Source organism: Oncorhynchus masou, chromosome 3 (assembly GCF_036934945.1).
Source record: "Oncorhynchus masou masou isolate Uvic2021 chromosome 3, UVic_Omas_1.1, whole genome shotgun sequence".
NCBI lineage: Eukaryota > Metazoa > Chordata > Actinopteri > Salmoniformes > Salmonidae > Oncorhynchus > Oncorhynchus masou.
Window position 1 is genome coordinate 42,420,865 of NC_088214.1, and position 60,948 is coordinate 42,481,812.

Consider the following 60,948-nt stretch of genomic DNA (forward strand, 5'->3'; position numbering starts at 1 on the left):
TAGAATCTCTGACTAGCGCCCAGAATATTTCCTGGTCAAGTCACACGATCAGAAAAATAGGGTTTGATTCCTCTTCTGACATGTTGCGTTACTAGATACAGTACATGCATTAGGCAGAGAGACATGAGTAAAGTTAACATTTACTGGGTAGAACTTGAACACGACTAAAGGTTTAACCCTTCACAGGACATTGTCATAACAGATGCCTTATTCTACATAATATTCTGCATCAAAATACTAGACTACATTTACTTCAGAAAATGACATCCAATCACTGTATTTCACCTCAAAAAGCAACACGACACAGATGTCCAATCCAATTCTCAATAGGTATACCTACTAATTGGCTGAGCAAAAGGCCTGAATGGATTTCAATTGGCAATGTACTACAAGTAGCAGTATCAATGAACCAGGTGTCCAACCAAACACAGGCTATCCCCCTGGGGTATTAATTTCCACAAAGGCACAGATATGAGTGTATGTGTGTGGAGAGCTGAGCCGGGGAGTGGGTGGAGGCGATTGATTCAATATCTGAGGTTGTGCCGCAGAATACAGATTCAGATTCAGATTCACGCACGCACACTCACACACACACACACACACTCAAGCGGCTTATGAGTTAAGGCAAATATACATTTGGTTTGTATTCGTTGATAGTGAGCCATGAACCCTTGCTGCCTCTCTTATTTTCACATTGTAATATAATCATCTGTAGCCTATACTGCAGGGCACTGGTCAATAGAAAATAGATTCATGTGTACAGTATTCCTTCCTTATCTAAGCCCTTTAAAAGGCACTTTTGTTGCGCTGAATATAGGCTTGTGTATATATCAAGGCATATACACTGACTGTACAAATCATTGCTCTTTCCGTGACAGACTGACCTGGTGAATCCAAGTGGAAGCTATGATCACTTATTGATGTCACTTGTTAAATCCACTTCAATAAGTGTAAATTAATGGGAGGCGACAGGTTAAAGAAGGACTTCTAAGCCTTTTGATAATTAAAACATGGATTGTGTATGTGTTTCATTCAGAGGGTGAATGGGCAAGACAAAATATTTAAATGCCTTTGAATGGGGTATGGTAGTAGGTGCCAGGCGCACTGGTTTGTGTAAAAAAACTGCAACGCCGCTGGGTTTTTCATGTTCAACAGTTTCCCGTGTGTCAAGAATGGTCCACCAACCAAAGGACATCCAGCCAATTTGACACAACTGTGGGAAGCATTGGAGTCAACATGGGCCAGCATCCCTGTAGAACGCCTTCGACACTTTGTAGAGTCCCTGCCCTGACGAATTGAGGCTTTTTTGTGGGCAATATTAGGAAGGTGTTCATAATGTTTTGTACACTCAATGTAGACATCATTGGAATGGAGTAACCATCCAGGCAGACATTTCAAAGATGTTAAATGGATAATCCTGGCTGATCATAGGTCTGCCACATAATCTCATGTTGTGACCCAACAGTTGATACAGTCACAATATGGCGGCTGGCTGAGCTGATCATTACATGCTACAAGGATCCTTCTAAGATCTTTCTAAGAACCTAATAAGCTATTGTGATCTTCAATCCTGGACTTCCAACCCGGGGATCCACAGGGTGTGTATGCATTTGTTCCAGCCCCTTACTGACACAGATGAATCAACTAATGGACAGCTTGATGATTAGCTGATTTGGTTGAATCGAGTGTGTTAGTGCTGGGCTGTAACAAAAGCCTGCAAACCATATAAAAAAATAGGACCAGGGTTCAAGAACACTGGTTTAAGCCAACAACACCACACCATATATTCAACCAAGAGTGACGGTATGTGACTGCGAGTACTGATGTCTATTTCAAAGCATTTAATAGACAAACCGAATCCAACCAAATCGCATGAATTCACGACAATGTATTCCTAAAGACGCAATCTATTCATCAGTGTATCTTTAAAACACATAGTTCTGTTTCTCTATAGCCAAGACTAAAATGTGAGATGGAATGAATGAAATAGCCCTTGTTCATCAATCATCCACGGCCTATTAACAATCATTCTTCAAGACAAATAATATAATCAGGGAAAGGGTCCTATAGCCTACCACTGTATTTCCAAAGAGATAATTGTAATACATCAGCTGATGTCAAATTATATGCTGTTATTCTTGCAGCTCACTTACCTTTATCTTTGTCAGGTGACTAAAAGCTCATTTACCCTCAGAGCGGATTCGCTCAAGGTAGAATATTCCCGACATGCACGTTCTAGACACGCCAACATGACTGTAAATCAGTGCTTAGAGACTGGGATAACACTATGTATTAGAAGAGATGTATTCCTAAATGTCTATGAGGAATAAATTGTGTAATTATGGTGTACCAGGTAGTAAACTGCATTTGCATTTTGGTCATTTAGCAGAAGCTTTATCCGAAAGGAATTACAATCAGTTCCTTCAACAAATGTAGGTAAAACAACCATCATTGCTAAAATGGCTCCATAAATGTACTTAGGCCTACTCCTTTGTTACACAGTAGTCACATGGTAGTTACTGGGTCATTCTAATTACGCTGATATTAGAGTAGGTGATGTCCTGAAACCTGTATGACTGCAATATATGCAGCGATTATGGCATACTGTTCTGTCTTCCCTTTGTCTAGTGTCTAAAATGTTCACTTCAGCATGTAGCAGCTTCATCTGCTGTAAAAACAAATCACTATCGGTCTGAGCCTCAAATGGCTCTTCCATGTAAGCCCTTTAATAATTCATAACTCAAGTAACTTTGAGTCCATCAGGGTATATGTAAGATACAGGCACAAGGGCATGGACTTTCCCTTTTCAGTCGTTGTGATTTTCGTCACCTGTAGACTGTTATAGAGTCCAGGTGGAAACAACAAGAAATATTTCATCAATCGGATCACAGGATTATAGCCTACACCTATGCATCACTAATTCTTCCAGGTATTATTCAAACTTGAGTGGATTTCCCTCACATTTTTGGGAGAGGAAAGTACAATGCATCTTTAAACTTTTACTGCAGTGGGCTAAATCAGGGTCACACAGTGTTTCTTGGTAGTCTTAAACAAATCTACTTTTGTTTCAAAGTATACACATCACACTCATGGTTATGGGCTTAGAAAATAAGAAGACGACTCTACCCTGTCAGGTATAGAGTTGAAGTGTATTACATTTTGAGTTTACGTCCCAATATTACACTTTTAGAGAGACGGCCTACAGGGAGGAGGTGAGGGCCCTCGAGTGTGGTGTCAGGAAAATAACCTCACACTCAACTTCAAAAAAACTAAGGAGATGATTGTGGACTTCAGGAAACAGCAGAGGGAACACCCCGCTATCCACATCGATGGAACAGTAGTGGAGAGAGTAGTAAGTTAAATTCCTCGGCATACACATCACAGACAAACTGAATTGGTCCACCCACACAGACAGCATCGTGAAGAAGGTGCAGCAGCGCCTCTTCAACCTCAGGAGGCTGAAGAAATTTGGCTTGTCACCAAAAGCAGATGCACAATCGAGAGCATCCTGGCGGGCTGTATCACCGCCTGGTATGGCAACTGCTCCGCCCACAACCGTAAGGCTCTCCAGAGGGTAGTGAGGTCTGCACAACGCATCACCGGGGGCAAACTACCTGCCCTCCAGGACACCTACACCACCCGATGTCACAGGAAGGCCATAAAGATCATCAAGGACAACAACCACCCGAGCCACTGCCTGTTCACCCCGCTATCATCCAGAAGGCGAGGTCAGTACAGGTGCATGAAAAGCTGGGACCGAGAGACTGAAAAACAGCTTCTATCTCACGGCCATCAGGCTGTTAAACAGCCACCACTAACATTGAGTGGCTGCTGCCAACACACTGACTCAACTCCAGCCACCTTAATAATGGGAATTGATGGGAAATGATGTAAAATATATCACTAGCCACTTTAAACAATGCTACCTAATATAATGTTTACATACCCTACATTATTCATCTCATATGTATACGTATATACTGTGGTCTATATCATCTACTTCATCTTTATGTAATACATGTATCACTAGCCACTTTAACTATGCCACTTTGTTTACATACTCATCTCATATGTATATACTGTACTCGATACCATCTACTGTATCTTGCCTATGCTGCTCTGTACCATCACTCATTCATATATCTTTATGTACATATTCTTTATCCCCTTACACTTGTGTGTATAAGACAGTAGTTTTGGAATTGTTAGTTAGATTACTTGTTGGTTATTACTGCATTGTCGGAACTAGAAGCACAAGCATTTCGCTACACTCGCATTAACATCTGCTAACCATGTGTATGTGACAAATAAAATGTGATTTGATTTGTACATCACAGAAGACTGAAATATGAGAAAACCATTTGATATAGAAACACTGGACGTTCAGCTGTTTTGTTTGTATTAAATTATGAAAAATATGAATAACATTCCACCCATCAGGCCACTAGAGGGCGATTTGGTCATTTGACCGCAGGAAAGGGCTACAAAAGTTAAATATGGTACCATATCATCTGGGTTCCTGAATTATTTCTGGATTAACTGGATCTATCTGTTTAAAACTAAGGCCCCAAATCTATAAAAAAGGAAACTACGCTGCAGGTTCACTCATAATGTTTATAATACATTTTAAAGGGATAGTTCATGTTTTGGTTTTAGCTTCGAAACAGTGAACTATCCCTTTAAGGGCAGGTATGGTTTCGCATCCATGTTCAATGATAATGTCTGAGAGTGGAACAGCTTGTTGGGTGTGTTTTGTTTTTAATGCGGGTAATTACACCTCCAATCGATGATTACAGTGATTACATCCTGATGGAACCTGCAGTTTTTCCTCTACGTGCAATTGATCGAATACAGGCCTAAGTTCCATGGTAAATGCATTGATGTGACAATTACAAAACATGATGTTGTTGACAAGGCTATTTTTTTCTAAAACCAAGAGTTTATCTTTATTCAAAGGTCAAAAACATTGCATGTCCTGAGCACGGCATAGATGTACTAGGCCTACAGTAAACACATGGTTGTATAATGCTTGCCTATGTTTCCCCATTTCATGAATACCTCTCCTGACATATGCTAAACACGCCATGCTAGCAGTATTAGAACATTGTAAAGGTTACCGAGCCTTATCTGATAGCATGGCCTAACACAGTGGAAATGGGAGAACATGGGCATTTGTGTACAGCAGGATCTACAGACCCTTGATGGTGCTCCAAGCGTTCTGTAGAGCACACAGTGCTCCCTAGTGGCACATTTTGAACAACCTATGATTAAAGGGATATTTTGGGATTTTGGCAATACTCTATTTCTTTACTAGCTTGCTAGCAGTTACCATAGACGTCAAGTCATTGCGCTAACGCTAGTTAGCAATTGCGCTAACGCTAGTGAGCAACTTCCTTCACACTGCACTCGGAGACATAAAAATGGTATCCACAAGTTCATCTGACTCTGGGGAAGTAGAAAAAGGGCTTCCTTGCCAAAATCCTGACGTACCCCTTTAAACAAACTAGGTATTACACAGTATTTCACTGCAATAGCACCCCTAATTGATGATGCTTGTTTTTTATATTTTTTATTACTAAACATTTTAGAGTAAATACCAATGTATATGTAAAATTATTTTGTTTGTTGACCATTGTAAAGGTTTACAAATGTCCTTTACGAAGCACATGTTAAAGTATCCAAAATGCAGATAGAAATATGCACTTCCTCTCTACATAGGCAACACAAATGAGTGTCTTCTGTTATGTATTCTGATCTATGGTACATCTGGGTTGCCTGATTACTAATGCTACTTGCTATTCCATTCTCTTCCTTCCTCCCTATACCCTTGGCTATCTTGAATAGCTATCTACATCAGCACTGATATGAGAGAGGTAAAAACGAGAGGTGAAAGGCACTCCTCCTGGCACAACGAGATCTATTATAAGAAAGGAAAGGAAAGATTAAAGGAAGCTAGCATGGGTACATATTCAGATATGGAAACACAAATGTTCTCCACCAACAAGTGCACTATAAATAGCAGTTTTGAAAACTTGATTTATTCAACATCAATTACATCATTCCAAAATATTCAAACAGAGAGCAACGGTGCCCCCTTGTGTACATCTCTAATACCATGTTATATATTTATGTATAGTCTTTTGGTAGATATTAAATATTCTATCTACTACAGAAACACTACAAGCAACAATATTTCAAAGAAGTTTGCTAAAATGTGCAAAGATTCATGTTGTGATAGGAAAATGGGTAACACTTTATTTGAATAGTCCATCTGTAGATGCTCTACAGACTCAGTAACTTTTTTATTTTACCTTTATTTAACCAGGCAAGTCAGTTAAGAACAAATTCTTATTTTCAATGACGGCCTGGGAACAGTGGGTTAACTGCCTGTTCAGGGGCAGAACGACAGATTTGTACCTTGTCAGCTCGGGGGTTGGAACTTGCAACCTTCCGATTACTAGTCCAACGCTCTAACCACTAGGCTATGCTGCCGCCCCAACTAACTATATACTAACTATATACTAACCCTGAACCTATTTCTAACCCTAATCTTAACCATAGCCCTAACCATAACCTTAGCCCTTATTCTAAACCTAACAACAACCTTAGCATCAGTATTCATTGCCTTACCTCTCTTATCCTACTTCATTTGCACATGATGTGTATAGATTTTTCCACTGTATTATTGATTGTATGTTTGTTTACTCCATGTGTAACTCTGTGTTGTTGTATGTGTCGAACTGCTTTGCTTAATCTTGGCCAGGTCACAGTTGCAAATGAGAACTTGTTCTCAACTAGCCTATCTGGTTAAATAAAGGTGAAATAAAAACATTTTAAAAAGTTGCTCATCAACAGATACTTTGTTGATAGTGTGACTGGACTATCCAAATAAAGTGTGAACGTAACATAGACTCCACAGAGCTTTAAAGTGGGTTGGATAAGCCTATAGGTCATTGGTTGGATCTCTTCTGCATTGCAGAGTTTAGACACACACCACCTTTATTGTAATGTGCATTCATTGACCTTCTCATAGTAGTTGGGAGACATACTGTATGTGTCACATCACCTCACCTTTGACCTTTATTAGGGCTTCAGTTGTCATTCAAGTTGACAGCAGGGACGTGTTCAGTAGTGCATACCTGTAGCAATATGCGTTGCAACGGAAACCCAGAAGCTGTGCTCTTATTGGACAAGTTCAGGTCATGCCTCCCCATTTCAAAACATTTTCTCCCTACTGAACATGACTCTTGTCTATTCTCCATTGTCTGAGCTCTGGGCGTGCTGCACTACTTTGGGTTCGACTAGGCGATCATAGGATAGTATCAGCATCACCTGGAAATAACAATCCAGCGTTAAATTGTAAAAGTGTACATGCTAGCCACAAAAAGCCTCATCAAATGTGGCTAACATGCGCCACTTGAAAAAGTAGTGAGGTGCTAAATCCTCGTGAATTAAGTTCAAAGATTGATAGATCGTAACTTCTTTAACTCTATCATGGGATTGAACAGGCACAGACACTGTGACTACTCACTGTGATCATGAGGAGAAGAGCCAGCATCACTCCAAGCATCAGGTACAAGTTACCGGTCAGTCCTCCAGCCCAGAGAGGCCCCAGGATAGTAGCCAGCCCCCCAACAGAGCGCCTCACGCCTTGACTGAACCCTAGACACCACCAGGAACACACACACAAACACAAAGACAATCCCATTAATTTGAGTGATTAATGACCTCCCCTTCCTGTAAAACAAATGGCCATTTAGTGATAGTTAATGATCATTCCCCTCATCATTCTCAGCATTGCCATGAGTCAAAGCCTCATTGCCTAGGGGGGTCAAAGAGCCTGATTGACTAAGATTAACTCAACCTTCACACAAGTGCATTATTGGAACATTTCATTTTCAGAAGATAATAAAACAAAACCAAAGCAACAATATTTCATTATTTTATTTAAAATCAGTCTTTAATATTAATATTTGTATTCCTTCTCGAAATAACATTTCAAAATATCATCATAAATCAGCACTATGGTGAGTCCAGCTCAATGAACCAATACATGCAATTATCACATTCGCTGACCCAACTTGATTGATACGCTATCAAACTGCTATGCCATGAGTCAAACGGCAGTGATGTAAGTCAGACACCCACCTTGCGTTTTCTCTGCAGTGACTTTGGAGAAGAGAGACACCTGGGACACGGCCACGAAGGGAAGCCCGAGCAGCTGCAGGAACACTCCGATGATGAACGTTGCCAACTCCCAGGAGTACCCGCCTGGACACAGGAAGAGACACAACCTCAGTCAGATGGATGATTGTTAGTGAAATGGTTGAAATTCTACTACTACAACTCCCTCTAGGAAAAGAGGTGTATGTGCGTGTTTGTGTGTGTCTGCTTGCTTATATGTGTGGTCTTCATGTACCTCCGAGTGGTGGGTTTTATATGACTTACAGATCTATCATTAACACCTTCATAGTCACCTCACCACCCTATCCACCCCAGGAGTCTCACACCAACCCTGGGTACAGATCTACGATCAGCTTCCCTTCCCCCAATCCTAACCTTAACTTTTAGTGGGGAAAATGCTAAACTGACCCAAGATCAGCCACTAGGTTCACCCTACTCCCACCCACTCACCCTGGGGGTTGGCCAGGAAGACGAGGCACCAGACGCAGGCAACACTGCAGATGACCAGCCCCACGGCCAGCACCACACGGTCTTCCACCTGGCGACTCAGCCCACGCACCAAGAAGAAGCCCAGGATCACCTCAACGCCACACAGGCTGTACATCAGGCTGTTGGCAAGCTCTCCGAAGCCAAAGGAGCGCTGGGTCAGAGGTGTCACCATGGTCTAGAGAGGAAGGGGAAGGGGGACATAAGAAATGACATCACTATGTCAGGGTAGTTGCCATAGGGAGAGAGCGGAAAACAGGATATTACATCAGTATTTGTTTACCTCTTTATGGGAAAGAGTTCCCAGTTCCCACTCAATGAACAAGGTGTAACGTCAAAATTATATTGTGAAAAAGTCTGAACATGAAAAAGAGCTTTCAGGTCTTGAAATACGGTTAGGGTTAGGCATATGATGTGGTTACGATGCAACAACAAAAAAGATGGCGTCCTTGTTTAGCAACAGAAGCTCTTACCTCCAGTGCTGTCTGGTTGAAGAGGGTGATGAACTGTGCAGTGAGGAGCACCACCACCTCCTCCCTCAGAAACTCTACAGAAACAGAGAGAGAGAGAGAGAGAGAGAGGTAAGAAAATCCATTTAAAAAATTCACCACATATGCAGGCATACTTCAAACTTCTTTGAAAACTTGACGAAGCTGGAAAACCCCTGAATTTTTGTAAATTTTTTCACCTTTATTTAACCAGGTAGGCCAGTTGAGAACAAGTTCTCATTTACAACTGCAACCTGGCCAAGATAAAGCAAAGCAGTACGACAAAAACAACAATACAGAGTTCCACATGGGATAAACAAACATAGTCAATAACACAGTAGAAAAATCTATGTAAAGTGTGTGTAAATGTAGTAAGATTAGGGTGGTAAGGCAATAAATAGGCCATAGTGGCAAAATGATTACAATTTAGCATTAACACTGGAGTGATGGATGTGCAGATGATGATGCAAGTAGAGATGCTGGGTTGCAAAACAAGAGCAAAACATTTATAAATAACAATATGGGGATGAGGTATGTTGGGTGTGCTATTTACAGATGGGTTGTGTACAGGTACAGTGATCGGTAAGCTGCTCTGACAGCTGATGCTTTTAAAGTTAGAGAGGGAGATAATAGTCTCCAGCTTTAGTGATTTTTGCAATTCGGTCCACTCATTAGCAGTAGAGAACTAGAAGGAAAGGCGGCCAAAGGAGATGTTGGCTTTGGGGATGACCAGTGAAATACACCTGCTGGAGTGCATGCTACGGGTGGGCGTTGCTATGGTGACCAGTGAGTTGAGATAAGGCGAGGCTTTACCTAGCAAAGACTTATAGATGACCTAGAGCCAGTGGGTTTGGGCGACGAATATGTAGTGAGTGCCAGCCAACGAAAACATACAAGTCGCAGTGGGGAGTAGTATATGGATGGGGCTTTGGTGACAAAACGGATGGCACTGTGATAGACTACATCCAATTTGCTGAGTAGAGTGTTGGAGGTTATTTTGTAAATGACATCTCCGAAGTCAAGGACAGGTTGGATAGTCAGTTTTACGAGGGTATGTTTGGTAGCATGAGTGAAGGAGGTTTTGTTGCGAAATAGGAAGCCAATTCTAGATTTAATTTTGGATTGGAGATGCTTAATGCATGTCTGGAAGGAGAGTTTACAGTCTAACCAGACACCTAGGTATTTGTAGTTGTCCACATATTCTAAGTCAGAACCATCCAGACTTTTACGGTTACAGAAGTCAACAAAAGAGAGCGCCTGGGGAATAGGTGTAGTGCTGGGGGCTACAGGGCCTGGGTGAACCTCTACATCACCAGAGGAACAGAGGAGGAGTAGGATAAGGCTACGGCTAAAGGCTATAAGATCTGGTCGTCTAGTGCGTTGGGGACAGAGAATAAAAGAAGCAGATTTCTGGGTGTGGTAGAATAGATTCAGGGCATAATGTGCATGCAAGGGTATGGTAGGATGTGAGTACAGTGGAGGTAAACCTAGGCATTGAGTGACGATGAGAGAGGTTGTGTCTCTGAAGGTGAGGTCTACACATGTGTGGGGGGGTGAGACAAAAGAGCTGTCTAAGGCATGTTGAGCGAGACTGGGGTCTCGCTCAACATAAACAATAATAACTAATCGAAACAGCAGTAGACAAAACATATTGACATTAGGGAGAGGCATGTGTACCCGAGTGATCATAGGGTCCAATGAGCAGCAATAGGTGAGTCAGGGAGCTGTTCGGTAGTCGCTGCTACGCTAGGCGAGCAGGAGACATGGCATTCAGAAAGCTAGCAGGCCGGGGCAAGCAGATGGGTCTTCAGCGACATTGCAACAGAAAATCCTGTTGAAATCACATTGGACAATTACGTCGACAGACCAGTCGTGATGGATCGGCGGGGCTCCGTGTCGGCAATAAAGGGTCCATGCCAATTGGCAAAGAGGTATTGTAGCCCACGAATTAGCTGGTATACCTCTTCGGCTAGCCGGGAGATGGGCCTAGCTCGAGGCTAGCTGGTGCTTACTTTGGGACAGAGGCGTTAGCCAGCAATAGCCACTCGGTTGCTGCTAGCTGCGATGATCCGGTCTAATGGTCCAGAGTTTGCGGCAGGAATCCAGTGATGTGGTAGAGAAAAGCTGTCCGATATGCTCTGGGTTGATATCGCGCTGTGCAGACTGGCAGGTATTGACCGAGCTAAAGCTGGCTGGTGTCTGAGCTAACGGTGAAGTCCACTAGCAGTGGCTAACTGACTACTAGCTAGTAGCTAGTTAGCTGGCTAACTTCTGATGGTGGTTCCAGTTATAAAGTGTAAAAATAGCAGATTCGTATCACATTGGGTGAGGCGGGTTGCAGGAAAGTATATTCAGTTCGTAGACGGAAAGTGAGATTAAAATATATACGAAAATTGAAGAAACCGACTATTTACGCGGGACAAGACAAACACACGTCCGACTGCTACGCCATCTTGGAAACTAACGAACTAAAGAATGAGAATATTTACCACGTACAAAGTCGATGTGCTTTACATTCACAACTCTTCTTCCATCGCCCTCAAACCCACTACAGAATGGGCTACAGACAGGCAAACATCAATGATAAAGAATGTTTGCAGCATTTAGAATTTAGTCTCCCTTTCGCCCACAAAACTCAACACAGGCATAGAGTCAATTAAAGAGGAAGTTCAACACGCATACCACCTTCTCCTTCCAACAATCTACACACACAGAGAGAGACTCAATACGAGTGATCTGACACACACACACACACACACACACACACAGACACACACACACACACACACACACACACACACACACACACACACACACACACACACACACACACACACACACACACACACACACACACACACACACACACACACACACACACACACACACACAAGCTGGCACATGAAAGATACTTGAGAGACTGAATCAATACAACTCAACAGACAAGATGGTGAGAAACTACCAATATACACATCTAAAGAGTAGAGAGAGAGTAGAGTATTACTTTATTAATCCCAACTTGGGAAATTGTTTCATCACAGCATGTTTAATCAATTACTTACACCCCACACAACATTGACCAACACACGATGAAAACTTTTTCAACACATTAGGTCATAGTATCCCTGAGATAATAGTCTGATTCTGTAGAGCTGTTTTCTATCTCTCCACTCACCTTGACTAGCACTGAAAATTGTGAGGGGGTTTGAGATAGTCGAATGAGGGGATGAGGAAGAGGTAGAGGAAGGCGGCGAGGGAGGGCACTGTGAAGGGTCCTGGAAATGGTGTATCTCTGAGGAAAGGGTTGTCTCTATCTGGTCGTCCCAGACAGTGCCGTAGGTCTCCAGTGTCTCCTCTGCCCTTACCAGCGGCTCCTCCTCTTCGATCTCTCCCACAGCGATACCCCCCTCTTCGGAGCTGATAGGTGGTATGTCCCAGTACAGGGCCAGCACCACAAACTGGAGCAGGATCCACATCAGACACATGAAGATCTGGAAGAGAGAGAGGAGGGGAGGAGAGGGTTTAAGGGTGCAAGATGGTTGAGATGGTAGAGTAAAATATTTTTATGCCAGCATTTTAATGTGTGTGTGTTGAGGGTGCAGTGTTTAAGAAATGTTTTATAATGTTTTCAAATGTTTCTATTGGTTTGATTAAGTATTTATAAATACAGTGCATTCGGAAAGTATTCAGACCCTTTGACTTTTTCCACATTTTGTTACTTTACCAGCCGTATTCTATAATTGATTAAATTAATCTTGTCCTCATCAATCTACACACAATACCTAATAACGACAACGTCAAAAGAGGTTTTTAAATAATAATAACACCTTATTTATTTATACTTTCCGAATGCTCTGTAAGTATGCAAGGTCAATAAAATCCTAGTGTACAGGCTATAGTGTTAATGTACCCGCTAACTCTGAACAGGAGATTGAAGGTACATGCATGGGAGCTAAACGGATGTTTGTGGTTTAGTATTCATGAAGCATAGAGCTGTAGTGGGAGAACCGGAGAGGATAGATTGTCTGGATGCTGGGTGTTTACCCCGGGAGAGGTGTAGTTGTTCACCACAAATGGTCCCAGCTGGAAGTCGCTCAGCCTCAGGAACAAATTGAATGCTGGCCCTGCAAAATGGAGGGTTGTATTCATTAGGCATCAAACGGACGAAACCAGACAAAAACAAACAGGGAGGCACTACCTAAACTTAATATAAGACACACATGTTTTTTGTCGTCGGAGCAGTTTGGGGGTTGGGGGTGCTATATATTTTTATCGACAATGGGAGCGGGGGACGTTCTGGACCATAGCCATGGGAAGTAGGGGTGCTGAAACCCCCCCTGAAAAATCGGAATATATTTTTGAAATAATAATAATAAAATATATTTTTTCACAACAGTAGTGCACTGGGCCTATTATTAGCAGTATTTTCAGCATCTCCATTTTTGCAAAAAAGGTAGTTGTATAAATAAGAAAAGTATCTCGCAGGATTCAATAGTTGTAATTGTCCTCTCTTTCTCTTCATTGTCATTCTAATGGAATGCAGAAAGAACAAAACCCTGTCCTCAAACATTTACATCAAAAGATGCAAAGTTATGGGCAAGACAGAAAACACCCACATCAAATTAAATATTTTTCTTGATCAAATAACATGGAAAACAACCACATTTTGTGCAGTATTACAAACCACTTAATGTAAATGTACATGACTGTATTGTACATAGGCTGGTCATTTAGGTTTTTATCTAGACGTTCACAATGCAGTAATTGAGTACATTGAGAAATCAAGTGGTTTGTGATGATGCAGCTCAGTTAGTAGCGCATGGTGCTTGCAATGCTAGAGTTGTGGGTTCGATTCCCAAGGGGGACCAGTATGAAAATGTATGCACTCACAACCTTAAGTTGCTCTGGATAAGAGTGTCTGTTTATTTTCCACAAGTATTATCAGATGAACTGTTTTGTACAGTTAATTAACAGACTCAAATAAAAAATGCTGGTAAACACTCAAATACATTTAGTTACATTTTTTCCCCCACAACTTGTGCACTGGGCATTTACTAGTCCTGTATTAGTAGACCAATATAGACATCTTCAGTGTTGGCAAAAAAATAAATAAAAAAAATCAAATAAAAACTGCATTCCCCCAAATCGCAGCACCCCCACCCCTAAACTACTTCCTGCAGCTATGCATTGGAACAACGATAACAACACTAAATAAATTATAATTATTGTAACGCTTAAAAAAAGCCTTTATTACAGCAAAGACTAAAACCAGTTGCATTCATTCGTGAATGCAATTTCCGAAATGGAATGATTTAGGTCTATTTATAGTTTACGGGAGTTATACAATGGTAGCTTTGATATTTTATTTTAAAACTAAAATGCTGTGCTGTGTGGTGACATCAACAAAAAAATGATTGATTGATACAGTAACCAATATAAGTATTGAAGTATAGGCCTAAGTAATGTTCCCTCAAATTTTTTGGTGCACTGAGCAAATTTCAGATCTGCTGAGTTCAAAGTTGAAGTTGTGAAAATTCTGTGAAACTTCCAGCGTGCTTGCTTTTACTGTGAAAACTGAGGCTGTACCCGCTTTAAGTTACAGTTTTAACAGTGGCCAAGTAGGCTACTGTGGCTATTTGATCATAATGTAGACCTACCAGAGTGACCTACCCTAAAAAACAAAATCCCATAACATTTTAACATGGAAATAGCTGTTCTTTCATTCAGCCTAAAGCAGCAGCCAATGTGTGGTGTTCGACGTAGGCCTAAATTCCATGAGACTTTTGAAAAAACATGCAGGCTTGACATTAACCTGTTTACCCACTTGTCCTTCAGACAAGAAGGTGACTGAAATTGTTGTATTGCTTCATGCAAGAAACCACTAAACAAAATAAAATTCATTAATATTCCCATACCATTATTACAGAGAATCAGACAAATTAAGTTACCCTCTGCCTTTTGGCTACTTAGTTTATTAATGCATGTCTCAAAATATAACACTGCTCCTTTTAAGACAAAAAAGCTCTTTACCTTTTCAAAGATGACAAGAGATCTACTCACCTATTACTGACTACAAATGATCTATAACTGGGCTAATAACTCAATTACTAGCAAAGGATATGAACAAAATGTGTACCGTCGGCAACATGCAGCTCTTGCTTTGATCTCCAAATAAGTGCATCTACTCAATACCACAGCTATAAACACAGTCCAGTCAAAGTAAATGTTGGAAATCCATATGTGGCAATGGTCTGTGTAGAGTATGGGCTGAGTCGTGCACAATAGAATCAATGGTGTAAAGTTAAGTAAAAATACTTTAAAGTACTACATTCCTGAAGAAAAGAATGCATTTTTTACTCCACACATTTTCTCTGACACCCAAAAGTACTCGTTGCATTTTGAATGCTTAGCAGGACAGGAAAATTGTCTAATTCACGCACTTAAAGAGAAAATCCCTGGTCATCTCTACTGCATCTGATCTGGCGGACTCATTAAACACAAACGCTTTCTTTGTCAATTATGTCTGAGTGTTGGAGAGTGCCCCTGGCTATTCGTAAATTTAAAAATCGTGCTGTCTGGTTTGCTTAATATAAGGAATTTGAAGTGATTTAAAAAAGTATTTGTACTTTTACTTTTGATACGTAAGTATATTTAAAACTAAATACTTTTTTAAACTTTTACTCAAGTAAGATTTTACAAGGTGACTTTCACTTTTTCTTGAGTCATTTTCTATTAAGGTATCTTTACTTTTACTCAAGCATGACAATTGTGTACTTTTTCCACCACTGAATAGAATCCTACTCCGATGCGTTCTGACTACAAAATAAATCTCTTGCATAGTTATTTTTGTTTCGGTATGTAGCATTGAAAGTGTGGGTAATATTGCGTTGATTTGATCACGATTGTCACAGTAGAGGCAAACTTTGATAGTGTTAACTAACAGGGAAAACTAGAAAGTTGACTCAAATTCAATCTCGTGCTTCTCTCTGTTGGCTGGTAATTCTTCTGGGCTGTGCGCGGCAATCCAGTGGGAACTGTGCGGCAGTCTCTGGACTCAGGGGCGGAGCCAGAGGGGTGTACGACGTGGAACTGGACACCCCTGACATCTGATTGGACACCCCAAAATGGAATTCGCTACTGGCAGTTTGATGCTGATTGACATCTCATTTCACCTCTTGTTGAAAGAAGCATTTATTTTGACATTCGGAGGCGCATTTTTCAAATCGAGGACAAAAAAAGAGAGAATGTTAACGTTGGTTGCGAGATACAGAAGAATAAGAAGAACATACAGAAGAAGAAGAAGAAGAAGAAGAAGAAGAAGAAGAAGAAGAAGAAGAAGAAGAAGAGAGCATATTTCCACAGCTCCACGAGCTCCTTTCACGATTGGCGAAAACATCATATTTGAAATCAGGTTTAGGTTTCCTGAACAACTTTTACGAAAGTTGAGCCGCTGTGCATGTTAACGGTAGACCTTTGGCTCCATTAACAGACAGTTAATCAGATAAGAGAGATCGGTTAACAATTTAGCCTAACATTATGTTTACATATGTGCTAGTAATACACGCATATACAGTGCAGTGTCGTAAGTTACAGTATATGAATGTTTAGCTAATGTGGGGTGACTAGTAGGCTTCAGCTGTCAAAGGTTCGGCAAGTTAAAATTCAGCGATTTGAAATCCATTAACTCAGTTAGATTTTCGTACTTGAACTCAAAACGAACAATTGTTATTATCAACCTGTTAGCGTTACTCAAAAGATTACCACACTTTGCAGAAAGCCGGTTTGCTATCGTAAAGGTGTAAGAAATTATAGCTGGCTAAATTACTTACTGCACAGTAGAACTAGACATGATCTAACTAGTAACTTAGGCTGGTAGTTGATTTTAAGGTACAGTTATGATAATGGGGATTTGTAATTAAGTAATTAGGATTGAGATTGGACTAAAACGTGGGTAATTTGGATGCTTAGATGTAACCATAGACTGTCCTTATTTTTGCATAAGGTCAATTACACATGAAAAGAAGGGGAGCAATATTTTCTTCTGTTCCAACAGGACCCAATGGTAGGCCAAGCCTATACTTTAAACTACACATTTTTAGTTATCAGCTGTAAGTATCTAATCTTGTGAATCCCTTAATTATGCATTTACACAGAGATATGACACATTATTTAACGTGTATTTCAGACATTACAAGATCCAGAGAAGAGGGTCCTGTACCAGCCGTGTTTGAAAACATTTCCCAGAACTCAGTATGATACTAGGACAAGGGCTTTCAACAGAACCTGGTATAAGGAAAATTCATAGTTTGAATATTCTGTAAGTCAAGATTCAAACTTACTGTTTCACCAGTAGGCTTTTTTCTCTGCCCATTACACCTGAATCTGCCTTCACACACAGTCAGGGTTTTGTAACTGGGGAAAAGGCTCTGTTTAAAGATTCTGGGTTTAAGCTCCATTCGAAGGCAGAGCATCATATCAATACTATGTATGCTTGGAATCAGCAGAAAAAAGGGCTATTGACAGCAACTCGTCAATGTTAGATGTCATAAATGAGGACAGGAAAAAGAAAGTGGAGGAAAACTGCACTTGCATTAAAACAATTACAGATGTGCTCTTATTAACTGCCACTCAAAATATAGCGCAGAGGTCATCGAGAGTCTGATGACTCTCACGACAAGGGTCATTTTTTTGACAATCTTAGAAGAAATAGCAAATCATGACCTTCTCATAGAGAAAAGGATGAATGCATGTGGCAATGCTAAGTACACAAGCCACCAAATCCAGAAGGAAGTTGTTGAGGGCTGAGCCGAGATGGTACAAAGTGAAATAATAAGATAAGTAAAAGAAAGTGAAGTTTTTACTGTAATTGCAGATGAAACCAACGATTTAAAGTAAAAAAAAAAAATAACAAATGTCTTTAGTTGTGAGGTACTATTACAACGGGGCCATCCACAAAAGATTTTTACACTTTCAGTCAGCTGAAAGCTTAGATGCAGCAGGTCTCACAAAAATTAGAATTGATTGCCTTGAAAAATATGTTCTGGACTCTTGAGGGACAGGCTTCCATCAGTTCTTAGAGTGCTACAGGATATCATACTTGAAAACAGTGGTGGTAGATCAGTGGAGGCAAGGGGCCTTCTTTCTCAGATAGATTTACATTTCATAGGGCTTTTGGTTACCTTTTAAAAAGTGCTTGGTAATGCCAAATGTCTTTTTGATAAGCTCCAATCAAGCTCTCTTGACCTAGCGAGGGCTGTGGCCTGAGTAGGTGCCCTTAGACACATTACAGGACTACAGAAGTGAGGGTTATTTTGGAGAACTATGGAAGGAGGTTGAAGAGATTGCAGAGCATGCAAAATAAGTGTATAAACAGTGTGTAAAAGACAGCCTTCAACAATCTTAAGATTTAACGACTCATTGATGATGAGCACTGTAGGACAGAAAAATAGTGACCAAAGTGATGGTGAAAGTTATCTTTTAGCAGGTGCTTGACAGTCTGAGCTGCAGAGACGTTTTCAAAGAAGAATTGCAAGATAATGCAAGGGGTCCAGTCTCTCAACCCAAAGAGTACAACATTCTTGAATGATGAGCCTCTGTTTGTCTTTGCTTAGACCTTTGAGTCAGATTTAGAGGACCTCAAACATGAGGTTCATCAAACCAAGCGGCTTCTTGACAGGAGAGAGAAAAGTGGAAGGGACAGACTGTCTACTCTCCTTCTTTCATGATCTATTTCGACTTTGTAAGATTTCTGTTACACCAGTCAGCAGTGCTTCTTGCGAGAGAAGCTTCTCAGCTTTAAAACTGATTGAAGCCCACCTTAGGACAACAATGGTTAATGATAGGTTAAGTCACCTCGGAATTCTCAGTGTTGAGTCAAGGAGGGCATTGGATGGATGATTTTGTGAAACATTTTGCCAGTTCTCACCAGAACCGCAGAATTATCCTGTTTTAAATCTACCTAGAATAATTTGGCACTTAGACGGCCCCTCTGGTCATGATTAAAACAAGCACTCTCTACTAACTAGTACACTGAGATTCTAAAATGATAAATCCAAAGGGTATCATGTCACACAGATTTAATTTGGACTTGATTAGGCCAATTCCAAAACTTTTCTTTGCTATTAGTTAAAATAATATATATGAGCATAAATATGATACTGTAAGCTTGTGATATTGATGGGCATTTTTGCTTGATACCTGTTATGTGAAATTGCAGTGTGTTTTTTTGTAAATTGACTTTTTTTTGTAACACACAAATGCTATCTTATCTCTTTGGTGCTTGAGCTTTATATTCTGAAAATATTTTGGGTCTTCAACACTTATAGACCCAGATTATATATTCATGAAAACAGAGTAACCCAAGTCTCTCCGATGTGTGACAGAGAGAGGCACTGACTATTCTTAGTATGTTAAAGAATTCTAGTGAACAGACCCTTTTGGACCACACTATCTACCATAATGAAGAACTCCGGGTTAAGTGAATTATCACTTCTACCTCTAATCAGCAATTATCAGATTCATTCATCCTCCTTAGATGCCAGGTTAGGGTTACACACTAATTTTCTGTCATGGTCTATGGACCCCCTGAAGTAGCCTTGGCCACCCCATGTATAAAACTCTAGTTCCGCCACTGTCTGGGCTATTGCATGGCACTCTCCAGATATAAATAAGCTATGTAGAACACGAATCACGTCGGATGTATTCATGGCATTTCTATCTGCAACGTTTGATAACATTTTGCTAATTTACTTGGCGCTGGTGTTACACTTTTATTACCAAGTGATGCAGTAGCCTAGTATCGTTCCATTTGGTTTTAGTGTATGATTTACCACTCATGCTGTTGAACAACATTTGGATCTGTCAATTTTTATACAAATACTTATCTACCTATTTTATTGCTGATAAAATAAAGCAAAGAGTGACCATGCTTGTTCTGTTCAATATAATGTGTGTGACTTACAAGATTGTAGGGGACAATGTGTCACGCCCTGACCTTAGTTATCTCTGTTTTCATTATTATTTTGGTTAGGTCAGGGTGTGACGAGGGAGGGTGGGAATGTTTTTCTTGTCTAAGGTTTTGATATATCTAGGGTTTTTTGTAAGTCTAGGTATATGTATGTCTATGGTGGCCTGAATTGGTTCCCAATCAGAGGCAGCTGTTTATCGTTGTCTCTGATTGGGGATCCTATTTAGGTTGCCATTTTCCCTTTGGATTTCGTCTGTGTAGTTGCCTGTCAGCACTCGTTTTTGTATAGCGTCACGTTCATGGTGTTATTTTATTCAGTGTTCTTTCTTCATTAAAAGAAGAATGTATGCATATCACGCTGCGCCTTGGTCTCCTCATTACAACGAACGTGACACAATGTTGTCTGTCAAATGACGTTTGTAAATAAAAACTACATTTAAAAATATATATTTTAAAAGGTATAATTGCCTATATTAAAAAAAGAACAGAAAAATATATACTAATAATTAATTGTTTAAATAAATTCAAAATGAAATTAAAACCCTTTTTGTAAAATGTAATGGGAATTAGGTTATTCTGTTTATGATGGAGTGTGTTGATGGACCTCCCCTTGGCCTATGACGTGATACGGTGCGATGAAGTGGCATATCTTGAAGAGAAGAGAAGATAGGCAACATATAATAGAATACACGTATCTTAATCTCACCAAACCAAGTGTAAACTGCCGCTTGGCATAAAAAATGCCGAAAACCGTTGGCGATACATTAATTGGTGTCCTTAATGATTTGGGAATGACTAAACTGAAGTGGTTCAGACATAAACTCTGTGAACGCAAGCAGGAGCCAAAAATTCGCAGGGGCAATGTTGAAAAATTGGACCCAATAGATTTGGCAGACCTTCTGACCCGTACTTTCACTGAAGACGGGGCTTTGGATGTGGCTATAGAGGTATTGAGAGCAATTGACTGCCATGACGGCGCAAAGGAACTGACGGATTTCAAGAAAGGTAAGTCGAACATAGTAGGAGGCACGTCCATTGGACATTTTAATATATATTTAAAAAATGTTATTTCGTATCTTTGAAGGGTTTAAAAAAACACTTCAGTTAACCCAAAAGTATTCTAGAAGAAAACTTTATTAAATAAATAATACACGTGTTTTTAAATTGCATTAAAATGTCTGTATGTAAAACTAAGGAACTTGACCGTATTACTTTAAGTTATGAGCACATTCTATTTGTTCATATTTGTATTCAATTGGTGGTGTCTCATGAAGATTATTTTACAGCTCAAGAATCTTGGGTAATGTCTGGTGCTGCTAAGGGAAGTGCGCTTGGACCAAATAACATGATCAAAGGTAACACTAAAGCGGGTGTTATATAGCCTAATGTTTCAAATACGTTATTAAAATGTATGTTTTACTGTAATTGGTAATGGTGTATGTAGGGACAAATTCAACTTGTAAAGTTTTCTACCTTGATGAACAATCACAAAAGTCCTTCCTTTTCATTTCTTCATTAAATTGGTCAGTGAAACTGCTGCCCTCCTAAATCTTTAACAGCGTTTTTCACTCCTCATATTTAATGCTGTCTGAATTACAAAAAAGTGCATCATTACGCCTATCCTCCAATTTGCGCACCCTACACGCACGCACACACAAACACGCACCATTAAAGGAGACGTGTAGAGATATAGGCCCCTATCAAATACATTATGTATGCTTTACAAATCCATCACCTTTTAATATTCCTAAACCATGTCCTATCTCTACCTCAGACAAACACTTTGTGGACCATCACCGGACGGCCCTGATCGACAGAGTGAGCCAGGTGGCACCCATCTTGGATAGGCTCCTGGAGAGGGGAGTCATCACCTCAAATGCCTACAGTGACGTGAGGGCTGAAAAAACCAAACAGAACAGGATGAGGGAGCTCATAGATGTCCCTCTGAAAGCATCTGGGTCCAAAGGCAAAGATGTGTTCTTAGATATCCTTATGGAACAGGAGCCATACCTAATCAGTGAACTGAAGGGGGAATAATGGGGATAGGGGCCACTTGATTTTTTTTAGTGCAAGGGACAAACATTTGATGATAATAATGCACTCTGTTTTACAGTATATTCTTAAATTGGGAAAATGAATTCTCTCCAAAATCTGCAAAAAATGTAAAACAAATTATATTGACCACTGTTTTTTTATTTTCATGAGCAAATACTGTGTCGTGAATTCTAATCATCTAGCTGTTTGGAACTCAACAATAGAAAACATACATGTAGTAACATTGTGTTATGTAGCCTATACAAATGAGTATCTGTGCTTTGGCTACGTAGTTTCTTAAACATAAACAAGCATACGGCCATTTGAATGTAAATGTCTGCTTAACATGAGATCCATTGATAGCCTGGTCTCAGATCTGTTTGTCTTGTCAATTAATTGTCATTGTCTGCATGACAAGGAGCATCAAGGACTGGCATGATGGCACAAACAGACTGATAACCAAGAGTGTCTTTTTTAGTTGCATTAGAGTTTCTATTGGACACATTCAGGTATGTCCCTCCGCTTTGTTCCGTCTGCTTTTGTTTGCATCAGTTTCTTCTGTTTGGTTTCGTTTGGTCCCTAGTTAGTGAATACATGCTCCCATCCATATATGGCTGTCTATAGAAGTAGGTGGGACAATCATCTATCTTGCAAATGCCGCGTTCACGTGCTGATCGGAACTAGGAAACTGACATTTACGACTAGCTAACTGGTTGTAGTTATTCACATTCCGCATTCAACCAGTTCGCAAGTTGGAAATGTCAGTTTCCTAGTTTTGACTAGCATGTGAACGTGGCATTAGCCTGTTTTTAAATGTTCCAAAGTATTCTTCCTTTCACAACATGTTATTTTAGTTTGCTTGTGTGCCAATGCTTTGTTTGAACAAAACAAATTAACATAGAGTACCACAGTATGAGTCATAATACCCATAAAACCTAATGGTCAAACAGGGAAATGGTTCCAATTGTTTTTCCACTATTCACTTTTCCCATAGGGGATTTTAGTAGCACTTAAAATAAGGGGTGTATTTCATGTAGGCTTACACTGGCGTGACGTTTTGATAACCGTGTAAATCTCTCTAGGACAAGATGACTTTAATCAATATATTTGCCTGTATTTACCCCCACAAAATGAAATGCTAATTAGCTGCTAATATGGCTATCATAAAGAACTGCAAATGCCATGACGATCTGAACAAGACTGCTGAATCGAGGCATTGGGAAGAATGTTAGCTGAATGTAGTAATGAATAAATTGGCAAAAATTAAAATTAACAATTCTGTGAACTGTCTTGTGCAAGTTTTAAATTGACACAGTACCTGTTAGCAATGGTGTCAGCTACATATGACGTGCAGGAGCTGGCAGGGATTTGTAGTCTTGCATGATGTCTACTTTGATGCGAATTAGCATTTCCAAAACTGAGAGTATATAGAGCCAAACAAAGCCGTGGGCAGTAGTGGTCCTGAGGGTGCTCAAGCACCCCCTAGAAAATAAATAATGATAATAATAAGAAATATATACAGTACCAGTCAAAAGTATGGACACACCTTCTCATTCAAGGGTTTTTCTTTATCTTTTACTTTATTTCTACATTGCAGAATAATAGGAAAGACATCAAAACTATGAAATAACACATATGGAATCATGTACAGCTTTGCACACTCTTGGCAGTCACCTGGAATGCATTTCAATTAAAATGTTAAAAGTTCATTTGTGGAATTTCTTTCCTTAATGCGTTTGAGCCAATCAGTTGTGGAGTGACAAGGGAGGAGTGGTATACAGAAGATATCCCTATTTAGTAAAATACCAAGTCCATATTATGGAAAGAACAGCTCAAATAAGCAAAGAGAAATGACAGTCTATCATTACTTTTAAGACATCAAGTGCTGTCGCAAAAAACATCAAGCGCTATGATGATACTGGCTCTCATGAGGACTTCCACATGAAAGAAGTTACCTCTGCTGCAAAGGATAAGTTCATTAGAGTTACCAGCCTCTAGAAATTGCAGCCCAAATAAATGCTTCACAGTAACAGACACATCTCAACATCAACTGTTCAGAGGAGACTGTGAATTAGGCCTTCATTGTAGAATTTCTGCAAAGAAACCACTACTAAAGGACATCGATAAGAAGAAGAGACTTGCTTGTGCCAAGAAACACGAGCGATGGACATTAGACCAGTGGAAATTTGTCCTTTGGTTTGATGAGTCCAAATTTGAGATTTTTTGTTACAACCACTGTGTCTTTGTGAGACGCAGAGTAGGTAGACGGATGATCTCTGCTTGTGTGGTTCCCACCATGAAGCATAGAGGAGGAGGTGTTATGGTGTGGGGGTGCTTTTCTGGTGACACTGTCGTGATTTATTTAGAATTCAAGCCACACTTAACCAGCATGGCTTCCACAGGATTCTGCAGCGATACGCCATACCATCTGGTTTATGCTTAGTGGGACAATCATTTGTTTTTCAACAGGACAATGACCCAACACACCTCCAGGCTGTGTAAGGGCTATTTGACCAAGAAGGGGAGTGATGGAGTGCTGCATCCAATGACCTGGCCTCCACAATCACCCGACCTCAACCCAATTGTGATGGTTTGGGGTGAGTTGGATCGCAGAGTGAAGGAAAAGCAGCCAACAAGTGCTCAGCATATGTGGGAACTCCTTCACGACTGTTGGAAAAGCATTCCAGGTGAAGCTGGTTGAGAGAATGCCACGAGTATGCAAAGCTGTCATCAAGGATTTGTTTAACACTTTTTTGGTTACGACATGATTCCATGTGTTATTTCATAGTTTGATGTATTCACTAATATTCTACAATGTAGAAAATAGTAAAACAGAATTAGTAGGAGTGTCCAAACTTTTGACTGGTACTGTATATATTTTTGGAAAACATTTCTTTTTTACAAAAGCAGTTCACTGGGCCTTTACTAATATTAGCGGACCGATATAGACTTCTGTAGTATAGGGAATGACCAAATAAATTCAGCGTCTCAGCTTTGGCAGAACAGGTAGTTGTATAGTTTAGACCGCTCCTGAGTGGCGCAGCACTGCATCTCAGCGCTATAGGCCATTACAGACCCTGGTTCAATTCCAGGCTGTATCCCAACTGGCTGTGATTGGGAGTCCCATAGGGTGGTGCACAATTGACCCAGTGTCGTCCGGATTAGGGTTTGGCCTGGGTAGGCCGTCATTGTAAATAAGAATTTGTTCTTAACTGACTTTCCTAGTTATATAAAATACATCAATAGTAAGAGTTGTTGCCCTGTCCCTTTTTCTGCAATTGTTATTCTAATGGAACATTTAGATCGAAAGGTGCAAAGTTATGGGCAAAGACACAAAACATCCACATCAAATTAAATATTTTCCTTGATCAAATAACATGGAAACACAACCACTTTTTGTGCAGTTTGCATTTTCCATCCTTACAAATGACTTAATGTAAATGTACATTACTGTAGACTGGCCATCCAGGTTTGTACCTACAGACTTTCCAGCACCGTGAAGAAAAGCAATGCACAATACATTAATTGAGTACATGAAGACATCAAGTGGTTGTGATGATGTGATTTGATGGTGTGGCTCAGTTGGTAGTACAGCACCCCCAACCTCAAACTACTTCCTGTGGCTATGGGCTGGACAAATCTAACAGATATGCTAATAAAGGACTATTAAAGGCACAGTGCATACTTGTCATTTTTTTGTATTATTATTATTATTGTTTTATTCCCCATTTTTCTGAATCAGCACCCTTCCCGCGGCTTAGTGTAGTACAGGAAGGTACTTTGACTGAGATTCACATCTGGTCAAAACAGCGGTGCGCCAGAGTACTAATAAGATCATGATGGCATATTAGGAAAAAACTGACTGACCAATCAGGAGGCCAGCTTGGCGACATGCCATGATGGCAGCGAAAACACCAGCGCGTTCCTCTGGCCGGGTGCTCCGTGTGAGGAAGCCAAAGATGGAGGAGCCTGCTCCTGCACCAATACCTGGAAGGCATCAACACGTGTATTAAATAGGTCTAGATTGTGTGACCAAATCAAAGGCTGTATAATATCAGGACCGTAACATTGGGATGCCATTCATCTCTCTATCACTTTCTCACACACACAAACACACACAGACAATTGTAAATAATTCACTCAGCGTTTAAATGAGTGGGTATAGGCCTACAGCACAACAACAGAAAACCACAAACACTCCAGAATTTGTATTTGTCTCACCTGCTACAAGTCGACTGCACAACAGCAGCCATTTTGAGTATCCCATAAAATACATGAAGCTACCTAGGGGATAAAATATGTCATTTCACCATTAGTTTTATCATCTGCGGCTTGCACTTAGGACTCTTTTAGTTGGTCTTAGGAATTAATTACCTACTGATGTTGCCATGAGTATAAGGTTTTGCACATTCATATTTACTTTATCACAACTTTGCTGCAGTAGGAGGTTGGATAGATTTTTTCATAAACACCACAAAATCTGGAAGCAAGTCTGCCCATATTACTGTAACATTTCCATTTCTAAGGACTGCCATTTCCTCACTCTCCCTGCAACATCACATCAGCATGCTTGCTGGGAGGGTTGAATGGAATCTGTTTTTCTTTATGACTCAAGTCAATCATTCCTGTTTCAGTTAAATAAATCATGTGGTTCTTTGTTTGCATCCCAAATGGCCAGTATTCCCTATATGGTGCGCTACGTGCACTACTGGTCAAAGTAGTGCACTATGTAGGGAATAGGGTGCCACTTGGGATGCAGGATTCATGTGCCTTGCAACAGCTGGTTCCTGAGCCTGGAAACAATTTGAAGCTGTGAAGCTTACCAACAATCTCAAAAACGTTGGAGTATAGGATGATGGTCTTTGTAGTTCGGGTCCGGTCGGACCAGAGGCCGAACAGTGGGCCCGTCAGCAGCCCACTCAGACTGAACGCAGACAAGCCCAGACCCAGGAAGTATGGAGGTGCCTCCAAAATCTGGAGATACCTCCATATTGTAGGGAGGATGACAGCTAAGAGAGAGAGAGAGAGATGCATTAGACATGTCTCATTTACAAGAACATACAAATCATATGACAGTCAGTCAGACATTTTTCGTTTCATTGTCGAAATATGTGTACATTTAGGCAGCCGAAACCAACTCACCGTACTCAATGCCACTTAACAGAAATATCAATCCAATAGTGAAAAAAGTACAATTCTTCTTCTGACGATAATCCATCACATAAAATGACTTCTCTGGCTATCGCATATCAACGTTTGCCTCCTCATATCGTTCAGGGACAAATTTATCAAATTAGATTAAGCAAACAAGAGGATGATGACTCCAATCAAACCTATTTCCCCTTGGTAAACATTGGAATGTGCTCCACTGTATTTTCGGAATAAAGTTGCATTTGGTCGCTTCGAAACTCTCATTTGCCCCACAGGTAGTTGCCCCCACAGGTAGGTACTACAGCATCCTCGACAGCTGGTAAAAACCCGATAGGCCTTATCAGCATATCCCCCAGAGTCTTTCGTCCTCCATGAACCACTATAATCCCATTAGTAAATATCCCAGACGAGCGTCATTACTTCAAATGCCCGAAGGAAAATTCAGTTTGTTTTCAGTCATTGGCAGCAGGTTGACCAAGAATATTGGAGACTGTAGATCACTGCCTAAAGCCTGAGCTCTACATATGCCACTGCAGGTATAGCCAATGTTCTTCTTCTGCTGTTTTGTGTTACAAGGTGAGGTAAAGCACACAGGACATGATATCTATTATTCATTATAGACAGCTCTCATTTCATTGTAAACACTAGGTTCGCACGCCACTCCAGACCAAAATGCATATACACAAGCAATGCTTTAAAATAGCAATCCAGGTTAAGTAAGTGCTACCCTAACCCTAGGCTACTAGCTACAGTATACATAGAAAATTGCCCTCTTAGTAATGGTTTATGGGTGTAGCGTACAGCGATGGCCCCTGCACTGCATGCAACCTCTCCACAAATATACCAGCTCAGAAATATGGAATTTACATTTTAGAATGTATACTAAAGAATCTGGGCCCTCATTAGTCAATGTTGCATAGAAAAGCTTCAAAATTAACTCGTACAAAGAAAATGTAGAATGTTCGAAAGTACAAAAAGTTGGTATTTATCAAATGCTGGTATGCTTGATTTACACACACCTGTAAGTATTTTGCCTTGATAAATCAAACACGTTCTTAAACACTGTGCTAGTGCACGTGGAGTCTCATTTACATAGAGAACCGCCCTAAATGACCATTTATGGTCACAAACCGTCCCTTTAAAGCTGAAAGAAATGTCACTGATTTCTGTCCACCAACAAGAAGGAATCAAAGAAGACAAAGAAAAACAACTTTTAGGATGCAGAAATATAACTTTTGATCACTTAAGTGGAAGCAAAATAAGCCATACTTTTTGGTGCCCTCAGCAATGGTTTGACAAATAAGATAAAAATATTGCTTGGGAGCAGGTTAGAGCTGTGGTAAGTTCTGCCTCATCTGAGTGCAGAACATTTAATGAAATTAAAAAGAAATGGTTTGACTTGAAAACATATACAAAAAAATAATAATTTGGTTCCACAAAAGGGATATAAGTGCAGGAAGGCAGAGAGACTCTTCACTGTCTGCTATGGACCAGCGCATTGGTAGCATAATTGTAGAGACCTCAGTGTCTGACATCATTTGTTATGGTGATACTGAGGACCGTCTCCTAGACCCTGAAGAAATACCAAGCACACCAACTGACGGTAAATCAAGCTTTATTTTTGCACCCATATTTAGACATGGAACACATCTAAATATTTTTTCCTTGACAATAGATATAACATTATAAATGTAACAAAAATTAATATTACAAAAATAACAAAACATGAAATCTTCACAGATGTGGGTGATTTACATGACCCCCTCATCCCCAGGCCTACAAGAAGGGTGTCCTCTTTGGTGAGCGCTTCAGCTGTGCCACATGACACAAACCTGAAACAACAAGAAGAGATCAACACATCAATTCTTGGACTCAAACAGCAGCTGGAGGATGTAAGGGAGAGCGAGGTATGTTGTCACACTTTTCAAGCTGTCTAACATTTACTGGGCACAATGCATCACAATGGTATAAATGTCATACCAAATGAAAGACAGAAGTCTTGGGCACATATTTTGTTTTCGTTTCATCTTCATATCTCATTTCTGTATGGAGTTGTAGACCGTTAAAGAGAGTGTGCCCTTGTGACAAATTGCCCCATCAGCCGGTAAATTATCACACTATGTTGGGTAAGTTGTCACATTGGATTATCAACAAATAAGAACACAACTTATTAATTGTGAATATTGAACCAAATTCAACTTAATTTAAAGAACTCAAAATAAAAACAATCATGCCTAGAGAATCTGGCAAGTCATGCCTTGCAATCATAGCAATAATGCTGGCAAAGCACACTAAGTGGCACGTCCACTTTACTTTGAAATCGAACGTTCTCTGGCGTGCACATACAGTGCATTGCAAAAGCATTCACCCCCCTTGGCGTTTTTTCCTATTTTGTTTCATTATAACCTGTAATTTAAATGGATTTTTATTTGGATTTCATGTAATGGACATACACAAAATAGTACAAATTGGTGAAGTGAAATAAAAAAAATCACTTGTTCAAAAAAAAAAGAAAGAAGGAAAGTGTGGCATACATATCCCCCCCCCCCCCCTTTGCTATGAAGCCCCAAAATAAGATCTGGTGCAACCAATAAACTTCAGAAGTCACATAATTAGTTCAAGTCCACCTGTATGCATAATAAGTGTCACATGATCTCAGTATACCTGTTCTGAAAGGCCCCAGAGTCTGCAACACCTCTAAGCAAGTGGCACCATGAAGCAAGCGACACAATGAAGACCAAGGAGCTCTCCAAACAGGTCAGGGACAAAGTTGTGGAAAGGTACAGATCAGGGTTGGGTTATAAAAAAATATCAGAAACTTTGAACATCCCACAGAGCACCATTTAAATCCATTAATAAAAAATGGAAAGAATATGGTACCACAACAAACCTGCCAAGAGAGGGCCGCCCACCAAAACTCACAGACCAGGCAAGGAGGGCATTAATCAGAGAGGCAACAAAGAGACCAAAGATAACTCTGAAGGAGCTGCAAAGCTCACAGCGGAGATTGGAGTATCTGTCCTTAGGACCACTTTAAGCCGTACACTTCACAGAGCTGGGCTTTAAGGAAGAGTGGCCAGAAAAGCCATTGCTTAAAGAAAAAAATAAGAAAACATGTTTGGTGTTCGCCAAAAGGCATGTGGAAGACTCTCCAAATATATGGAAGAAAGTACTCTGGTCAGATGAGACTAAAACGGAGCTTTTTGGCCATCAAGAAAAATGCTGTCTGGTGCAAACCCAACACCTCTCATCCCCCTGAGAACCTCATCCCCCTAAGAACACCATCCCCACAGTGCAGCATGGTGGTGGCAGCATCATGCTGTGGGGATGTTTTTCATTGACAGGGAATGGGAAACTGGTCAGAATTGAAGGAATGATGGATGGCGCTAAATACAGGGAAATTCTTGAGGGAAACCTGTTTCAGTCTTCCAGAGATTCGAGACTGGGAAGGAGTTTCACCTTTCAGCAGTACAATGACCCTACGCATACAGCTAAAGCAACACTCGAGTGGTTTAAGGGGGAACATTTTAAATTACTTAGATTGGCCTACAGTAGTCAAAACCCAGACCTCAATTTAATTGACAATCTGTGGTATAACTCAAAGGTTGCTGTACACCAGCGAAACCCATCCAACTTGAAGTAGCGGGAGCAGTTTTGCCTTGAAGAATGGGCAAAAATCCCAATGACTAGATTATAGCTTATAGAGACATACCCAAGAGACTTGCAGCTGTAATTGCTGCAAAAGGTGGCTCTACAAAGTTTTGACTTTGGGGGGGTGAATAGGTATGTACACAAGTTCTGTTTTTTGTTGTCTTACTTCTTGTTTGTTTCACAATAAATAATGTATTTTTCATTCTCAAAGTGGTAGGCATGTTGTGTAAATCAAATAATACAAACCCTCAAACTCACATTTTAATTCCAGGTTGTAAAGCAACAAAATAGAAAAAATGCCAAGGGAGTGAATACCTTCGCAAGCCACTGTAGATCCACGGTAATTGTTGGAATGGGATGTAACGCTGCAGACAAAAGTCCTAACAAAAGTCCTAACAAAACAGATGTGATGTTTCAACACACTAATGCACAGTTTTGTAACAGCCGATACGACGTATCCCATATCTGACTAATCAGACTCATCTTTGGAGTCACAGTTCCGACACACATATATTGCCTGGCCTGGGGCACACTTCACCTCGCACACTTCACCTCGCACACTTCCCCCAAGTCTCCTTTGGACGGCTGTTTGAAAAATGGCTCCACACAGACGAGGCTGAAGCACTCCTCTTCGTCTGATGACTCTTATACAATTTATTTTTTTAGCTACCGCCTTGTTCTTTGCAGATCCAGATTTAGCTTCCGTTCCCGTTTCTTCGGAAACACCCTTTTGCTACATTGTGCCTTATTCGTTTCCATTTCTAGTGCCTGCTTCACTGGTGTGTTGGTTAGAATTCCTGTTTTGCGCCGTTTTCTTCCTTTGCAAGCTGGTTTTTCAGGGGCTTGCTTTTGGATATGGCCATATGTCCTCTGGAGTTGGTACTGGGCAGGTCTGTGTCTGAGCTCATGCTAGGCAGGGCTGGAATAGTGTTGGGGCCTGGCAGGGCTGGAATAGTGTTGGGGCCTGGCAGGTTGTTGCTGGGGCCTAGTAGGGTTGGGTTCTGAATAGGGCGATCTGTAACATAGGATGGGGCAAACTCGGTTTCCAGAAATACATCCCTGTTGTAATGCTGTACCCCAGCCACCCCGAATGTTCAAGGGGGTTGCAGCCAGACGATTGGCGATTGCCACAATAAATTGCCCTAACCCTAAATTGACATTGTCTTCCTGGGATTGTTCCTCATCCAGGCATCACACAAGGTGTTGATGTGCCTCTTTAGTGGCCCGTAGACAGACCTGTCTAAGGGTTGAAGCCAATGAGAATAATGGGGTGGGAATGACAGCATAATTTTCTTTGGCATAATTGAGTCCATCAACGAACAGATGAGACTTGTGGTTTTGTCCAAAAGGAGTAAACAGGGCTTCTCCTTTGAGCACTTCGTATGCTCAACTAAATGTTTCAGGAAGTCAACAAAGTGCACATCTTTCATCCACCCAGAGGGATTTGCCCCTCCATTGCTGCCAGGTGGCCCGTGAATCAGGAAATTATCGCGGAAGTTGATACGGGAATATAAAATATGGAGGTATACTATTCCCTGTGACTGAGACTGCACAGACCAGTGTGACAAGGGTTCCCCTTTCAGCAGAGGTCAGTGACCCTACTTGTTTGAATCCACGTCTGCCCACCACTTTGTCAGGTTTATGTACAGTGGTCACCCCAGTTTCATCAACATTCCTGGTCCAAATTAATATCTCTGTAGCATTTCTGCTACATTTTCAAAGAAAGCATTAACATTTTCTCTGAAGCTACTTGCCCTGGCAAGGCTAGTTGCCTCTGGCTTTCTCAGCGTCAGCGTAGGGTGCCACTTTTTTAAGAAGCCTGTCAACCACTCCGAGCTGGCCTTTTCTTCTTCTGCCCATGTTGGCGCGAACTTCAGCTGGTGTGCCACAGCAAACTGGTAGGCAAGTCTTTTGACCTCACTTGGCGACAGACCAAAATTAATGTCAGCTGACCTAGTAATATACTAAACAAGCTGCATCTCCAAATCCGGTGAAAAAACCTGCCATGGCTTTGAATAGACAACCACTGTTGGCATGGATATCTGACTTCCAACTTCCTCTCTGGTAACCTTTTGACAATACCGAGGCAGAGTACGGTAATCTACTCCTGATTGCTTTGTTCTGCCACTTCACCTGCCTCACTGCCTTTAACATTATGCCAGGTGGTGTGCTGCCATTCTCTTTCTTTTTATCATTTCTAACCTTTCTTTCCTTCCTTCCTTCAAAAACACATTTCCTCATTGCAATTACATTAATTACAGGCTTATTACGCCCACCTCAATGTCTACTATCCTTGTTGCCACAATGTAATTCATAACAGCACACTAAATTCATGTGTGTGTGTGTGTGTATATATACTGTCTCATACAGTAGGCATGTAGTGTTAGTAGATACACACACACACACACACACACCAGAGCCTGTCTTGTGTAGTCCAGGGATATGTCTGCTGCTCTAAACTATATGTGTATATATAATAATCCATTTACAGTAACATTTAATACTATTATCAGAGCTGATTACACTTTCGCAATGTTTTTTGAGCATGTTCTATGTGTCTATGTATAACATGGCAAGTTGTCACATGTGAAGACTTGCCCCAAGGACATTGAGACAACTTGCCCCAAACTCACGTGTGCTAATGTTGGCTAAATCTCTCAAGGTTAGCTCAGCAGAGGACTGCAGCTAAAGTATCAAAAGACACATTATTGTCTCAGTGCAAAATTATAATGTTGAATGTTTTATTGCATAAAATGTAAAGGGACAATTGTTTTACTTTTTGAAGGGGAAAAATGTGAAACTTGTGCTCACCTCAGATTAGAGTGACCTTGACCACAAGTGAACAGGAAGTTGAGCATAGAACGTGTAATCATGCAAAGTAGCTATTTGATTTTTGAGATAGCGCCTCTAGTGTTGGAGGTATGAACAGTTTGTATGAACAACTTACCTCACTCTCCCCTATGCAACGGCCTGAGACATAAATCAATCATTGAAAGAACTTGTTGATTGTGTCAAAAATGTGAAACAAATTCTGGTGCAATGTAAATGTGTTTTCCTTGTCAATTTGATTACAAAGAACAGATACAGTGGGGAAAACAAGTATTTGATACACTGCCGATTTAGCAGGTTTTCCGACTTACAAAGCATGTAGAGGTCTGTAATGTGTTATCATAGGTACAATTCAACTGTGAGAGATGGAATCTAAAACAAAAATCCAGAAAATCACATTTGTATGATTTTTAAGTAATTAATTTGCATTTTATTGCATGACATAAGTATTTGATCACCTACCAACCAGTAAGAATTCCGGCTGTCACAGACCTGTTAGTTTTTCTTTAAGAAGCCCTCCTGTTCTCCACTCATTACCTGTATTAACTGCACTGGTTTGAACTCGTTACTGGTATAAAAGACACCTGTCCACACACTCAATCAAACAGACTCCAACCTCTCCACAATGGCCAAGACCAGAGAGGGTGTAAGGACATCAGGGATAAAATTGTAGACCTGCACACGGCTGGGATGGGCTACAGGACAATAGGCAAGCAGCTTGGTGAGAAGGCAACAACTGTTGGCGCAATTATTAGAAAATGGAAGAAGTTCAAGATGACGGTCAATCACCCTCGGTCTGTGGCTCCATGCAAGATCTCACCACGTGGGGTATCAATGATCATGAGGAAGGTGAGGGATCAGCCCAGAACTACACGGCAGGACCTGGTCAATGACCTGAAGAGAGCTGGGACCACAGTCTCAAAGAAAACACATTACTCCGTCATGGATTAAAATCCTGCAGCGCACGCAAGGTCCCCCTGCTCAAGCCAGCGCATGTCCAGGCCCGTCTGAAGTTTGCCATTGACCATCCGAATGATCCAGAGGAGGAATGAGAGAAGATCATGTGGTCTGATGAGACAAAAATAGAGCTTTTTTTGTCAACTCCACTCGCTGTGTTTGGAGGAAGAAGAAGGATGAGTACAACCCCCAAGAATACCATCCCAACCGTGAAGCATGGAGGTGGAAACATCATTCTTTGGGGATGCTTTTCTGCAAAGGGGACAGGACAACTGCACCGTATTGAGGGGAAGATGGATGGGGCCATATATCACGAGATCTTGGCCAACAACCTCCTTCCCTCAGTAAGAGCATTGAAGATGGGTCGTGGCTGGGTCTTCCAGCATGACAACGACCCGAAACACACAGCCAGGGCAACTAAGGAGTGTCTCCGTAAGAAGCATCTCAAGGTCCTGGAGTGGCCTAGCCAGTCTCCAGACCTGAACCCAGTAGAAAATCTTTGGAGGGATCTGAAAGTTTGTATTGCCCAGCGACAGCCCGAAACCTGAAGGATCTGGAGAAGGTCTGTATGGAGGAGTGGGCCAAAATCTCTGCTACAGTGTGTGCAAACCTGGTCAAAACTACAGGAAACGTATGATCTCTGTAATTGCAAACAAAGGTTTCTGTACCAAATATTAAGTTCTGCTTTTCTGATGTATGAAATACTTATGTCATGCAATAACATGCAAATGAATTACTTAAAAATCATACAATGTGATTTTCTGGATTTTTGTTTTAGATTCCGTCTCTCACAGTTGAAGTGTACCTATGATACAAATTACAGACCTCTACATGCTTTGTAAGTAGGAAACACTACCAATTTTGCAGGTTATCAAATACTTGTTCTCCCCACTGTACCTATAATCGTTGTATGATATTGACTCTTGTCCTCAGTGCCAGAGCTATGGGTCGTGGGAAACACTCCCTGTCAGGCATGGGCTCATCAGGTCTGGGTGGATCATTCAGTGGAATGCCATTTTTGATTGCAATGTTGTGGAGCACACTGCAAGCCTGGACAATGTAGCAAACCTAAAAAAGGAATTTGCACGCTGTATTTCATTCAAGTAATGGCATGTGAAGGAATGTCACTTCAGAGGCAAACCTTGCTAGGCTGGTATTGCAGTGTGCCTCCTTTCCCAGACAAGCACAGCCAACGCCCTTTCAGCAGGCCTATGGTGCTCTCCACTGTTCTTGTGCGTAGGCTTGCTTGTACCTTGCCTCTTGTTGGTTTGTGTGGAGTCATCCGCCATGTTTTCAATGGGTAGCCCCGGTCTCCTGCAGTTATGAACACAACATTCCGATATTGTTTCCCAGTAGATGTTTAACATGGCTTATTGGTAAGTGACATGTTTTATTTGCTGTCTATCCTCAACAGCTCCTTCCTGGAGGTTAAGGCTGACTGAACTGTTCTGCACAATGAATGAATCATGTGTCCCACCTGGCCACTACCTTCAACAAAGCCCAATGTGAATCACAGATGACCTGCACGTTGATGAAGTTTAATTTGTTCAATGATGGTGCTTTTATTGCGATATGGGTGCAGTCAATTGCTCCAATGACATTGGGAAATTCAGCTACAGTATGGAAATCCCTTTTCAATCTGGCCTGTTGCACAGCAGTATACGGAAACTGTATGTATTGTGGGGGTCAATGAAATAGTGCCATGAAGGACTGCAGGCAATACTCGGCTCATGGTTGGTTGTGAAATGACAGACCAATCCGCAATCTCCCGTTGGAATGTTCCGGTGGCCAGAAATCCCAGGGTGGAGAGGACTTGGCTATGCACTGGGATGGCATTGGTGCATTTCGTCTCCCTTTCTAATACTGGAGAGAGTTTGTTGCAGAGATACAATAAAATATGCCTTGGAAAACAAAATCTACTAATAAGCCAAGCATCGCTCTCAGCAAAAAACATCTGCATGTTCATTGAAAACCGGCTCCTTGCGTAATGCAGCTTGTGCCAGATCCTCCAGCAATGCAAGATTTGCCATTTTGGACAAGTCACAATGCATCAGTGTTGCCTTTTTTTATATTTATATATTATATAACTAAATTGCCTCCAACCTTACATTCCACACTCTTTCTAATTGAATTTTTTATTCAATTAGGTTTAAATGGATTCATGTTTATGAATTCAATAGAACCCCTGAGAACTATTAGTAGCTTAAGTGTCTATAAAAGAAATACATGAATAAACTATTCATGTATTATATTTTTCCTTTCATAGTTGATGATCTGGTCCAGTATGCCAAGCCTTTCTCCATTTGGTGGATGCTCTTTCATTAGCAGTTTGACTTTTCCACCACAAGGTGCTGTGCGTACGCACGGTCAAGAGTGTGCCTCAACATTAAGCACACTTGAGAAGTGTAAGTACAACTTGATCAATCCCACACTTCGAAACGAACGCACGCGTGGTTTACCAACATTTCTGTTCGGACGCAACATTTATAAATGAAGGCCCAGGTACCTTCTCCAGGATATATAAATATAGTTCACATAAGAGTCAAAAACACTTCACATGGTGGTCAAACATGTCAAAACATACCTTTTTAATTCACATGATGGTAAAACATTTTTTGTAATACAAATACTCCAATATCAAACTATAGGTTTTACTCTTCCATCTTGCTCAGTTCACTATTGGACATACTCCTACTGTACTGTAGGCTAATATGTTATTGGGTTGACGATGTGTTAAATATCAGTCATTTAGCAGAGATTCTTATCCAGAGCTACTTACAGTAGTGCGTTCACACATTTTTCATACTGGTCCCCTGTGGAAGTCAAACCCACAACCCTGGCATTGCAAGTGCCAGGCTGTACCAACTGAACCAACACGGGATACATTCACAAACTGGCGTGGGCCGATGCCCTGGGGTTGTTGGATTTAACAAACATAATTTAAACAGATGTCCATATGTTTCCCTTTTCACATAATCAACATGGAATGAATAATATACCTTTTTAGTATAGGAAAATCACAAAAAATGAATTGCTAAAGGTATGCTTACGAAACTCCTGATGTTGCGGTCATATAAACTGTGGTGAGACAGTTGCCATCTTCATTTGAGACCATTTGAAACAGCAGGAAAAGAATCCTGCAGCAACAGGAAAGGTGAATTGAACATTTTTGTAGGGGTTGATGAAATGTCAAATTCCAGACTTTAGAAGCCTCTTTAAAACTCACTACAAAAGTTCGCATTTTCTGCTGTGCAGTAAAATTCTCAGCAACAAGTGATCAAATTAAGATCCTACACCTGTACATCTTTTCAGTTTATTTCAAGTGTGACATCTTCAAATAACATAATAGTATAATCACAGTGATCCCAGTATAGACAGCGGCAACTGTTAGAATGACAGAATAAACAATACTTACACTCTTACAACCGTTAATATCAATAAATACTGAAATAATATCTCCAAGGGTCTCCAAAGTCTTTCAGATATAGTTTTTTGTTCGTCACAAGTGTTCTGAGTGTAACCAGTAGCACTACTTAAGAGTTGTAGCAGTCTGTCTGTGTATTTTCCTTACCAGTAACCGGTTGACTTTAGTCTGTAGTTGGGTTGCAATCCTGGTGTCTGTAATCTACTGTATCTCCAGTGTCATGTTGAATTTGTGATAATCGTTGACACAGATACCAAGTCCATGGCAAAATACGTACCATGAATATTCCATTCAGTGTAATTGAGTTCAAACAGAAGCAGAGTTTCACAAAACACTCTACGAATAACATTATTTACAAACGCCAATAATAACAAGACTGCCGCTGTCCTAAAGCAAAGTTTTTACCTCAGAGTTACTGAGGAGCCACTCCCAACATAAAACCCTGGGTAGAGGGGCTCAGTGAATTTGGTGTGGAATGTGTGCAGGTGTGTCCGTATGCTAGAGGAGACTCTGCAGAAGGACAGAATGCCGGCCTGCCAGTCCAGATACACTCCTACTCTGTAGTAAGGGGAGGATTGGACAGGAAACTCAGTGCAGTTATTATTGTGCCAGGTGGTGTTGCTGTGATTAGAGGACTCCAAACTCCAAGACTTACGATTGTATCCAAGCACACAGTCTTTACGCCCTCCTGTCCTGCTGATTCCTTTATATGCCATTCCTATAACAGCCCATTCCCCATTCCAATCTGCCTCCCAGTAACAGGGCCCGGGCCCAGATAGACCCTCTCTACACAGCACCTGTTCGCAGTTCCCAAATCTCTCTGGGTGATCAGGATGCCGCTGCTTCTCATCCACCCATGTCACCTTTCTGTTCCCCTCAGACAGAGTGAGGCGTCTGTGTGCTGTGTTTGGGTCCAGTGTGAGATCACGTGCATCTGAATGGGGAGATGAAGACATAACTGATCACATTTCATCAAATTATCCAACAATTGGGGGGGAGCAACTAAGAAAAAAACTCCACAAAGCTTAAATGTTGGCTGGACTTAAAATGTAGAAAAATATCGAGATGACATGGAATACTCCATTAACTCAATGATTTTTTTTGGTTGCTAAATGTTGGTTGAATTAAACTATTGTTGTCTGAACTTAAATATCAAACACTTTCGTTCTAACAGTAATGGCAAGTTAAGTTTGCTGAGACCCCAACTTAAAATATTGTGTTGGCCTAAAATACATATTTCTTAGTGTGAATTTCAGCAAGTTACATTTTAATTTTATTATGTGTCAGGGACCGGTTTACAATTAAAGCATACATTTCAGAGGCTGAAATTATGCATTAAAACCAGATATAGCTAAAAAAAAATGGATTTGTTCTCCCCATTAGTGAGATTGTTTATACCTGTTTTATCTGGTCTGTGCTTCATATAAGCATATCCAAATGAACTCACTGTCAGGTCCATCAACTGGATCATGACTGAAACTAGAAAGGAGTCAAAGTGGAACATTCCAACAGTCTCGTGAGTAAATCAATTGAACTTTTCCCCAACTATCCACAATGTTTTGGTCAACCTAAAATATGAATTTCATAAAATACAAACAATTGGGTAAATCCAAAAGGCTGTGGAACTAGTTACAAAATCTTTTTGAGTTGGGCCACCTCAGTTATTTTTGTTTTTTACAGTGTATGATTATCTATCATGCCCAGTGGTGTAGCGGAGGTTAAAACGCACATAAACACCGTTAACCCACCTTTTTACTCACTTGAACGGCGATCATCGTTTACCTACTTATTGTTTTGCCACTACATCCCTGATCCTACCTCCATTATCAAAGTTTGAATTTGTGGGACATTTTCACGCTGGGAGAAATTTTACAGCATGACGTCACAGTCAGAACGATTGGGAACTATTCCACGCTGGGAAGATTTTTACATGGGACAGGGTGTCATGTAAAAATCTTCCGCGCATTAAGTAGTTTCCAATCGTTCTGATTGTGACGTCATGCTGTAAGATTTTCTCCCAGCATGAAAATGTTCCCAGTTCAATAACTGCAAAGTCACCTCTATGTGGATGGCTGAGCTCGTGAGGATATTTCTCTCACACCCTCCCTCGATCTCGAAAAAGTGTTTTGCGGGCACGAAGCATTCGCTTCACACATCTGATTATTGACTCTACAGTTATTATGCAATTACTGATTGCCATTAGGCTACAATGGTTTGTTGAGCAATTACGAAAACCATTGCCATCAGAACCTATCCTATTTTTAAGTCACGTTGATATTTCCTATAGTGAAACATTCCATACAAAATAGTATAAGAAAACACTTGGAATACATAATACAAACACTTAAATCCATAATGGGCTACAGAACATTTCTACTCTTGATGGGAAAACTGTATTGTGCAAAAAAAAGTCATATGACTTTGAATAGCCATTAAATAATTTAAGCGCACCCTCTCCCTCCCCTACCAGAGGACCTGAGCCCATGCCTCAGGACTACCTGGCCTGATGACTCCTTGCTGTCGCCGGGCCACCTGGTCGTGCTGCTGCTCCAGTTTCAACGGTTCTGCCTGCGGCTATGGAATCCTGACCTGTTCACTGGATGTGCTATCTTGTCCCAGACTTGCTGTTTTCGACTCTCTCTCTCTACCGCACCTGCTGTCTCTAACTCTGAACGCTCGGCTATGAAAAGCCAACTGACATTTACTCCTGAGGTGCTGACCTGTTGCACCCTCTACAACCATTGTGATTTATTATTATTTGACCATGCTGGTCATCTATGAACATCTTGGCCATGTACTGTTATAATCTCAACCCGGCACAGCCAGAAGAGGACTGGCCACCCCTCAGAGCCTGGTTCCTCTCTAGGTTTCTTCCTAGGTTCCTGCCTTTCAAAGGAGTTTTTCCTAGCCACTGTGCTTCTGCATTGCTTGCTGTTTGGGGTTTTAGGCTGGGTTTCTGTATAGCACTGACATTAGCTGATGTAAAAAGGGCTTTATAAATACATTTGATTGATACTGTGAGCTATTTAGCCTATATTCTGGAATAACTCTCAGCACTGGACAGCTCCTGTGATGACCGTTACATTTCACTTTGTAGAGAGTGCACTGCATGGTGTTTTGGGAAACGGGTATGACATCTTCAGACGTTATTGTTTTTACAATGCATCGTTTAAAACACTCGTGAGACTAATTTCAATCTTTATTGGGAAACCAGCCCTGATCATTTGAACATGTCTTTTCATGGCTTTGAGGGGAAAAAAATATTCCATCATTTATATATCTCTTGTGTCCAGGAAAAAAAATGTAGTAGGTCTACAACATAACTGGTTGTCTTTCACTTAACTTTGACCAGCTAGAATGTTTTATTCAGATGTGTCCATCAGCTCAGAAAACAAGTGTACAAAATAAAATTATACACTTCTGTTATGGACATGAATGGGATAAAAGTTTATTCATCCCAGCAATCAACACTCACATTTAATTTGACCTGGTTGGGTTGTGAAATCTCCAGATCCCATGCTGTAGGAAAAACAAAACAAAACAAATGAATAACATGCGCACACACACACACACACACACAAATTAATGCAAGCATGTGCATTATGGACACTGCAACAGAGACAAAGAGCTTTAAACACAACTTCACTAACTTATTTGTTCTCACAACTTTACTGGTCTGTTCCCACACTGGTTACTGGATGTTTGGCTAACAATAAATGAGAAAATGGTACAACATACTTGAGTTTCTCCAGTTTACAGCAGGGATCCTCTAATATAGCAGAGAGCAAATTCACTCCTGAGTGATTGTAGCTCAAGTCCAGCTCTCTCAGGTGTGAGGGGTTTGACCTCAGAGCTGAGGCCAGAGAAGCACAGCCTTTCTTTGCGACTCCACAGAATGACAACCTGCAAGAGTTTATCATGAGTTTATATCCTCTCGTGGAGAAAATGGTAGCTGTGTATGTCTTCCTCAATCACTTAAAATGTGACGTTTAAAAAATAAATGGTAAAAAATAGAATTAATAAATCCTTTTGTGACTCCCAAACCCGCATGCGGGAGCGTAATTTTTTATTTTACCTTTATTTTACTAGGCAAGTCAGTTAAGAACAATTTCTTATTTTCAATGACGGCCTAGGAACAGTGGGTTAACTGCCTGTTCAGGGGCAGAACGACAGATTTGTACCTTGTCAGCTCGGGGATTCGAACTTGCAACCTTTCGGTTACTAGTCCAACACTCGAACCACTAGGCTACCCTGCCATAATCATCACCTGAAAATAATTAGCATAATGCAACAGACATAAATATCCCTAGAAAATATTTCTATTCATGAAAATCACAAATGAAATATATTGAGACACAGCTTAGCCTTTTGTTAATCACCCTGTCATCTCAGATTTTCAAAATATGCTTTACAGCCAAAGCTAGACAAGCATTTGTGTAAGTTTATCGATAGCCTAGCATAGCATTATGCCTTGCTAGCAGCAGGCAACCTTGTCACGGAAATCAGAAAAGCAATCAAATTAAATCGTTTACCTTTGATGAACTTTGGATGTTTTCACTCATGAGACTCCCAAGTAGATAGCCAAAGTTAATTTTTTCCCAAAAGATTATTTTTGTAGGCGAAATAGCTCCGTTTGTTCTTCACGTTTGACTGAGAAATCGCCCGGAAATTAGTCACCACAACGCCGAAAAATATTCCAAATTAGCTCCATAATATCGACAGAAACATGGCAAACGTTGTTTATAATCAATCCTCAAGGTGTTTTTCTAATATCTATTTGATAATATATCCATCGGGACAATTAGTTTTTCAGTAGGACCGATTGGAGTAATGGCTACCTCTGTATTTTACGCGAGAATCTCTCTCGGAGCCACCATGTGACCACTTACGCAATGTGGCCGCCTACGGCTATTCTTCAACAGAAATGCGTAAAACTATGTCACAATGCTGTAGACACCTTGGGGAATACGTATAAAGCTTGTTGATGGCACATTTACAGCTGAATAGGGACTCATTGGAACGCAGTGCTTTCAAAACCTGGGGCACTTCCGGATTGGATTTTTCTCAGGCTTTTGCCTGCAACATCAGTTCTGTTATACTCACAGACAATATCTTTACAGTTTTGGAAAGGTTAGAGTGTTTTCTATCCAAAGCTGTCAATTATATGCATATTCTAGCATCTTGTCCTGACAAAATATCCCATTTAAAACGGGAATGTTTTTTTCTTCCAAAAATGAAAATACTGCCCCCTAGTACCAACAGGTTTTAAATACATTAGAATTTAATAAATATTGAATCTTCATTTATGACAATCTTCTTTATGCAATTTGGTACATGGCATTTGGAAAGTATTCAAACCCCTTCCCTTTTTCCACATTTTGTTACGTTACAGCCTTATTCTAAAATTGATTAAATAAGTTTCTCAATCTACATACAATACCCCATAAGTTTTTTTGTGTGCAGGTTTACTACAAATAAAAAACAGATACCTTATTTACATAAGTATTCAGACCCTTTGCTATGAGACTTGAAATTGAGCTCCGGTGCATTCTGTTTCCATTGAGCATCCTTGATGTTTCTACAACTTGATTGGAGTCCACATGTGGTAAATTCAATTGATTGAACATGATTTGGAAAGGCACACACCTGTCTATATAAGCTCCCACAGTTGATAGTGCATGTCAGAGCAAAAACCAAGCCATGAGGTCAAAGGAATTGTTTGTAGAGCTCTGAGCCAGGATTGTGTCGAGGGACAGGGACGGGTAACAACCTTTCTGCAGCATTAAAGGTCCCCAAGAACACCGTGGCCTCCATCACTCTTTAAATGGAAGAAGTTTGGAACCACCAAAACTCTTCCTAGACCTGGCCGCCCGGACAAACTGAGAAATTGGGGGAGAAGTGCCTTGGTAAGGGAGGTGACCAAGAACCCGATGGTCCCTCTGACAAAGCTCCAGAGTTCCTCTGTGGAGATGGAAGAACCTTCCAGAAGGATAACCATCTCTGCAGCACTCCACCTATCAGGCCTTTATGGTAGAGTGGCCAGACGGAAACTACTCCTCAGTAAAAAGGCACATGACAGCCCGCTTGGAGTTCGCCAAAAGGCACCTAAAGAACTCTCAGACCATGAAAAACAAGATTATCTGGACTGATGATACCAAGATTGAACTCTTTTGCCTGAATGCTAAGCTTCACGTCTGTAAGAAACCTGGCACCATCCCTACTGTGAAACATGGTGGTGGCAGCATCATGCTGTGGGGATGTTTTTCAGCGGCAGGGACTAAAAGACTAGTCAGGATCGAGGGAAAGATGAACGGAGCAAAGTACAGAGAGATCCTTGATGAAAATCTGCTCAGGACCTCAGACTCGGGCGAAGGTTCACCTTCCAACAGGACAACAACTCTAAGCACACGTCCAAGTCAAAGCAGGATTGACTTTGGGACAAGTTTCTGAATGTCCTTGAGCGGCCCAGCCGGATCAGACTTGAACACGACCAAACATCTCTGGAGAGACCTGAAAATAGCTGTGCAGCGATGCCCCCCCATCCAACCTGACCTGACTCAACCAGCTTGAGAGGATCTACAGAGAAAAATGGGAGAAACTCCCCAAATACAGGTGTGTCAAGGTTGTAGCATCATACCAAAGAAGACTTGAGGCTGTAATCGCTGCCAAAAGTGCTTCAACAAAGTACTGAGTAAAGGGTCTGAATACTTATGTAAATGTGATATTTCAGTTGTTGTTTTTTTACTACATTTGTTAACATTTCAAAACCTGTTTTTGCTTTGTTATTATGGGGTATTGTGTGTAGATTGATTAGGGAAAAATACTATATAATCAATTTTAGAATAAGGCTGATGCGTAACAAAATGTAGAAAAAGTTTAAATTCAGCTGACCTATTAGTCCGATATTGTCCTATACATATGGTTGATAATATAAGAACTAGTTAACTAATGCAGGAATACTGACCTCAGTGTCTCCAGTTTACAGTGGGGATTCTCCAGTCCAGCTGAGAGCAGTTCTGCTCCTGAATTCCGCAGGTCATTGTCACTCAGGTCCAGCTCTCTCAGGTTTGAAGAGTTTGACATTAGAACTGAGGCCAGATAAGCACAGCCTTTCGCTGTGACTCCACAAAATGACAACCTGCAGAGTGTATCATGAGTTTAAATCGTTTAGTAGTGAAAGTGGGAAATGGAAGCTTTGTATGTCTCCCTCAATCTCTTAAAATATGATAATTATTGATCACATTATTATATAAAAGTATTGCATCTTGAATGTACTCTTTTTAATACAATTGTATACTGTACAATAGATTTGAAATCAATCTTTCTCTTATGTAGTTAGGCTACTTAACTATGACATTTAAATTTGAAAGGGGAATAAATGTGGATTTGAAGAACTATCCAAATGTGAACTAATACAGGAAAACTAACCTCAGTGTCTCAAGTTTACAGTGTGAATTCTCCAGTCCAACAGCGAGCAGCTTCACTCCTGAATCTGTCAGCAGGTTGTTGTCACTCAGGTCCAGCTCTCTCAGGTGGGAGAAGTTGAGAGCTGAGGCTAAAGCTTCACAGCATCTCTCTGTGAGGTTACATCCATTCAGCCTATGAAAGGTAAAAATACTAATTTATCACAGTTACACAAATCTAGTGAACAAGTAGCTTACATTTTGATAAAATTGGGAAAATAATGAACATTGGACAGTTTAATTCCAAAAACGCTATATATCCATTTGATTTTTAGATTTGATTTGATTGTTTAAAGAAATTATGAGAGTGGTGTTTTTCCCCACTATCTAATCATGGCATGGTGTTGTTCAATGGCAGACATGTATTTATTTAAACTCTATCAGATTGACAAATCATGTTTTTTTTGGCAAAAGGCTACAGTGGCTTCAGAAAGTATTCACACCCCTGGACTTTTCCACATTTTGTTGTGTAGATTTTTTGGGGTCACTGGCCTACACACACACACACACACACACACACACACACACACACACACAATACCCCATGATGTCGAAGTGGAATTATGTTTTTAGAAAGTTTTACAAATTAATAAATGAAAAGCTGAAATGTCTTGAGTCAATAAGTATTCAACCCCTTTGTTATGGCAAACCTAAATAATTTCAGGAGTAAAAAAAAAAGCTTAATAAGTCACATAAGTTGCATGGACTCACTCTGTGTGCAATAATATTGTTTAGCATTATTTTTGAATGACTACCTCATCTCTGTACCCCACACATATAGATAATTGTAAGGTCCCTCAGTCAAGCACTGAATTTCAAACGGATTCAACCACAACAACCAGGGAAGTTTTCCAACGCCTTGCAAAAAACGGCACCAATTGGTTGATGGGTAAAAAGAAAACATTGGAGAGAAAAAAGCAGCCATTGAATATCCCTTTGAGCATGGTGAAGTTATACATTACACTTTGGATGGTGTATCAATACACCCAGTCACTACAAAGATACATGCGTTCTTCCTAACTCAGTTGCCGGAGAGGGAGGAAACTGAGGCCAAAGGTGACTTTAAAACAGTTAGAGTTTAATGGTTGTGATAGGAGAAAACTGAGGATGGATCAACAACATTGTAGTTACTCCACAATACTAACCTAATTGACAGTGAGAAGAAGGAAGCCTGTACAGAATAAAAAATATTTCAAGCTTAGTGGTGGCAGCATTATGGTATGGGTTTTGCGGACAGGGAAGTTTTGCCAGGATAAAACATAAACGGAGTGAAGCTAAGCACAGGCTAAATCCGAGAGGAAAAGCTGGTTGTCTGCCTTCCACTAGACACGGAGATCAATTCATCTTTCAACAGGACAATAACCTAAAACATAAGGCCAAATCTACATGGGGTTGCTTATCTAGAAGACCGTGAGTGTTCCTTGAGTGGCTGAGTATTGTTTTTACTTTTTTTAAACTTAAATCTACTTGAAAGAGCTTGAAGAATTTTGAAAATAATAATGGGCAAATGTTGCACAATCCAGGTGTGGAAAATTCTTACCCAGAAAGATTCACAAGCTGTAATTGCTGCCAAAGGTGCTTTTACAAACTATTGACTTAGGGGTGTGAATACTTATATAAATACTTACATTTTTAATAAATGTGCACAGGCTAAATCTGCTAGGATTTAGCATGTGCTTAGCTCTATTCCGTTCCTTTCCGTTGTGGACCCCAGGAAAAGTAGCTGAGTAGAAAATGGGGATCTTAATAAATACCAAAAAAATACAAAATATTTCAAAAAGCATGTTTTCACTTTGTCATCATAGGGTATTGCATGTAGGTGGGTGACAAAAAAATAAGTTATTAATTGGTTAATTTCGAATTTAGGCTGTAACACAACAATATGTGGTCAAGGGGTATGAATACTTTCTGAAGGCACTGTATATATTCGCTTCAGGGAAATAATTAGTACTGCTAGATTTTTGCAGAGCCAAATGTAACAAATAACCACATTTTTAATAAAGACATTTACAAATGATATATTTGTGAGATATACATACACACACACGCTACCGTTCAAAAGTTTGAGGTCACTTAGAAATGTCCTTGTTTTTTAAAGAAAATTTTAAATATTGTCCATTAAAATAACATCAAATTGATCAGAAATACAGTGTAGACGTTTGTTGTAAATGACTATTGTAGCTGGAAACGGTAGATTAAAGAAATAAGAAAATAAAAAAAGGAATATCTACATAGGAGTACAGAGGCCCATTATCAGCAACCATCACTCCTGTGCTCCAATGGCACGTTGTGTTAGCTAATCCAAGTTTATAATTTTAAAAGGCTAATTAATCATTAGAAAACCCTTTTGCAATTATGTTAGCACAGCTGAAAACTTTTGTGCTGATTTAAAGAAGCAATAAAACTGGCCTTCTTTAGACTAGTTGAGTATCTGGAGCATCAGCATTTGTGGGTTCGATTACAGGCTCAAAATAGCCAGAAACAAAGAACTTTCCCACTCCTTCTATTCTGGTTAGAGCCCGTTTGCGCTGTTCTGCGAAGGGAGTAGTACACAGAGTTGTACGAGATTTTCAGTTTCTTGTCAATTTCTCGCATGAAATAGCCTTCATTACGCAGAACACGAATAGACTGACGAGTTTCAGAAGAAAGTTATTTGTTTCTGGACATTTTGAGCCTGTAATCGAACCTACAAATGCTGATGCTCCAGATACTCAACTAGTCTCAAGAAGGCCAATTTTATTGCTTCTTTAATCAAAAACAACAGTTTTCAGCTGTGCTAACATTATTGCAAAAGGGTTTTCTAATGATCAATTAGCCTTTTTAAAAGGATAAACTTGGATTAGCTAACACAATGTGCCATTGGAGCACAGGAGTGATGGTTGCTGATAATGGGCCTCTACGCCTATGTAGATATTCCATTTTAAAAAATCTGCCTTTTCCAGCTACAATAGTCATTTACAACATTAACAATGTCTACACTGCATTTCTGATCAATTTGATGTTATTTTTAATGGACATTTTCTTTTCTTTTAAAAAACAAGGACATTTCTAAGTGACCCCAAACATTTGAATGGTGGTGCGAGTTATAAAAAATCAATACAGTAATATAAGATCTGTAAAACATTTAAATTTGACATTTTAGTAATTTAGCAGATGCTCTTATTCAGAGTGACTTGAAATAAGTGCATTCATCTTAAGACCAAATGGAATGGAATGTTAGTATCCTGTATGATTGACTATACAGTCAAACATACAGGTCACGAACATTCCATTCCATCTAAACAATGGATATCTAAAATCTATGAATGAAAAATTTGAGAACAGTAATATTTTCCACACACATTAAGGTACCCATAAGCAATCATTTCTGATTACAAAAACACATGTGAAATTGGTGGATATAGCATTTTGGAAATAAACTCTTCACATGTATAATATAATTGCATTATAATAATATAGTATGTTTTCAACTCACAGAGATGTTCTGGAGGCTTTGACGACTGGCAACAGTCTCAGAAGCCCCTTTTCTGATCTGGAGTATTTCTTCAGATCAAACACAACCAGCTCCTCTTCTGAAGTCAACAACACAAAGACCAGAGCTGACCACTGTGCAGGTGAGAGTTCTTCTCTGGAGACATTTCCTGAGCTTATGTAGTTTTGAATCTCCTTCACCAGTGAATGGTCATTTAGTTCATTTAGACAGTGGAACAGATTGATGCACTTCTCTGGAGAGTGATTTTTTCTGATCTTCCTCTTTATGTACTTGACTGTTTGCTCATGGCACTGAGAGCTGCTTCTCGCTCTCCTTGTCGGTGTCAGCAGGCCGTGTAAGTGAGACTGATTAGACTCTAGTGAGAGGCCCAGAAGGAAGCGGAGGAACAGGTCAAGGTGTCCATTCTTACCCCGTAAGGCTATATCCACAGCACTCTTGTGAAAGGTGAAGGCCGATTTTAATGTAAACCTCCTAAGAATGTTTCTGATGGTGGAAAGTTCTTTGTTCATTAGGTTTACATTGTTGTTGTTGTATGATAAAAAGACATACAACGCAGCCAGAAACTCCTGGATGCTCAGATGCACAAAGCAGTACACCTTCTCCTGGAACGGCCCATAATCCTCTCTGAAGAGCTGTGTGAACACTCCCAAGCGAACCGAAGCTTCTCTGGCACTAATGCCACACTCTTGCAGATCTGACTCATAGAAAATTAGGTTGCCATTTTTTAGCTGTTGAAAAGCCAGTTTTCCAAGTGCCATAATGCTCTCTTTATCCCAGTGTGACTCTCCCTCGCCTTTCTCATTATATTTCTCGTTCATCTGTTTAGCATGAAACACCAGTAAACCAAGGAATAATTGAGTCAGAGTCTTTGGTATTTCTCCATTCGTATCTGTGCTCAATATGCGCTCCAGAACTGTAGCTGCGATCCAACAGAAGACTGGTATGTGGCACATGATGTGGAGACTCCTTGATGTCTTAATGTGTGAGATGATTCTGTTTGCCAGATTCTCATCACTGAACCTCTTCCTGAAGTACTCCTCCTTCTGTGGGTCATTGAACCCTCGTACTTCTGTCACCTGGTCAACACACCCAGAAGGAATCTGATTGGATGCTGCAGGTCTGGAGGTTATCCAGAGGCGAGCAGAGGGAAGCAGATTCCCATTGATGAGGGATTTCAGAAGCACATCCACTAAGGTTGGCTCTGTAGCTTTATCCCAGCTATTATTCTTCTTGTAGTCTAGAGGCAATCGACACTCATCTAGACCATCAAGGACAAATAGAACTTTGTACCTGCTCTCATTGTAGTTTGGGTTTCCTGAGTCTTGTAATTTTGTGAAAACCTGATGGAGAAATTCCTTCTCAATCACTTTTGCCTCTCTGATGCATTCATGAACAAGATCCACTAAACTCAGCATTTTCTTCCGCACCAAATTTAGCTCTCGAAAAGGCAGTGAAAATATGAACTGGATATCTTGATTTGCTTTTCCTTCAGCCCAGTCCAAAATGAACTTAAGTACAGAGAATGTTTTTCCAATGCCAGCGACTCCCTTCGTCAGTACAGTTCTGGTAGGTTTGTCTTGTCCAGTTACAAATGTAAAGATGTTATTGCATTTGATCAACCTTTCTTCTGTTGCTGCTGGTGTGATGGATGCGATCTCAATCTGTCTGACCTCGTGTTCTTTATTGACCTCTTCACTTCCGCCCTCTGTGATGTAGAGTTCTGTGTAGATCTTATTGAGAAGTGTTTTCTTTCCCTGTTTTGGCACCCCCTCAAATACATGCTGAATCTTCTCCTTCAGTTTGTATTGGAATTTACGTCGGTACTTCTCAACATCTTCATACGAAGGACCTGACAATGGATATACAATTACAGTTTAAGATTAGGTATAATCAAGGTTTGATTGTATTTAGCGACTCAATTATCAGTCCCTCCGTGATTTTGCGAAGCCAAAGAGGTGTTTTCATTTTAATAAAGTTATTGTTTAAGTGGCTTAATAATTGAACAGCACAAAGGGTAATTGCGACTGTGATTCCTGAAATGCAGCGCTTGTTGGAGTATTTTTTTACATTTACTGAAATTATACTTCTGTTGCATTGTTTGCTAGCTGGTTAGCTAGCTCATTGGCCACAATTGGAAAATGTTGCTAACGCTAGCTAGCAAGTTAATATAACTTATTCTCTCGATGTATGTTAGCCAGCTAAGTTCGTTGTATCTGAATATAACTCAACTGCTGTCAACATCAGAATAAGATTTGCAAGCACTAGTTAGGTCCAGAAGTGGATTAACAGCTTTGCTGACAGTGCATTCAGAGCCATCCAGTGGCTAGCCAAACTACAGAATTATGTGTTGTAACGTAACTAAAGTTCGGGAGGAAAGACCACACATGAAACAATTTACATTTCCTCCCCTTTTGACAATCAAACAATTTAGAACTCCTTGTCAGGGCTGGACTACCCCATTTGGGACCCCGGGACACAGACCTCCAGGGGGCCCCACCTTTTTAGGAAAACATATACAGTGGGGCAAAAAAGTATTTAGTCAGCCACCAATTGTGAAAGTTCTCCCACTTAAAAAGATGAGAGGCCTGTAATTTTCATCATAGGTACACTTCAACTATGACAGACAAAATGAGAAAAAAATCCAGAAAACACATTGTAGGATTTTTTAATGAATTTATTTGAAAATTATGGTGGAAAACTTTTGTTATTGACCAAATACTTATTTATCTCAATACTTTGTTATATACCCTTTGTTGGCAATGACAGAGGTCAAACGTTTTCTGTAAGTCTTCACAAGGTTTTCACACACTGTTGCTGGTATTTTGGCCCATTCCTCCATGCAGATCTCCTCTAGAGCAGTGATGTTTTGGGGCTGTTGCTGGGCAGCACGGACTCCCTCCAATGATTTTCTATGGGGTTGAGATCTGGAGACTGGCTAGGCCACTCCAGGACCTTGAAATTCTTCTTCGGAAGCCACTCCTTCGTTGCCCGGGCGGTGTGTTTGGGATCATTGTCATGCTGAAAGACCCAGCCACGTTTCATCTTCAATGCCCTTGCTGATGGAAGGAGGTTTTCACTCAAAATCTCACAATACATGGCCCCATTCATTCTTTCCTTTACACGGATCAGTCGTCCTGGTCCCTTTGCAAAAAAACAGCCCCAAAGCATGATGTTTCCACCCCCATGCTTCACAGTAGGTATGGTCTTCTTTGGATGCAACTCAGAATTCTTTGTCCTCCAAACACGACGATTTGAGTTTTTACCAAAAAGTTATATTTTGGTTAGATCTGACCATATGACATTCTCCCACTCTTCTTCTGGATCATCCAAATGCTCTCTAGCAAACTTCAGATGGGCCTGGACATGTACTGGCTTAAACAGGGGGACACATCTGGCACTGCAGGATTTGAGTCCCTGGCGGCGTAGTGTGTTACTGATGGTAGGCTTTGTTACTTTGGTCCCAGCTCTCTGCAGTTCATTCACTAGGTGTGGTTCTGGGATTTTTGCTCACCGTTCTTGTGATCATTTTGACCCCACGGGGTGAGATCTTGCGTGGAGCCCCAGATCGAGGGAGATTATCAGTGGTCTTGTATGTCTTCCATTTCCTAATAATTGCTCCCACAGTTGATTTCTTCAAACCAAGCTGCTTACCTATTGCAGATTCAGTCTTCCCAGCCTCGTGCAGGTCTACAATTTTGTTTCTGGTGTCCTTTGACAGCTCTTTGGTCTTGGCCATAGTAGAGTTTGGAGTGTGACTGTTTGAGGTTGTGGACAGGTGTCTTTTATACTGATAACAAGTTCAAACAGGTGCCATTAATACAGGTAACGAGTGGAGGACAGAGGAGCCTCTTAAAGAAGACGTTACAGGTCTGTGAGAGCCAGAAATCTTGCTTGTTTGTAGGTGACCAAATACTTACTTTCCACCATAATTTGCAAATAAATTCATTAACAATCCTACAATGTGATTTTCTGGATTTTTTTCTTCTAATTTTGTCTGACATAGTTGAAGTGTACCTATGATGAAAATTACAGGCCTCTCATCTTTTTAAGCAGGAGAACTTACACAATTGGTGGCTGACTAAATACTTTTTTGCACCGCTGTATTTATTTGGAAAACAGCTAACTTCCTTCATTTCAACATATTTTGCAAAAATGTACAGTTTATAAAGTTATTCTACACATTTTGTAATGAGGCTAAGATTTTATTTGTAGTTTTAAAGATAATGCGTTTTATAGCTCATCTCATTCTATTGTTCATGTTTTGCCAAAGGCCTGAGAGACATTTTTGCATATGGCACGTCCGTGGCTCCTTTTCAAGAGTGCACCAGCATGCTCTCCCGAGCGCATTTCTCTACTATTCACGGCCCTTCCCCGAACGCACCAGCACATCTCCCGGGCACACGCAAGCCGCATGCCCTACTCCTCGGTGGACCAGAGAAGCCAGGCCGCCTACCATTGCAGCGGAGTCTCGGCTATCGCAGTCCGACAATCACATACGATCATACTGACGTCCTCCTTTGCTGAAGCATGTTCAACTGGTTCACATTGGATTAGCCATGACGCGTTTCTCCATTCAAATCGTTTGCTCAATCTACACGTCTCCAAACTCATTCCTCTGGCAGTGCAAATTGGACACCAAAAATTGCAAATTGCCTTGCAAAATGTTAGAATTGTCGCAGCAGAGTAAATCATTTTTGCCCGCAAATGTATATTAAAAAAACGCTGCGAAATCCTGGAGGGACTGATTTATTATTAAGGACAGAATACAAACTTCAGATGCGTGGGGCCAAAAGAAACTATAATCCATGGTTTGGTTTTCTATAGCAGCCACTACAAACTTCAGCTAACTTTAGCCACCGCTAGATATACATCAATCGAAGTGATTTGGCCATGAAATTATTAACAGGCACTGCATACCCCTATCACTCCCATAGATATTGTCGTAGCAGTGGTGAAAGTTAGCTGAAGTTTGTAGTGGCTGTTTAAAGAGAATTGAACCATATATTTAAAAAAAAATCCTAGCCCATAGTTCCTCACCCTGAAAGCAGTCTAATATTAAGTTGTAAAATTACAACCCTTTAATGCAACATTCTGGGAATACAATTGTTTTATTTAAATGAGAAGACATATAGTTGTATTGAATGCCTCTCTCCATAGTGAGATGTTATGTTATTTACCATCATCTGTAGAGTTAACAGTAGTGAGTTTATGTCCCTTAACGTGGTCTCCAGGCTCAGTGTGGTTGGAGAGATCTGCAGAAGCATTCTGAACTGGTACGGTGTTCAGGTTGGGCCTGGTTGGTGTGGCTGATACTCCTGCTGTGACTTGGTGTTCTGTCCCTGACATTGGAACTAGATAAAACAAAAATGTATATACATTGATGTATTGATCAGTCAAGTAGGTCTGCATTTGTTTTATTTTGGAGGGACTAAATAATGTATGATAAAGTGGTCCTCCAAAGAAAGGGGTAGTGGGGGTGCAATTAAAGAAAATATATTCCCCTCCTTAAATAACTCTTTCCCTCCTAGTCGACAAACACGCCTGGTTTCAATCAAATGTGCATTTTAGAATGATTACAGTGTCAAGCATACAGTATGATACATACAGTATGAATTAGCCTGTCTTTAACTTACCAGCTAGATCATTCCGTTTAATCTTTTGCAGAATATGGTGTGTCATCTCCAGAGCACCAGCTTCCCTATAGGTATGCACCATCTGATCCACTGTGTCCTCTCTTTTAGCATTTTCCAGCCTGCTAACTGGGATGGGAGATGAGCCACCCAAAACAGGCTGCTTCAGGTACCACTGAAATGACTTCAATTCCTCACTGGTCAGTTGTTGTAGAATAGCTAGCAACCACTCTGGGACAGGTGTGGGTGGAGCAGGTGATGAGGTGTCCATTTTAGATCACTTGACACTATTAAACAACAGAACAAGTAAAATGTGTATATAACGTTCACACAAAACGCAACACTAGGCCCCTGTCAATTGTGTCAATCTGCTGTTGATATAGCCAACTAGAACAAGCTAAATTAAGTATGCAGCAGTGGCGGTTGGTGCCATTTTTTGGGGGGGTCATGGCCTTATTTCTATTACAGCATATTGGATGACTATCATTTACTGTATATTCCATTCACCCAGCTCAATGTAACATTAATAGGTTTAGGCTAGCTGCTACATGGTGCTCATTTTCCCTATACCCATCATGAATGAAGTTGCTACAACCTACGAATGAAAGTTTACAATGTAGGTGCACAGGTCGAGTGCAAAATGCCAAACCTTCATACCATAACTGCTAACTGCTACACACAGCCTATATCGTTGTCACCATATTAACTAGCGTCATAGTCAACATAGCTACTAGAACTAACACGTTAGTAAACCAGCTACAATCATGCAGTACAGTGTACAGCAAGTAGTTAAGCAGTTACACCGGTGGGCCCTGGTGGCAATACATTTTATAAAACCAAAAACTTACCTTGACTTGGAAGAGTTAGTGCTGGATAGCCATAGCCAGATAGCTAACATAGCATCTCCGCTTGAGCAGGGTGTTTGACTATGCTAAACTAGCTAGCTGCATTCCCAAGCTGTGAAAGTGAATAAATAATAGCTAGCTCTCTCGTTCTCTCAATTGCTTCTCTTTCATTTTTGAATAAATACATTTGTTCAAAACTGTTCAACTAGTCATTCTCTCTGTCAACTACTCACCATATTTTTATGCACTGCAGTGCTATCTAGCTGTAGCTTATGCTTTCAGTACTAGATTCTTTCTATGATCCTTTGATTGGGTGGACAACATGTCAGTTCATGCTGCAAGAGCTCTGATAGGTTGGAGAATGTCCTCCAGAAGTTGTCAAACTTACTGTGTAAGTCTATGGAATGAGGTGAAAACAATGAGCTTCCTAGGTTTCGTATTGAAGTCAATGTACAATGAAGTCAGTGCATTCGGAAAGTATTCAGACCCCTTCACTTTTTCCACATTTTGTTACGTTACAGCCTTATTCTAAAATTGATTACATAAAACAAAATCCTCAATCTACACACAATACCCCATAATGACAAAGCGTAAACATGATTTTAGAAATGTTAGCAAATGTTATTATTTTGTAATATATATTTACATAAATATTCAGACCCTTTGCTATGCGACTCAAAATTGAGCTCAGGTGCATCCTGTTTCCAATGATCATCCTTGAGACGTTTCTACAACTTGGAGTCCACATGTGGTACATTCAATTGATTGGACATGCTTTGGAAAGGCACACACCTTTCTATATAAGCTCCCACAGTGGACAGTGCATGTCAGAGCAAAAACCAAGCCATTAGGTTGAAGGAATTGTCGCTAGAGCTCTAAGACAGGATTGTGACAAGGCACAGATCTGGGGAAGGGTACCAAAATAATTATGTAGCATTGGTCCCCAAGAACACGGTGGCCTCCATCATTCTTAAATGGAAGAAGTTTGGAACCACCAAGACTCTTCCTAGAGCTGGCCGCCCGGCCAAACTGAGCAATCGGGGGAGAAGGGCGTTGGTCAGGGAGGTGACCAAGAACCCGATGGTCACTCTGACAGAGCTCTAGAGTTCCTCTGTAGAGATGGTTGTCCTTCTGGAAGATTCTCCCATCTCTGCAGCACTCCACCTATCAGGCCTTTATGGTAGAGTGGCCAGACGGAAGCCACTCTTCAGTAAAAGGCACATGACAGTCCGCTTGGAGTTTGCCAAAAGACACCGAAAGGACTCTCAGACCATGAGAAACAAGATTCTCTGGTCTGATGATACCAAGATTGAACTCATTAGCCTGAATGCCAAGTGTCACGTCTGGAGGAAACCTGGCACCATTCCTACTGTGAAGCATGCTGGTGGCAGCATCATGCTGTGGGAATGATTTTCAGCGGCAGGGACTGGGAGACTAGTCAGGATTGAGGGAAAGATGAACAGAGCAAAGTACAGAGAGATCCTTGATGAAAACCTGCTCCAGAGCAGTGTCACCTTCCACCTGGACAACGGCCCTAAGCACACAGCCAAGACAACACAGGAGTGGCTTTGGGACAAGCCTATGAATGTCCTTTAGTTGCCCAGCCAGAGCCCCGATTTGAACCCGATCTAACATCTCTGGAGAGACCTGAAAATAGCTGTACAGCGACGCTCACCATCGAACCTGACAGAGCTTGAGAGGATCTGCAGAGATGCATCAGAGAAACTGCCCACATACAGGTGTGCCAAACTTGTAGCGTCATACCTAAGAAGACTCAAGGCTGTAATCTCTGCTAAAGATGCTTCAACAAAGTACTGAGTAAAATGTCTGAATACTTTTTGTTTTACATTTGCAAGTGTTTAAAAAAACAAAAACAATTGGGTATTGTGTATAGATTGATGAAGATTTATTCATCAATCCCCTGGGAATGCACAGTACCCATAGGATGACAGAAACTAGCTGTCCTCCAGCTACACCATGGTGCTACCCCAGAGAGTGCTGTTGAGGCTACTGTAAACCTTCATTGCAAAACAGTAAGTTTTAATCAATTATTTGAGGATGTGAATATATACTTAAAGTGTTATAATAACCATGTATATCTCTCTCGGACAAGGGGACTTTTATCAAAACAACTATGAAATAACACATATGGAATCATGTAGTAACCAAAAAAGTGTTGTAACATTTGTTTATTTTAGATTCTTCAAAGTAGCCACCCTTTGCCTTGATGACAGCTTTGCACACTCTTGGTATTCTCTCAACCAGCTTCACCTGGAATGCTTTTCCAACCGTCTTGAAGGAGTTCCCACATATGCTGAGCACTTGTTGGCTGCTTTTCCTTCACTCTGCGGTCCAACTCATCCCAAACCATCTCAATTTGGTTGAGATCGGGGGATTGTGGAGGCCAGGTCATCTGATGCAGAACTCCATCACTCTCATTCTTGGTAAAATAGCCCTTACACAGCCTGGAGGTGTGTTGGGTCATTGTCCTGTTGAGAAAAAAAAAGATAGTCCCACTAAGCGCAAACCAGGTGGGATGGTGTTTCGCTGCAGAATGCTGCGGTATCCATGCTGGTTAAGTGTGCCTTGAACTCTAAATAAATCACAAACAATGTCACCAGCAAAGCACCCCCACACCATAACACCTCCTCCTCCATGCTTTACGGTGGAAAATACACATGCGGAGATCATCCGTTCACCCACACTGCGTCTCACAAAGACACGCCGGTTGGAACCAAAAATCTCCAATTTGGACTTCAGACCAAAGGACACATTTCAACCGGTCTAATGTCCATTGCTTGTGTTTCTTTCGCCCAAGCAAGTCTCTTCTTCTTGTTGGTGTCCTTTAGTGGTGGTTTCTTTGCAGCAATTCAACCATGAAGGCCTGATTCACAGTCTCTTCAGAACAGTTGACCTTGAGATGTGTTACTTGAACTCTTTGAAGCATTTATTTGGGCTGCAATTTGAGGCTGGTAGCTCTAATGAACTTATCCTTTGCAGCATTGGTAACTCTAGGTCTTCCATTCCTGTGGCGGTCCTCATGAGAGCCAGTTTCATCATAGCGCTTGATGGGTTTTGCGACTGCACTTGCAGAAACTTTCAAAGTTCTTGAAATTTTCCGTATTGACTGACCTTCATGTCTTAAAAGTAATAATGGACTGTTGTTTCTCTTTGCTTATTTGAGCTGTTCTTGCCATAATATGGACTAGTCCTATTTTGGTAAAAGACCATCTTCTGTATACCCCCCTACCTTGTCACAACACAAGTGATTGGCTCAAACACATTAAGAAGTAAAGAGTTTCCACAAATTGACTTAAGGCACACCTGTTAATTTAAATGCATTCCAGGTGACTACCTCATGAAAGCTGGTTGAGAAAATGCCAAGAGTGTGCAAAGCTGTAATCAAGGCAAAGGGTGGCTATTGATTTGTCTAACACTTTTTTTGGTTACTACATGATTCCATATGTGTTATTTCATAGTTTGTCTTCACTATTATTCTCCAATGTAGAAAATAGTAAAAATAGAGAAAAACCCTTGAAAGAGTAGGTGTTCTAAAACCTTTGACCGGTAGTTTATATAGCCGAATATATTGATAAAAGTCCCCTTGTCCGAGAGAGACTTACATGGTTATTAAAAAACACTAAGTATATATTCACGCCGCCAAATAATTGATTAAAACACACTGTTTTGCAATGAATGTTTACAGTAGCCTCAACCGCACTCTCTGGGGTAGCACCATGGTATAGCCGGAGGACAGCTAGTTTCCGTCATCCTCTGGGTACCGTGCATTTGGAAAGTATTCAGGCCCCTTGACTTTTTCCACATTTTGTTTTACCTTACAGCCTTATCCTAAAATGGACCAAAAAAAAAAATGTTAATCAATCTACACACAATACCCGATAAATTAAAAACATTGTTGCAAATGTAAAAAATAATATAGCAACTTTACATAGGTATTCAGACACTTTACTCAGTACTTTGTTGAAGCATCTTTGGCAGAGATTACAGCCACGAGTCTTCTTGGGTATGACGCTACAAGCTTGGCACACCTGTATGTGGGGAGTTTCTCTGATGCAGATCCTCTCAAGTTCTGTCAGGTTCGATGGAGAGCGTCGCTGCACAGCTGTTTTCAGGTCTCTCCAGAGATGTTCTATTGAGTTCAAATCTGGGCTCTGTCTGGGCAACTCAAGGACATTCAGAGACTTGTCATAGTTTTTATGTTTTCACTACTATTCTACAATGTAGAAAATAGTTTTAAAAAGAAAGAAAAACCCTTGAATGAGTGGTTTTCTAAAACTTTTGAAAGGTAGTGGAGGTCAGACACTTCAGAACAAACTTCCTTTAGATTTTTTTTGTGGGGGGGGGAGACAATCTGTTGTTCCATGTAGTGAATCTGTTAAATGCGTTTGTATGGGATAAAAGCATTAATGCCCCCAAAAAATTATATATAAACATTTTATACCACCCCCACCCGGCTTAGGCAAAGCTTGGACTGTAATGGTTAACAGTTTAAGGAACAAAGAGTAACAAAGAGTAAGATGGTAAAAACCAGCTCTCACTTTAAGAAGCAGTACTAATCACCCTGAAATGGAACTCAACTACTGACAAACACTTGAATCGTACCATATTTAGCGGAAACATACCAGTCTTAGCTTTCAGGAATGGGGTCATATAGCTAATAGCCCAAACCGTTCAAATGCTATGTCGCAGCCAGTAAAACTGGCTGAGAGGAAATCAAGGGGTTTGTGGGATTTGTCCGCAATTTCAGGGCTATGAGTTAACGAACAAATAACATATATGTAAAGCTCTAACTTTGACTTTTGATTGACTTACATGTAAAGTTAAAAATGTTCCATTCAGTAGTGGTTCACTTTCTTGTCAGGTAATATTGAGTAACCTTTTATTAAATCGGGGAAATGTGAGCAGGGTTCCACAATATTAATCAATAATATGTACAAATAAATATTTAAGTATTACCTCTGTTTGCTCTGTTAAAATAGTCAAATTCAAGTTTACTTACTTCATTCTCTCTTCTCTTTAAAGCAGCATATTCTGCCTCGGTTCTCTAAAATAACCACACGGACAGGAAACTACTATAATCAGGAAGCTTTAAAGTTGCCTTGTCATGAGTTTTAGGGTGTTCTCACACTTGGTTCTATTCATCCCATTTTCGTGAACGTTATTAAGAGTATTTCTAATTTGGCTGGGAAAGTCAATAATTTGAATGGCGTTTGGGGTAAAGTTTTTGCCTTCTATGCGGGGGACTGGGGTTCGTGTCTCAGCCTTGACATCGATAGACTGAAATTCATTCTGATTGAAGTTCAAATATTTATGGGTTTTGCCCGGA

The 60,948-nt window shown here is 40.6% G+C and overlaps 3 protein-coding genes across 8 annotated transcripts; 1 reads left to right on the top strand and 2 right to left on the bottom strand.

Annotated features, from left to right (window-relative positions):
• Nucleotides 1–7,251: 7,251 nt before the first annotated feature.
• Nucleotides 7,252–27,380, bottom strand: mfsd8l2 (major facilitator superfamily domain containing 8-like 2). Its single transcript, XM_064928390.1, has 11 exons — nt 27,301–27,380; nt 26,982–27,167; nt 26,380–26,442; nt 26,026–26,145; nt 13,203–13,282; nt 12,334–12,649; nt 9,144–9,217; nt 8,635–8,848; nt 8,149–8,271; nt 7,532–7,662; nt 7,252–7,332 (listed from the first exon to the last, which is right to left on the bottom strand). Exons 1-11 carry the CDS (start codon nt 27,374–27,376, stop codon nt 7,252–7,254), a joined length of 1,464 nt encoding a protein of 487 aa, XP_064784462.1. The 5' UTR covers nt 27,377–27,380.
• LOC135517151 (apoptosis-associated speck-like protein containing a CARD) lies at nt 20,753–23,865 on the top strand. Of its 2 annotated transcripts, none has more exons than XM_064941196.1 (3): nt 20,753–21,129; nt 21,399–21,479; nt 21,899–23,865. In XM_064941196.1, the coding sequence occupies exons 1-3, from the start codon at nt 20,865–20,867 to the stop codon at nt 22,159–22,161; spliced, it is 609 nt and encodes a 202-aa protein (XP_064797268.1). In that variant the 5' UTR covers nt 20,753–20,864; the 3' UTR covers nt 22,162–23,865. The 2 variants fall into 2 exon arrangements, with proteins under 2 accessions (XP_064797268.1, XP_064797277.1); XM_064941205.1 differs by having other exon boundaries at nt 21,411–21,479.
• Nucleotides 27,381–37,302: 9,922 nt separating the features above from the next.
• On the bottom strand, nt 37,303–60,714 carry LOC135517170 (NACHT, LRR and PYD domains-containing protein 12-like). Of its 5 annotated transcripts, none has more exons than XM_064941239.1 (10): nt 60,622–60,714; nt 54,760–55,043; nt 54,304–54,477; nt 49,109–50,975; nt 45,599–45,769; nt 45,135–45,308; nt 41,909–42,073; nt 41,646–41,689; nt 39,569–39,649; nt 37,303–39,104 (listed from the first exon to the last, which is right to left on the bottom strand). In XM_064941239.1, the coding sequence occupies exons 2-10, from the start codon at nt 55,025–55,027 to the stop codon at nt 38,572–38,574; spliced, it is 3,477 nt and encodes a 1,158-aa protein (XP_064797311.1). In that variant the 5' UTR covers nt 55,028–55,043; nt 60,622–60,714; the 3' UTR covers nt 37,303–38,571. The 5 variants fall into 5 exon arrangements, with proteins under 5 accessions (XP_064797311.1, XP_064797318.1, XP_064797336.1 ...); XM_064941246.1 differs by having other exon boundaries at nt 54,760–55,998; nt 60,622–60,675; XM_064941264.1 differs by lacking the exon at nt 60,622–60,714 and adding an exon at nt 55,835–57,373.
• Between the last annotated feature and the right edge of the window lie 234 nt (nt 60,715–60,948).

Excerpts from the sequence above, each read along its gene's own strand:
- LOC135517151 (XM_064941196.1), top strand. The coding sequence starts at position 20,865 with ATGCCGAAAACCGTTGGCGATACATTAATTGGTGTCCTTAATGATTTG. Across the intron at positions 21,130-21,398 it reads ACTGACGGATTTCAAGAAAG|ATTATTTTACAGCTCAAGAA; the intron begins GTAAGTCGAACA and ends TGTCTCATGAAG. Across the intron at positions 21,480-21,898 it reads ACCAAATAACATGATCAAAG|ACAAACACTTTGTGGACCAT; the intron begins GTAACACTAAAG and ends TCTCTACCTCAG.
- mfsd8l2 (XM_064928390.1), bottom strand. The coding sequence starts at position 27,376 with ATGGATTATCGTCAGAAGAAGAATTGTACTTTTTTCACTATTGGATTG. Across the intron at positions 9,218-12,333 it reads AATTTTCAGTGCTAGTCAAG|AGTTTCTGAGGGAGGAGGTG; the intron begins GTGAGTGGAGAG and ends CTGTTTCTGTAG. Across the intron at positions 8,272-8,634 it reads CTTCCTGGCCAACCCCCAGG|GCGGGTACTCCTGGGAGTTG; the intron begins GTGAGTGGGTGG and ends TCCTGTGTCCAG.
- LOC135517170 (XM_064941239.1), bottom strand. The coding sequence starts at position 55,027 with ATGGACACCTCATCACCTGCTCCACCCACACCTGTCCCAGAGTGGTTG. Across the intron at positions 42,074-45,134 it reads TGTAAACTGGAGACACTGAG|GTTGTCATTCTGTGGAGTCG; the intron begins GTCAGTATTCCT and ends AAACTCTTGCAG. Across the intron at positions 39,650-41,645 it reads CCAACCAGGTCAAATTAAAT|TTTCAGTCATGATCCAGTTG; the intron begins GTGAGTGTTGAT and ends ACTCCTTTCTAG.